Raw genomic sequence first — 72089 nt, 5'->3', positions numbered from 1 at the left:
GGCTGGAGCCTGGTGGAGCCCAGGTGGAGTTCTAGCAGCAGTACAGCCTAGCAGTCCCACTTCCCCAGGTGCTTCTCACAAAGACGCCGAGGGAGAGTCAGGATCTGAAGGAGGGGATGAGGAAGCTTCCGTGGGTCCGCAAGCCCAGACCAAGGCTGACTCGTCAAGAGTGTTAGAGGTCAGGACTGTGGTTACCCTGGGGGTGGGCTTACACAGAGCCATTCATATTCTGAAAAAGTATCCATTCTGCTCTTGTTTGTATGGTTACCCCCCTCCCCCAAATCTTTTAAAAACAGATTCTCTTGGTTGCTGGCAACACACACGGGGAAGTTGTGTGTGAGGGGGTATGATCCAGGGGACAGGGAGGATAAGCCCCCCACTCGTAGGGCAAGGAGTGGCTCAGCTTTGTGAGCTGAGGATGGCCCACGAGGTTCCAGAGAGAAGGGTCCCTGCTCCGTCCCTGCTCTGTGCACCCCATTCCCAGCCTGAGAAGCCCAGAGCCACCCACAGCCCCGCAACACACACACACCAGGGAGGAGAGCCAGTCACCCTGGCTCCCAGGCTCCAGCTCCAAGGCTCCCGGCACTAGGAGCTATTTTCAGCTTTCATGCCCTAGGACACGGCCAGAGCTATTGTCTCAGGAAACTCTCTGTCTGTCTCTCGCCCGGCCTCCCTCCCTTCCTCCCTCCCTCCTCCGCTTCTTCCCCTCCAGCTCCATCTGTCCTCCCCTCCACCCTGCATTTCTACACAGGATGGCTCACAGACAGCTCCTCCCCGTGCCCACCTGCCACCATTCCATGGATGTCAAAGCAAGCCCTGGGGACTTCCCTGGAGGTCCAGTGATTAAGACTCCGAGCTTCCACTGCAGGGGACGCGGGTTCGATCCCTGGTCAGGGAAATAAGATCCCACATGCCACACAGCACGGCCAAAAAAAAATGAATAAATAAAGTTATAGTGATGAAACAGCCCTAGTGGTGCAAGGATGGGACGTATAGCTCTATGGTATAGAAAAAAGGTCCAGAAACAGATATATGAGAACTTGATATGATAGAAAGTGGGGAAATTAAGGAGTTTTCAATAAATGGCATTAGGACAATTGCATATCCATGTGGGAAAAAGTAAATTAGAAAAAAAAAAAGCAAGCCCTGGTCAGGTGTGACCTTGGGCCCAGGGCCATTGGCACACGTTGTCATGTGGGACGTTCTTCCTTAGACTCCTCCCTCCCTCCTGTGTCACTGTCACTTCCTCCAGAACCTTCCTGGACTCCCCTCCACAAGCCCGGGGTGTGCCCTCACCCGCCCTGGATCACCAGAATTCCAATCCCGGCCCACCCTTCCCTGCCAGGTAGAGAACTGTGCATGGTCAGTAAGACCGTAGAGGTCATTGGCCATTGCTATTGCAGCTGGAATTGTTACTGTGTTTAGATAGGGTGACCAACACCCGCCCCCAGTTTGCCCAGGACCGCTCAGGTTTGAGCGCTGGAACTCTGGGGAAACCCTCAGTCCCGGGGGACCCCAGAAGGCTGGTCAGCCTATTTAGGACAGATCTTTCACTTGATCTCCCAACCCCCGAGAGCCAGAAAGGGAATCTCCCCCCTCCTTCCATTGTAACCTTCATTCATTCATCCACTCATCCCTTTATTCAACTCCTTTATTCAGCAAGTATTTATGAAGCATCTACTACACAGCAGACACTCTTCTAGGTGCTGGGGACGTAACAGCATCCCTGTCCTCAAAGAGCTCACGTTCTAGCGAGGGCAGCAAACAGTAAACTGAGAAGGTGTGATTTATTACATGGGGATGATGTCTCGGAGACCACTGCAGGGCAGGGGAGGTGGGAGAGGAAAGGGGCAGTTCTAAATGCAGGTGCTGATGGGATTGGGGCAGACCTTGCCCTGGGCCAGGCTGGTTGCTTCAACACAGCTGTCCTCGCCCAGAGCCATCCTGCCCCCGCCTCACCCATTTCTTCCGTGATGTGTTCGGAAAATCTGTGGTTGTCACAACTGGGAGGGAGGGCCCCTGGAATCAAATGGGTGAGGCCAGGGATGCTGCTAAACCCCACACACTGCCCAGGAGGGGCCCTCAGCAGAGGATGACCCGCCCCGAATAACCCCAGTGCCACGGGGGAGACCCGGCACTAATATTATTCAGACCCGCTGGTGCCCCCAGATTCCTGCACAGGCAGGGACTCTAACCGGGTCACCTCTGTATCCCGAGGTGACCTAGAGTGGGGCAGCCAGGAGGGCTGAGATGAGTATCAGGGGTGAAATGACAAACCTCTGCACCCACTCTCCCCTCCGCACCCCAGGGGCGATGGTCTCTATCTCCTCCCTGTGCAGGTAGCTTTCCCCTGAGCCATTTCTTCTTGTCAAGGTCCCTGTCGCAGGTTGGGTTCCCCGAAGATGATGTTGAGAGCAAGGATTGGAGTGCAGGTGGTTGATGTGAGGCGTGCAGGAACAGATACAGCTGCCATAGGGTCCCACAATTCCACTCCTGGGCATAGATCCGGAGAAAACTCTAATTCAAAACTATACATACACTCCTGGCATTTCCCTGGTGGTCCAGTGGTTAAGAATCCATGCTTCCAGTGCAGGGGGCGTGGGTTCCATCTCTGGTCAGGGAACTAAGATCTCACATGCCGTGTGACAATAAAAGAAGAAAGAAAGAAAAAAGAAAGAAAGAAAGAGAGAGAGAGAGAAAGAGAGAGAGAGAGAGAGAAAAAGAAAGAGAGAGCGAGAAAGAAAGAAAGAAAGGAAGAAAGAAAGAAGAAAGAAAAGATACATGCACCCCAATGTTCATTGCAGCACTATTTACAGTAGCCAAGACATGGAAGCTACCTAAATGTCCACTGATGGATGAATGGATAAAGAAGATGTGGTACATATATACAATGGAATATTATTCAGCCATAAAAAGAATGAAATAATGCTATTTGCAGCAACGTGGATGGACCTAGAGATGATCATACTAAGTGAAGTAAGTCAGAAGAGAAAGACAAATATCATATGATCTCACTTATATGTGAAATCTAAAATACGACACAAATGAACTCGTCCACGAAACAAAAACAGACTCACAGACATAGAGAACAGACTTGTGGTTGCTAAGGGGGAGAAACAGTGAGGGAGGGTTGGATTGGGAGTTTGGGGTTAGCAGATGCAAACTATTAAATATAGGATGGATAAACTACAACGTCCTACTGTCTAGCACAGGGAACTATATTCAGTATCCTGTGATAAGCCATAACGGAAAAGAAAAAAGTTTTATTTATAGGTTCCATCCCTAACTGAGCTGGCCCATCCCCTCCCATGGTTCTAAGTGCAGCCCGAGGCTGCAGACTTCCCACCGTGGTCTTCAGCTCCAGAGCAAGCCACCTGCAAACCACCCACATCTTCCCAGGGGCTGGCAACTCTCCTTTGCTACTGATGCCAAGACACATCCAGATAGCAAAAATGTGACCATGAAAAGAAACTCAGGCATGTTCAAATCAGGGAAATAACATTCTTAGCTCTGTTGAGTACTCGCTTAATTTTAGAGCTTAGAGTTACAAAAAAGTTGCAAAGATCTGTACAGAGTGTACAGAGTGCCGTGGACCCTGACCCAGTACCCCTATTTCCAACTGGTTAGTACCTTAGTACGACATGTTTATCCAACTAAGGAACCAAGATGGATACATTGTTATTAACTAAAGTCCAAACTTTATTAGCATTTCCCTAGTGTTCCCCTAACATCCTTTTTCTGTCCCAGTCTCCTCTGGGCTGTGACGTTTCTCAGACGTCGCTGGGTTTTGATACCTTGAAAGTTTTGAGGAGGACTGGTCAGGTATTTTGTCCCTCAATTTGTTTGTCTGTTTGTTTTCGGATGTTTTCTTATGGTTGGTCTGGAGTTATGGGGTTTGGGGCGGAAGACCCAGACAGAGATAAAAATGCCATTCTCCTCAGGTCACATCAAGGATACACACCATCAACGGGACTTATGACAAACGATTTTACCCTTGATCACCTGGCCAGTATCGTCTTTTTTTTCTTGCTGCGTTGGGTCGTCGTTGCGTATGGGCTTCTGTAGTTGTGGCACGGGGGCTCAGTAGTTCTGGCTCCCAGGATCTAGAGTGCAGGCTCAGTAGTTGTGGCCCACGGGCTTAGTTGATCTGCGGCACCTGGGAATCTTCCCGGACCAGGGCTTGAACCTGTGTCCCCTGCATTGGCAGGCGGATTCTTTTCTTTTTTTTCTTTTGCAACCAAAACTTTAATCCCAAGGATTCTCACAAAACATATTACAAATGACAGCATGAAAAAAAAATTGCACAGTAACTCAAAGTTCAGCTCTACAATATACTCTTAATCTGGCAGGACATTGGTATCTTGATGATCTCAAATTTCCAAAAAATATTACAAAGAGCTATGTATTCATGTACAGCAATCACAGAGGGGACGTATGACCTAACTCAAAGGTAAACTAACTTCCTTGAAACTTCTTAGATTTTAAACTCCCTGGACAACCTCTTGTCCGGTGTGAAGACTAGTGGAATTTTTAAACCTCTAATCTAGGGTAAGGGTGCGGCTTTCATTTTTACCTGCTGGCTTGGGTTCACAGCACCTTTTAAAGACTGCTTGCTTAACTACAGCTGCATACCATATCCCAGCTACAGAAAGTCTTTTCAATGTTTGCCAGTGTTGTTTCCATAATAGTAAACATCACACTTTAGGTGGGCAGGAGTTAGAGTTTTATTATCAGTCTAGGCAAGACCAAAAATTCAAAGCAAATTCAATTTTGCTTAAGGGAACATTGTAAGGTAACAATTCTTCATATTACATGCCTCACAGGACCCATTTCAAACCATAGAGAATGACACCTTTATGTGTCACTGTCCCAAGAGACAAACAAATGTGAACAACTAAAACATTTAAAAAGTGCACCAAGCTTCGGAAGTCTCAAACAAAACTTGAATATTCTGTACATACTCCTGCCAAATGAAGTTATTGCCTGTACACCACTCCTCTTGCAAAGTGGTCTTCTATTTCCTTTCATCTGACCTAGATCGGCTAGGAGACCTAGAGAAAGATCGGGACGGCTTGTGATTTCTCTCTTGGGACAGGGATCTCTCTCCTCTCCTATATCTAGAAAGGGACCTGCTCTGGCTGACGGAGAAGGCTCTCCATCTTGGAGATGTGTGGGAGGTGGAGGACTCCTCCTCCGATAATCATCTCGAGGGCGACGACCCCAAGAAGGAGGCGGTCACGATTTCGACTTCTCTTTTCCCCATTCGACAGGTCCACTCTTACTCGGCAGCCACATAGTGTTCTCCCATCTAGTTCTCGGACAGCATCAGCTGCATCTCGGGGATCTTCACATTCAACGAGAGCGAAGCCGGGAGGGTTTTTAGCAACCCACACACTTCAGAGTGGTCCATAATAGCCTAAAGCTCGTTCCAATTCAGCCTTGTTACCACTGTTTCCAAGATTCCCTACATAAACTTTACAGTCCAACGGACAGGAATCACGTTGCAAGACCCTCGTGGCTCCTGGGTTTCACGGGCCACAGGGTGGTCCTGGGCCTCTAGAATCTGGTAGCTGAATCTGCTCGCACAAGCTGTCCTGTGGGCATGCGTTTCCCCCTATGTGTCCAGCCCGGGGCCCTGCTGTCTTGGCCCGGCCTCCCGGGTGAGAGGGTGAACCCCAGCTCCCTGGAGCAGACACTCAGAGCCCTGGTGACCGGACTCACGGCTGACGGGGCTGCAGCGGCGGCTGGACACGTGTGGCCAGCCTGGTGGTGTTTGGCCCCGTCTGCAGTTCCAGTTCCAGCTGAGAAAGAGCCTCCCTGTGTTACTTTCTCCTGGTTGTGTAAGGATCCCCGGTGTCATTTGACAGAAATGTAGACGGTGTGTTCTTTCTCTCTTTTCTCCCTGCTTCCTCTCCTCCCTCTCTGCCTCCCTCTCTCCCTGTACCTCTTTCCCTGTTCCGCTCTCCCTCTACCTCTTTCCCACTCCCTCTCTCTCTCTCCCTCTCTCTGTCTCTTCCTCTCTCCCTCTCCCTCCCTCTCCCTCTCTCTTTCCTCTCCCTCTCTCCCTCTTCCCTCTCTCCCTCTTCCCTCTCTCCCTCTTCCCTCTCTCCCTCTTCCTCTTTCCTCTGCCTCTTTCCCTCTCCTTCTCTCCCTCCCCCTCTCTCCCTCTCCCTCTCTCCCCCCTCTCTCTCCCTCTCCCTCTCTCCCTCTCCCCTGTCTCTGCCTCTCCCTCCGTCTCTCCCTCTGGGAGGGAGTGAGGGAGATGGAGAGATGAATGGAGCGGGAGAGTTGGAGGGAGAGGGAGAGGGAGAAAAGGGAGGAGAGGGAGGGAGGAGACATCTCTCCCTCCCTCCCTCCCTCTCTCTCCCTCCCTCTCCTCCCTTTCCCTCTCCCTCCGTCTCTCCGTCTCCCTCACTCCCTCTCAGAGAGGGAGAGACGGAGGGAGAGGCAAAGACAAGGGAGAGGGGGAGAGGGAGAGAGGGAGGGGGAGAGAGAGGGGGCAGAGAGGGAGAGCTCTCTTCCTCCCTCCCTCTCCCTCTCTCCTCCTTCTCTCCCTCACCCTCTCTCCCTCTCCCTCCCTCCATCACTTTCCCTCCTTCTCCCTCTCCCTCTCTCCCTCCCAGAGAGGGAGAGACAGAGGGAGAGGGAGAGGGGGGAGACAGGGACACGGAGAGGGAGGGAGGGAGGGAGGGGGACAGAGAGGGAAGCAGGCACCCTCTCGCCTTCTCCCTCTCCCTACCTCCTTCTCCGACTCCCCCTCTCCTCTCCCTCTGTCTCTCCCTCTCCCTCCCTCCCTCTAGGAGAGGGAGAGGGAGAGGAAGGGAGGGAGAGGGAGAGAGGGAGGGGGAGGGAGAGGGAGAGGGAGAGGGAGAGACGTCTCACCCTCCTTCCCTCTCCCTCCCTCGCCCTTTCCCTTCCTCTCTCCCTCTCCCTCCCTCTGTCTCACCCTCTCCCTCCCTCTGTCTCTCCCTCTCCCTCACTCCCTCCCAGAGAGGGAGAGATGGAGGGAGAGGGAGAGACGAGGGAGAGGGGGAGAGGGAGAGAGGGAGGGGGGAGAGAGGGAGAGGGAAGAGGGAGAGTGGGAGAGAGGGAGAGAAGGAGGAGAGAGGGAAAGGGAGGAAGAGACCTCTCTCTCTCTCCCTCTCTCCGTCTCTCCCTCTCTCCCCCCTCTCTCTCCCTCTCCCTTGTCTCTGCCTCTTCCTCCGTCTCTCTGTCTCTGGGAGGGAGTGAGGGAGATGGAGAGATGGAAGGAGAGGGAGAGTTGGAGGGAGAGGGAGGAGAGGGAGCGAGGGAGAGGGAGAGAGGGAGAGAGGGAGGGAGAGAGGGATAGAGGGAGGGAGGAAGAGACGTCTTTGTTTTTCCCTCCCTCCCTCTATTCCTCTCTCCCTCTCCCCCCTCCCTCTCCTGCTCTCTGTCCCTCTCCCTCCACCTCCTTCTCTCTCTGGAGAGGGAAGGAGGTGGAGGGAGAGGGAGGGGGAGCACGAGAGGGAGAGAGGGAGAGGGAAAGAGGTATAGGAAGAGTGGAACAGGGAAACAGGGACAGGGAAAGGGGGACAGGGAGGGAGGGAGAGGGAAAGAGGGAGAGGGAGAGCAGAGCAGGGAAACAGGGACAGGGAAAGAGGGAGGCAGAGAGGGAGAGGGAAACGGGGAGAGGGAGGGGGGACGGATAGAGGGAGAGGGAGAGAGGGACAGGGAAAGAGAGACAGGGATGGAGGGAGGGAGAGAGGGACAGGACAGGGCAAGAGGGACAGGGAGAGAGGGAGGGAGAGAGGCAGAGGGAAAGATGGAGGGAGAGTGAGAGGCAGGGAGGTAGAGGGAGGGAGGGAGGGAAGGAGACAGAGAGGGAGACAGGGAGAAGGGCTGATGGGGGCTCCCTCCCCCTCCCATCCTCTGCCCACTGCTTTCTCTTTTTTCTGCTTCAACAAACACCAGGCGCCTTTTAGATCAGCCCTGAAGTCAACGTTGATGCTTGGGACGGCCTGACCTCCCCACTGCCTTCCAGCCCGGGACCACAGCTGGGATATGAAGTCTGCGGGGCCCTGGGGGGGGGGGCGGCGGCGGCGGCGGCGGCGGAGGCAGGCACCTCCTCTGACGCCCAATCTCTCCTCGTTTACGAGGCAGCCGCCAGCTCCCCTCCCTGACTCCCCAAGATTCCCATATTCCTTTTAAATATGTGTCGATAATGCCATGAGCTACTATTTAACTTTTCCACGAGGACCCACCTCCCGAAATGCAGTGGTTTTCAGCCTTGGCTGCACTAGAGAACCCCCAGGGAAGGGAGAGACGTCTGTACCTCCCTCTCTCTCCCTCTCCCTCCGTATCTCCTTCTGGCTCTCTCCCTCTCCTTCTGGGGTGATGCCCGATGAGCTCAGATTCGCAGATGTTCCCCCCATCCCCTCTCTGTGCCTTGCGTGGGGCCTGGGCCTTCTCACTGTGGCCCGGGAACAGCCTTGACATTCAGACATCGGTTCCTGCAAGGACACTTGTGTTTGGTCCATACCGCATGTGGCTGCAGTCTGTGCTTCTCTCGTTTAGCATCTTCAGTAGATGGGGGCTGTGCATGAGCCCTTCATCTTCCCCGCAGACACCACTGGTGCTTGCTCGGCCTCGCGGGTGATGTCCACGGGGGACAGACCTGTGTCCCCACCTTCTTGGGCTGCAGACAGGCCACGTTGGTCCTGTGGTGACTGGGGGCTCCCCGGAAAACCCCACCGCAGACCCGGAGAGGTGGCCCCAGAGAAGGTGGCGTACGCCTGGGGCCGGGCCTCACCAGCCAACCACGGGCCACCTGCAGCAACAGGTCTCTCGCCGTCCAGGGGCTGGGTGTTCGGGCGCCGTGGGGATGAGCTGCTGTCTGCACGGCAGCCAAATTTGTATTGTTGAGCCCGGGGAGGCCCCTGGGTGGCTCCTGGAGAGCCTGGTCACATTTCTTCCTGCCCTTGGCCTTAGAGCTCGTCATGGTTCACGCCGTTTCTGGTTCCAAAAGGACCTGTGTTCATAAAGACCACATGTTAGGACAGCACCAAAGTGTCTAGAAATCCAGGCCAGGAGGAGGAGGGGGGGGATTGGCTGTGCCCGCCAGTGGCCTGAGAGCCCTGCCCACCCACAGAGACCTGGCCTGGGGCCTGTGGGGAGGGCGTGGCCCACGGTCCCCAGCGCTGGCTGTCTCTGGGTTCCAGGAGAACTGCGCGATCCTCGGGGAGCTGGTAAGGCTGCAGGCTCATAAGTCCCGCCTGCTGGGATTCAGCACGCGTGCCGACTCCGTGCTGGAGATGAACATGGCCAAGACCAGCCAGGTGGTGGCCACTTTCCTAGGTAACCCCGCCTCCCCGAGTCCCAGTGGGGACGGGGATCAGGTGGACCTTGACTGGACGTGGTGCTGCCTGAGACCCCACTGTGTCAGCCCTTGGGGGTCGCCTTCCCCAACCCTTCATTCTGCCTCGAGGGGCGTGGGGTGGGGGGCGGCTGGGGGGCTGCCACAGGGACATAGCCGAGCCTCTCCCCTCCGCCCGCAGATGAGCTGGCCCAGAAGCTGAAGCCCCTCGGGGAGCAGGAGCGGCCGTGATCCTGGAGCTAAAGAAGGCTGAGTGCCAGAGGCGGGGCCTGCACTTTGACGGGCCCATCAACGTCTAGGACCTGCGCTACTACATGAACCAGGGGGAGGAGACGCGCTACCACGTGGGCCAGTACCTGCTCAATGAGTCCTTCCCCATGCAGGTGGTCACGCGTGGGCGGCTGGGCATCTCCCAGGAGCTGCTGGGACTGACCTTCGACCTGGAGGAAGGCGCCAACATGTGTCACGAAGATGAAGATGTGAGGCTCTACAGGGTCCGGGACGTGGCCTCGGGCAAGGTCATCCATCAGCAAGTTCTACCTGGACCTCTACCCTCGGTGCATGCGTGGGGGAACCTGTCGGCCGTGGGCCGGGGCTCCTCTGTGGTAGCGGGGCCTCACCCGCGTCCCTCCCCAGGGAAGGGAAGTCCGGGCACATGGCCTGCTTTGGCCTGCAGCCGGGCTGCCTGCAGCAGGACGGGAGGCGCCAGATTGCCATTGCGGCCATGGTGGCCAACTTCACCAAGCCTACGCCCAACCCGCCCTCCCTGTTGCAGTATGATGAGCTGGAGACCTACTTCCATGAGTTCTGGCAAGCGATGCACCAGCTCCGCTCCCAGGAGGGTGCGGGCAAGGGGCTGAAGGCAGGGGGCGGGGAGGGCCCGGGCTCTCCCGTGGTCCTCAGGCAGGCCCTCGCCACGGGATTCCTCCGCTGATGTCACCCCGCACGAGGCGACGCCCTCGGTGTCAGTTTCCATCATCAAACCCCACGCACTGGGCGCGTAAACAACGGAAGTGGATGTCCTCGAGACTCTGGAGGCTGGAAGTCCCAGATCAAGGAGTCAGGACTGGTTCCCTCCATGTTAAATACATGTATTCAAGAGTTGCCTTTAAAAAAGACAAAATAGAAGAAAGGAACGTTGCATGCAAGGCTGGTGACAGGCGGTGATGAGAACCAGAGGGTAGGCTCTGAGGCTGGGAGCGCCACGCCCTGTGAGGCCCTGGGGCTGCTGCCAGTCTCGGTGGAGGCTCAGCAAGTCCCAGTGACTTCCCAATGGGGGGGGGTCCCCAGCTGAGCGTCTGGGCCCAGGACCCAGTGCTAGTTCAGTCTTCCTGCGGTCAGCCATTCGTCCTGAGAGCGATGCTCTCACAGACTGCAACCGGAGCGCGTGGGGACACTTTACTGAGCTGTGCAGCCGTCACTACTGCCCTGTTCTGGAACATTTCCCTCACCCCAAAAAGGTCCCTCACGCCCTTAGTTATCATTCCCTCCCCTCCCCTGCCCCTGACAACCAGGAACCCACTCTGACTCTGTGGATCTACCTGTTCTGGACGTTTCCCCTCAGTGGGGTCACACCCTGTGTGTCCTTCTGTGTCTGACTTCTCTCGCTGAGCATCGTGTTCTCACGGTGCATCCACGTGGCAGCAAGTGGCAGGGCTTCACACCTTTGCATGGTCGAGGGCCGGAAAAAAGACAAATGAAAAGAAAGGCACGTTGCCTGCGGCTCTGGTAACAGCCGGTGATGAGAACCAGAGGGTAGGCTCTGGGGCCGGGAACGCCGCGCCCTGTGAAGCCCTGGCGCTGCTGCCAGTCTCGGCGGGGCACGGGCAGCGCCGTCCCCCAGGAGCTGCTGGACAAGCTCATCAAGTCCCGGCTGGCCAACCCCCGTGCGGCTGGGCCGAGGGAAAGGAAAGGGGCTCCCGGACCGCCCGGCTGGAAAGCGCGGCCTGGACACAGTGCCAGCACCCCCGTCTCCTTCCTCCCGCCCTCCAGGCCTCTTCAACCTGCGCCAGATCGTCCTGGCCAAGGTGGACCAGGCCCTGCACACGCAGACGCCCTCGGACCCGGCCTAGGACAATGCCCGCCTCTGCCAGGAGATCCTCGGGGTCCCAGCCACGCCAGGTAGCCAAGCGCACACCGGGCCCACCTTAGCGGTCGGTTGGCGGCTACTGCCCAGGTCAAGAGGATCCTCTGGTGGTGTGTGAAGGAGGACCGACTGACGGGCTCTGGTTGAGGCCCGCTGACCTCTGGCCTCTTCCTGCCTGGGTTCCTGGGCTGGTCCCTCCAGCTGTGGCCCGCGGAGTCCGAGGGTGGGCTGGGCGTATCTGCACGTGCTTTCTCGAGAGCCTGGAAGAGGCAGGAGAGGGCTTCATACCCCGGACGGAACGCGTCGACGAGGTTTGCCCGTGCGTGTCGGTGCGGAGACGCAGTTCACTCCCTCGTGAGCGCTTTAACCCGCGCTCTCCCCGTGCTGGAGGGCGAGCCCTGACTCATCCCTTGGAGCCTCGGGCAGCTGTCCTTGTAAGAGGCTTAGGGGTGAACCCTCATGAGCTTCAGCAGAAAGTCGGCAAAGATTGATTTGTGTCCCTCCACTGAGTTGCCCGCAAGGTCCCCGTTTTCTAGAAGTGTTGGGCCAATACTCCCTCTAGTGGCAGGGGACTCAGACAGGGCTGCTTTGAGGCCCCAAGCTCTGGGCTCTGGGGAAGGGGCACAGAGCGGCCAGGGGGCCGGGCAGGAGCCTCTCCGCGTGTGTCCCAGGGACCCACCTGCCTGCGACCTTCGGCCACCTGGCAGGAAGTTACGACGCCCAGTCCTATGGCTACCTGTGCAGCGAGGTGTACTCCGCGGACACGGTCCACACACTCGTTTCAAGCAGGAGGGCGTCCTGAGTGGCAAGGTGAGAGGCCAGCCTGCCGTGCAGACCAACACGGAGGTCCTTGGCCTGGGCCTAGATGCTTGTGCCGCCCGCCTGGGCCTGCCAGGCTCTGAGGGCCCTGCCCAGAACCCCCTGCTCCCCTGCCCTTTGTTGAGTCACAGCAGAGGTGGCCACACCCACGCCCTCCTTGAAGGGGGTGCTCCACCCTCCTGCAGCCCCGCCCCCTCTCCTCAGGTTGCCATGGACTACAGAAGCTGCATTCTGAGGCCAGGGGGCTCCGAGGATGCCAAGGGCATGGTGAAGCTCTTCCTGGGTTGTGACCCCACGCAGGACGCCTTCCTCCTGAGCAAAGGGCTGCAGGTTGAGGGTTGCAAGCCGCCGGCCTGCTGACGGCACGGGGTTTTGCCCCCCGAGGCGGGCCGGGTGCCTTAGCGCCCCGTCGGGGCAGGGGAGGGGCCGCGTGTCCTCCCAGCCCCCGAGTCCCCGGTGGCCGGCCTAGGCCAAAAGTCTCCATCTGGAAGTGTCTGGAAAGCCTGGCATCAAGGCTCCCCCTTGTTGCACTAATGCAATCCCTTCCTGGGGAGCTTTCCTGGTAACAAAACGGTTCTTTGAAAACGCAGCCATTAATAAAAAAGACTCTACTCCTGGTCTCTGCCTGCCGTCCCTTCCACCACAGGAGTGGCATGGGGGCCGTCACACTGGGGGGAGTTCTGACCTTGGTCGGGGATCAGCCCTGGGGCCGTGGTGACGCGTCTGGGTCACTGGGAGACGGCTGAGCTGTGGGGTGAGTTCAGACGGGGATGGTGCCCCGCACCCCGACCGGGCAGGCTCTCCAGTGAGGGGGTGTCAGTTTCCTGCCAGCCTCTCGCCCGTCACTGTTTGGCATCTCGGGGGCTGTGACTGGCTGGAGCTGGTTCTGGCGGTGGGCACAGCTGCGGGAAGCCCGGCTGTGGCTGTCCCTGTCCCCGTGTCCTGTCCTCCTGCTCACGGCCGGCCGGCTGGCTCCCTCTGGTCATCGGCAGCTGCTGAAGTCTGGACCACAGCAAGGGGCCACCTTCCTGGGTCCTAGCGATTCTTCCCAAAGGCCTTAGGGATGTGTTTTGGTGGCAGTAGGAATTCAGAGAGGGTGCTGCACTACTGGAGCGGTAGGGTGGCTCTGGACCGTCCCGTGTGTCCTTCCCTGGCCTTTGAGCTCCTCGGGAGCCCTGCCTCCGGCCCTTCGCCCCCACAAAGGACGCCAGGCAGCGGAGCGCTCTGTCCTCCCCTCAGCCTGCCCGCTCGTTCTGTTGTTATTTTACCGAAGAGGACACAGACATTCAGAGAGGCTAGGGTCCATGCCTGAGGTCTCACATCCAGTAAGTGTCAGAGCCGGGGTTTGAACCTAGACAGCCTGTCCCGGAGACCGCGCCCTTACCTCTACACAAACCACCTCCTGGTTCCCTTTATTAGCACAAGACTCATTTCCCTGACAAGCCCAGGCCCCATAAAGGCAACCCTGCCTCCCCCACGTGACCAGCCCTTGCCAACTACTCACCCCAGTGGCAGAGGGACGAGCCACACAGGGGACCCGCCCATCTTGGCCATGGGGACACAGACACCCACTCACACCCAGAAGGACCTCCTCTTTACCTTAGGCCACACGCCCATGCCGAAGGAGCTGCTGTCTGCCAGCTGGTGCAGGTACAGTTCTGTCCTGGAAACAGAGAAGGGACCAGAAGTAAGGGAGGACCCACCCACACCAGTGGCCTGGCAGGGCAGGTGGGCATCATGGCACGGGGCTCCACAGAGTGCCCCAGGTGGCCCCGGGGTCTGCCTCAGGCCCTGGCCCTGCCTCCCGAATATTCCTCACTTGCTGCCCTCAATGGGCCCTTCTTAAGTGAAGGCCTTCCAGAAGCTTCCTTACTCCTCAGTTACCCTGCTCTGAAAACTGGGAGTTTCCTCTCTAATCTGCCCTCTCTCCAAAGGGTAAGGTGCCCCTCTGGCCTTAGCCAGGAGGCTCAGGACAGGTTGGGCCTGCCCTTCAGATGGGGGTGGAAGGCAGGAGACAAATGATGGGGGACGCAGAGGCAAATTGAAAATTATCACCCCTCGCCTGGGGTGAGCACTCCCTGGAGCTTCACTAGATAGAACCTTACTCATTCGTTCAACAGATGAGGAAACCAAGGCTCAGAGACAGGGAGCCACATGTCCAAGAATTCCCAGGAGTCAGCGAGGGGCAGAGATGACTCCCTGGGCCACCTCCCCCAGAAGGCCCTCCCAGATGAGTCTTGTGGCTTCTCTGCTGTTCCACCTGGTGCCTCCTCGCCCTGAGCTACCCTCAGGTGCACCCAAGGCTCTCACAGAGTTTAGGAGCTTCTGGAAGATTTGGGGTCTGCTGTTCCTTGCCCACCTCCCACGCTGCTGTCAGAACCTGTACCAAAATGTCACCGTCACAGCAGACATCCACCACCACCCCCCAGCGTGTATAAAGAGCCATATGTGACTTATCTCACTTAATCCTGTAAGGTCAGCAGTCAAGGTACTATTTCCACTTTACAGAGGAAGAAACGGAGGTTCAGAGCAGGTGACACCTGGCCAGGTTCACCCAGCCCAGGAGCAGTACCAGGCAGCAAGAATCAGAGGCCAGATTCCTAACCACTGGGCTCCACTGACTCTCAGCTCTGGGCAGAGGCAGGGCTGGGGCCCTGGAGAGCGGAGGCCCTTTGTCTCACTGCCCTCGGCCGTCCCTGCTCAGCCCAGTCACTCACCTGAGAGCCAGGTCCAATCCGGATAGCATCTGGGAGAAAACCTCGAAATTGCCTTCCCCTTCCAGCTGCCGGGCCACGTGGCTCTTCTCCAACAGCATCGTCTGCCAGGGGAGAGGACAGGCGCCGGTCAGCACGAGGCCCCGCTAGGCTGCCCGCACACCCCCACCAACCCCCAGGCCCACTCTTCGAGGCAGCACCTCAGGCCCCAACTTGGCTGGACGCCTCCAAATCAAAACGTGCCAGGCCTTTGTCTCACTGATTCAGAGTCCACGCAGGCAATCAACGAATGCAACGGGCTCATTCCGATGAAGGAATCCAAGGGTACTAACAATTAACCCAGAGCCGCCCTCCAACACACTCTTATGCAACCGAAGCCCTTAATAACTTGACCCACATGGTGATGCACGGTAGACTTTCAGGGCCGGGACAGAAAGGGATTTATCGTGCACCAGCGAGTCTGGGTATTCTCCTAGCTCCACATACAAACAACCCTTCTAATAACCTAATCCTGTTTTCTGTTCAAACAGAATGTTTGCGGGGGCGGGGGGGGGGGGGAAGGGGAGGAGCCAGGTGATTTCAGAGAGAGGAACAAACAGGCCATGTGCCTGTCACACACGGGCTGCCGCAGAAGGCCAGCGAGCGCCTGTTTAATTTCAGCTTACGCTTTTAAGACCCAGCTAATGAGCGGCTGAATTATGTATCTACTCATGAATATTTCATCCCTGTGATACTCCGAGGCACAGACGAGCCGGCCTGCTCCGGGAGGAGATGTCTGGGCACTGAGTGAGGTGGGGAGGAGCTGGCCTTGGCCTGGGGAGCGATGACCATTTAGACACATTCCAGGGTCCCAGCTGGAGGCGTGGGCCCTGCTGAGTGGGGCTGAGGCTACTGCAGCCCCAAAGAGCCCCCTCTCCCTCCCACCCAGAGGCCTCACCTGGAGCTGGGTGGCCGTGACTCGGCCTGTGGCGTTCAAGTCCAGTGACATCACCATGGAGCACTGGGTGGCACGGCGGCTGTGGCCGGTGAACACGGAGCCAAAGGCCCGGAGGACAGTGAAGGTGGCTCGAATCTTCTCCACTGGTGGGGCACAGACAGGGCATCACCCGTGGCCCGGGTGCTGCCACCCCCACCTCTCACAGGACCCCATTCTGGCCCCAGGCCCCAGCAGGGGCCCCTCCACTCCCCCAACTCAGCTCTAAGCCACACCTCTTCCGCTGCTGGGCTGGCCCTGTGCTGCAAGCAGGGGCGTGGGGTGAGCAAGAGTGAGCCCAGAAGGGGACATACACACACCTAGGATTGGTACGATCTGAGTGACAAGGGCTGCCCTATGGCCTCCTGGGCCTGGTGGAGTCTAGGAGGAGGGCAGAGCATTAACATTCTTGGACCTGCTCTCGGGGAACGCCCATCACAGCCAGCTCAAAAAGCCCAGCAGTCCCAAGCTTTTTAACATAACTATTTAACAAGCACCCACTATGTGCTAGGCACCTGGATACAGCCTAGCCTGACTCCCACTCCCCCAACACACACTTTCAGCAGAACTACATTCTGGGAGGGCCTCTCCTTGCTGTATCCCCAGCTCCTCCTAACAGGGCTCTAACCTGGGCCAGGTGCAGAACAGGTGATCAATAAAGCATTGGAATAACCCCAGTGGAGAAGCAGGATAGTACAATGGTTAAACAAGCTTGAATATGGCCTCTCCCCGTTGTTAGTCACCTGATTTGGAGCGAATAAATTAACCTCCCTGTGCCTCAGATACCCCATCTATAAGATGGGGGTAATAATAGTACTTACTTACCTCATGTGGTTGCCACAAAGACTAAAAGATTTAATAATGTAAAGTGCTCAGAACATGCTCCAAATGTGGTGGTGTTAGTATTGTTTGTTATTATTAGAAAAGCAATACTGCCTGGGCCATATATTCTCAGCAGGGGGAATACTGCCCCCAAGAGGGCAGAAACTGATTCTTGAGGATGGGGGCAGTTTTCCTTTCTTATGTATAGAATAGAGCACAGATACACACACACACACACACACACACACACACACACACGTCTGTGTGTGTCTGTATATATATACACACATACACACACACTGCATAAGCAAATATATGGTGAATCTATGGCATTAACTTTTCATGGTGGGAGACGATTAGGAGAAAGAACAACTAAAAAGGCTCCTCAGAGGGGCAACAATACATTGAGAACACTGGCCCAGGGGTAACAGCTCTGGAGCCAAACTGTCTGTGTTTGAATCTCGGTGCTAGGATGTATGAGCTGTGTGGCCTTGGGCAAGCTGGTTAACCTCCCTGCGTTTTAATGGCCTCATCTATAAAATTCAAATAATAATAACGTCTACCTTATAGGGATGTTTTAAATAATAAATAAGTTAACCTGCTTGGAATAGAGCCTGGCGCGTAAGTCCTCAGCAAGCATTTACCACGATCACCATCAATATTGTAATTATTATCACCAACTGACACTATTTTTTATTGAAGTATAGTTGATTTACAATGTTGAAACTCTTTCTTTAATGCCCAGCTCAAACATCATTTCCTCAAGGAAGCCCCCCGGCCCCTTCTCTGTGCTCCCTCCGCCTCTCCCCTCCCCAGCTCGGCCAGCAAGCGGTGCAGAGCATCGGAGTCTGGCACAGATGTGCAGCTGAGTCTCCCTTCCGGCTGTCAGTGCCTCCTTGTCTCTGTTTTTACTTATCGGGTCCTCTGCACAGTCCAGTGGGCTGTGCGCTGCACAAGGACACCACACCTAAGGGCACAGCATTTATATCAGATAGCCATAGGCCTGTATACTTATTAGGATGATGGCCCAGAACGTGGTGGTCAAGTGTTTGGTTCTAACAATGTCAATGCGTGACGACTGTTCCACATGTGGCAGTGAGTGTCTTAGGCAAGGAGTACCTGTTTCTAATTCACACAAAAGTACCCAACAGACTAGGGGTGGCCCTGCCCAGAAGCCAGCACAGGGTCTGCACACAGGTGCTCAGTGAACGCTAGCTGAGCAGATATAAGAAAGAGCCGCCCAGCACCCCCTCTGACTCTCCCTTCCCTTCCCCCATGCCACCGCCCCCACCACGTCCCAGCTGCACGTCACCTGGAGACCACTGTACCCGAGACCCTGCCATCCACACTGCCTGCCATCCCCACCAGGTGCTCCAGGACCTGCTCGCAGCAGGTGGTCTTGCCAGCACCGCTCTGGCCCAGGGCCACGATGCTCTGGTCCCTCTGCTGGCTCAGCAGAGCCCAGTACACCCGCTGGGCCAGGGAGCCAACGTGGGTGGGTAGGCCATCCCGGCAGCTCCTGGGCACCTGCAGGAAGAGCACCGGCATCAGCCTTCCCACCCAGCCGGGGCCCAGGGAGCACTCCACAATGCTCCAACCCGGCCTCAAGCCCAGATCCACGTCCATGCCTCCCATCCTACTCCAGCCTTGTCAGAGACGTCGTGCATTTTTCTGGGGAGAACCCAGCCTGGAGATCTAGTCCTGCCACTGGCTCGCTGTGAGTCCTTGGGCAGCCTTGGACCCTGCTCTGAGCCTGGCCTCTTCTTCAGCCAATGAGAGGCTTGAACTAAAGCGGCATTAGCTCATGGGGCTCATCTCACTTGCTACACAAAGGACTGGATCGTACCTGTCTGAAATGAAGCAGGTGGATAAAATGGCTCAATTGATGAGTGACGTCTGCCATGGAAACAGAATGGGGCATGGGGGAATTGGCGGTACGTGTGCTATGTATTTGCTATAACAGATTTAGATACCGGAAGCCCCTTTGACTTCATTCATTCATCCATCCATACATTCATTCACTCAGTAAAAAAAAAAATTCATTGAGTGTCTACTACATAGCAGGCACTAACCCAGGCACTGGGGGCACAACACTACTCAAGGCGAATAAAGGAAATCTCTGCCAACCGTGAGGAGATATCATTATACACCTATTAAGATGGCTAAAAAACCTGTTTTTAATTTTTTTTGACGCACTACCAAGTTCTGGTTAAGATGCAGAGCAAGTGGAATTCTCCCACAATGCTACACAATACAGCCACTCTGCAGAACAGCTTGGCAGCCTCTTTAACAGTGATACGTACACCCGTCATACAACTGAGCAACCCCACTCCTAGGTATTTACCCAAGAGAAATGGACATTTGTGTTCACCAAAAAACCCTCTGTCACTGGTTATATGGAGTAGGTATTCAAACTCATCAACAAACTAGAAACAACCCAAATGTCCCTCAACTAAAGAACTAAGATAACCAACCACCCTGGTTTTAGCACTGAAAGTCCCATGTCCCAGAAAAACCATTCCCTCCCACGGAAACCAGGACAACTGGTCCCCCTCCGAACAGATAAACAAAGCTGTGCAATAAAATACAATAGAATAAAAGAACTAACGGCTCACAGCTGCAACAATATGGGTGAATCTCAAATGCGCTGTGCATTGTGATAAGTGGAAGAAGCCGATTCCAAAGGTTACATGCAGTACAATTCCATTTATATGACTTTTCAGAAAAGGCACAACTAGGGAAAAGGGACAAAAGAACAGATTAGTGGCTGCCCAGGGCGGGACATGGGGGAGGGGATGACCACAAGGGTATGGAGAACTTTTGGGGGTGATGGGAACTGTCCTGTAATTGATGGCAGAGACAGTTTCACAACTATACGTGTTTGTCAAAAACTTACAGAAGTGAACACTAAAAAGGGTGACATTAACTGTATGTAAATTATACCTTAATAAACCTGACTTAAGACAAAAAAAGCCCTGCCTGTAGAGCTTGCTTTCCTTTGGGAGAAGACAGATGATAAAAAACCAACTAATTAAATTATACTGAACGGGAGTCATTTGAAAGCCATGAGCTTGGATGAGATCACCAAGGAAGCGGGCGTTTAAAGAGGGAGACAGAAGAGGTGTAGGGATGGGGCACCCAGACTTGGAGAGATCAGGGACCAGCAAAGGAGGCTGAGAGGGAGGGCCAGCGGGACAGAAGGAAAACCAGGAGAGCGGAATTCCTGAGCTGCGGAAGGGAGTGATGGCAGGAGGAGGGAAGGACCAGCCCCTGAAGTGCTGCTGAGGGTCAAGTCAGAGGAGGCCGGAGAATTGTCCACTGGGCTTGGCAGCATGGAGGTCACTGTGACCTTGACAAATGTCTGCTTAGCGTGGTTTTCAGGGAGAACGGAAGAGGGCGGTGGAGGTAGTGAGGGCAGTAGAAAGGCACCAAAGGGAGCAGGGAAACGGGCCTGGCTGGAGGAGGACCTTGGAAGCCCAGGATGCTAAGCGGGTGACAAGTGGGCTAGCATCCACCCTCCCAGTGGCTTGGCAGGACCAGGGGCACAAACTCCAGTGTGGCGGCCCTCCCCCCTCCCCGAACCCCCAGCCTGGAGCTAAGGAGCACCCCCAGTGCACTGTTGGCCTTTCCTACCCCAAGGCCCCCAGGAACAGCAATGAGTCCCCATCCTGACACAAATCAAAAGGCTCACAGACCTACTAGAGAATGGACCTGAGGATATGGGGAGGGGGAAGGGTAAGATGTGACAAAGTGAGAGAGTGGCATGGACATATATACACTATCAAACGTGAAATAGATAGCTAGTGGGAAGCAGCCGCAGAGCACAGGGAGATCAGCTTGGTGCTTTGTGACCACCTAGAGGGGTGGGATAGGGAGGGTGGGAGGGAGGGAGATGCAAGAGGGAAGAGAATATGGGAACATACGTATATGTATAACTGATTCACTTTGTTACACAGCAGAAACTAACACACCATTGTAAAGCAATTATACTCCAATAAAGATGTTAAAATCAATCAATAAATAAAAAAGGCTCAGCAGGACCCCAAACCTGGCAAAGTAGGACAGGCCGCCACACTGGCTGGACACAGCCTAAGGGAACGCAGCGGGCAGGGGGTCCTGAGGTCCGAGCCTCGGAGCCACCTCCCGCTTTGGAAACATAAAGTTCAAGGGCCAGGCTATCCCAATCGTCAGCCTTCTTAGGCTGCAGGGGAACAGGGAGGATTCTGCAGACCCAGGCCCCGCAGTCACACACAGGTACCCCTGCATGCTTGCACACGGGCACGCTCAAGGGCACACGCACCCAACAGCTGCAGAGGCCTCTGCACACAGGTGTGCCCATCTACACCCCACGCAGTCACAGCACACTCACCCCAAAAGAGGCCTGCACCCCCAGGCACGCACCCAGCTCCCAGCCACCCGGCAAGCCCAGACCCCCAGTGAGAGAGGCCCCCAGCCCTGCCTGGACCCCTTCTAGCCCATCTTCAAGGAGGCCTCAGTCCCAGCCTCACCGCAGGTCTCTGCTCCCACCTGGTGGCCATTTGAGGAACCAGAGGGGACTCAGCCAAAGACAGAAGGCAGCTGTGGGTGTGGGAGGCAGCGTGACTTGAGGGGAACCCACGCCCACCGCAGGGTTACAGGGGCTTAGGGGGATCACGGGACTCAAGTTCCTCCTACCAGGTTGGGTCCCAATCCCCGCACTTTTAGGCTCTTTGACCCAGGCCGTGTAGCAGACGCCGCAAACGAGGACAGTCACGGTCGAGAGAACGGGGCTTGCAGAGAGACCGGTGACAAACACCCCTCCCAGGGGCCCCTAAGGAACCAGAGCAGGCTCTCGGGGCCTTGGGCTGCAGTAACAGAAGCACAGCCTGCCTGGCAAGGGAGGGGAGAGTGCAGCGTCGCCCTTCCAGGCTAATGAGAACCTACTGTTATAGCAAAGGGAACTCTACTCAGTGCTCTGTGGTGACCTAAATGGGAAGGAAATCCAAAAAAGAGGGGATATATGTATATGTATAGCTGATTCACTTTGCTGTACAGCAGAACTACGCTCGCATAAAAATTAATTTTTTTAAAAAGGTGCCTTTTGTTATGTTAATGAGGTGACTTTTGGAAAGCCAAATATATATGAGATGACCAAATATATATATATATATATATATATGTATATATATATATTTTTTTTCCTTTCTAGATTACCAGTTTATTATAAAAGGATCTAACTCAGGAACAGCCATATGGAAGAGACGCACAGGGCAAGGTATGGGGAAAGGGGTGCAAAGCTTCCATGCTGTCCCACCTGGCACCTCCCTGTGTACACCAATCCAGAAGCTCTCCAAACTCCATTCTTTTAATTTCACTGAAGCTTCGTTATGTAGACAGGATTAACTGATTCAACCTCAAGCCCCTCTACCCTTCAAGGGGGTGGGGGGGAGGGTGAAAGAGACTGAAAGTTCCAATCCTCTAATTCTGGTTGGTTCCCCTGGCAACCAGCCCCTTCCTTAGGGGCTTTCCAAAAGTCACCTCATTAACACAAACTCAGGTGTGGTTGAAAGGGTTTTGTTATGAATATCAAAAGACACTCCTATCTGGAAATTCCACGGGGTTTAGAAGTTTTGTGCCAGGAATGAGGAACAAAGACCAAATATATATTTTATTATACCTACTCCCTAATACTAAATCTTACTGCTAATAAGGTAAGTACAATTAAAACTATAGTGAAATACCATTTTCACCTATCAAATTGGCCACATGGAAAAGTTTGATATTACTCTGTGTTGGTGAGGATACTGGGGAACAGGCAATCTCATACACTGCTAGTGCAAGTATGAAGGGCAGCATCTGCTGAAATTTTCAATGCATATTTCCTTTAATCCAGCAAGTCCACTTTTGTGGGCAATTCAGAACGCTCTCTAGAATATGGGTCAGCAAATTTTTTTTTTCCAAAAAGGGCGAAAATGTAAATATTTTAAGCTTTGGGCCACGTGGGAGATGGCCAAATATATATTTTTGGTCTGAATGACCAAATATGTATTTTTCTTCATAAATCACAATATTGCACCCAGCTCAATAAAAATCTTCAAATGCTTTGCACATCAGCTGGCTTTGACAAGTCTTCACCTCTCCCCCCACCCCCTTCCTCTCTCCCTAAATCATGCTCTGAGTGTTTCTTGAAGAAATAGAAAAATCTTGGCTCCTCCAGCACATTGCCTCTCCACTCTCCATATTTGTGGTTGCCTCACTGACCCAGGTTGGCCACACGTCCCTTGCCAGCCACCTTACAGCCTGGTGAGATCCTGGACCTCCCAGATGGGCCTCCTGGCCTAGGGATGACCAGTAATATTTCTCTCAAATGCTAGCATCTACTGATCTGTAGTTGGGGACTGCCTGGAGTGTTGTATTGAGAAGGATCCTGAGCTATGGCTGAACTAGCAAGAAAGTGTGTGGTGATTGACTAGCAATGTCTGCCATGGGCGCAGGAATGGTTAGGAGTGGTGCCTGTGCCAAGTGTTTGCCATTTCCAGCCTGGGGCTTCCCCTGCCACAGTGAGGCAAGAGGCTGGTCAGTCTTTTGCTGGGAGGCTCCCTTGACTGCTCCATCACAGGGCTGTCTTTCTACCCCTGCTCCCTTGCTACCTGGAGTTTTGCTGTCTCATACGGCAGCCACTAGCCACATGGGGCTATTTCAATTTAAATTAATTGAAATTAAATTAAAACCTCAGGGGCTTCCCTGGTGGCACAGTGGTTAAGAATCCGCCTGTCAATGCAGGGGACACGGGTTTAAGCCCTGGTCCGGGAAGATCCCACATGCCTCGGAGCAACTAAGCCCGTGCACTACAACTACTGAGCCTGCGCTCTAGAGCCGGTGAGCCACAACTACTGAAGCCCACGCACCACAACTACTGAAGCCCACGTGCCTACAGCCCGTGCTCTGCAACAAGAGAAGCTACCACAGTGAGAAGCCCTCACACCACAACGAAGAGCAGCCCCGGCTCCCCACAACTAGAGAAAACCCGTGCACAGCAACGAAGACTCAACGCAGCCAAAAATAAATAAATAAATAAATAATTTAAAAAACACACACGTAAGATGATTTTTTTAAAAAAAGATCTGTATGTAGAACACTGAGCACCTAAGGGCTCGATTATGGGCTGTTATCATTCAAACGGGACTGATACAGAACTTTTCAAAGCTTCTGCTTCTGAGGTTTACACGTGCTGCTATGTGTAAGCCGGAAACTGATCATCACCATCTTTACATCACTTTGTGAAGTCATAACAATGGTGTTATGCATCTAGGGTTTTACAGGTAGTCCCAATTTCACATATTTAACACATTCTCCTGCCAAGAACCAAATACTTTATTTCAAAAATAAAATTACACTTCAGAACATAATATGGTAACCAGAGCCGGACCTAAGCTCCCACAATAACAACCAGAAAACTGGACAAAATATATAAAGTAACTGTTTTCAGACACAGAAGGGGCTAGAGTCCCTGAAAGAAGGGAAGCAAACTAGGAGGACCCCAGGCTGCGTCAGCTCTTGGCCTGGAGGCACTTTCTGAAATGTGGTGCTGGGAGGGGGACCCAAGCAGACCATGGTGGTCCTGCCGAGGCAAAGGCACCAGGAGTTCACGGAAGACGAGGTGCCTGGAAACACCAGAAAAATAAATGAAATGAAGAGCTATATAGCTATTATAAGCCAGTGGTGATGACAACTTACTAGGATATACTCAATCCAAAAGAAGACTGGAGAAGAAAAAAGCAACAAGGAAACAAATAATACATGCGAGATTTAAATCCAACTAAATTGGTAATTATTCAAGTGTAAATGGTCTAAATAGTCTAATTACAAGGCAGAGATCAGAGAATAGACATACCATGCAAACACTAATATCAAGAAAGCTCGAGTGATTATAACAATATTAGACAAAATAGACGTCAGAACAAATATATTATTACCAGGACAGACTTCTCACCATGATAAAAGTGGTAGATTCATCAAGATGACATAACAATCATAATGTGTGTGTACTGGGAATTCCCTGGCGGTAAGTGGTTAGGGGTCCATGCTTCCACTGCAGGGGGCACAGGTTCAATCTCTGGTCGGGGGACTAAGATCCCGCAAGCTGCATGGTACGACCAAAAAACAAAAAAATACTGTGTGTACCTATCACAGGAGATGCAACAATGCCTCTCCTAGGCACTTACCAAAGAGAAGTGACAGCATTTGTTCACAAGACTTGATGAAAAATATCCATAGCAGCTTTACTCATAATTTCCCTGAACTGGAAACAACCCGATGTCCATGAAAAGTGAAGTGTGTTAGTAAGTCCATACATTGGAATACTATTCAGCAATAAAAGAAACAAAAATCCCAACACAGCAACATGATAATGAACCTCAAGGAAGAACATGGTGCTGAGGCAAAGGGGCCAGACCCAAAAGAGTGCATAGGATTTGATTCTATTGATAGGATGTTCTAGAAAAGGCAAATATAATCTATTGTGACTGGAAGCAGAAGCAGATCAGTGTTTGCCTGGGGCTGGGTGGGATGAGCTATTTAGAAACGGGCCAAGAGTGTACTTTTTAAGGTGATGGAAATGGTCCATATATGGATCGTGGTAACAGGTACGCGGGTGCACACTTTTGTCAAAACTCAAACTCTATACTTAAATTGGATGTATTTTATTGTGAGTGTTTTATACCTCAATAAAATTGCTTTTTAAAAGAACAAAAGCATACAGCATATTTATCAGTAAACAAAGAAAAATTAAGTAACAACTGGATCCTTAGATATGTGGTATCTCACGAGAAGGAAATCAGGCATATTCTGAAAGAGATAAGCTAAAAAGTAACAATAGAAGAAAAGGGCCCAAATCAATGTTCCCAATAAGCTATCCTATTTCAAGTTCTCTTCCATCACCAATTCTGAACCCACTTCTTGGTTTAAAAGTAGAAGCCACAAAATAAACCTAATTTCAATCTTCTGAAATAGTCATAGATTATATGGTAAGCAAATGAATTCTGAAAGAGCAAACTTTGAAGACAATGAATTAAAAAATAAAATCAAAGCAGTGAAATATTTCCAGTAAGGAAAAAAAAAAAGATTTCTTTGGAGAGTAAGTGCATCTTACAAGGGAAGAAAGAATATGTGCTTCTTGAAGAAGCTGTCCTAGTTGCTCTCACTGTGTTCTACTGTTATAAACAGTCTCTTTGAGGGACTAAAGCAATTCTCTCTGCCCCCACCTCCATCCACACTTTGCTGGGATTTCTCTTGGAAACCACCAAATCACAAGAATCTTCTCTGTTCATCAGCGAGCAGAGTTGGGACAAAGCTCTGAACTCTAAGGCTGACCTAAAAGCATCATGCAGAACACAGAGCGGGTGTGACAATACTCTTCAGCAGACGGCCCACTGTGCAAAGCAAGCAAGTCACCTTAATTCCGAGATGCATGAACACAGTCATCGCCCTACACCCTCAGGCTCTTGCCTGAGCCTTTCTTTCACCTTCTGACCCCAACTGAACCCAAGCACATGGTACCCTGCAAGCCCCTGTGCCTCCCACCCGCTTTTGTACCACAGCACAATTCACTGCAAATCTATCCTCCCATCTTCAGATGACTTCTCACCACCTCCACTGCTGGCCGCTGGTCCCAAAGCCGGGATCATCTCTTGCTGAGCGCTGCAGCATCTCCTGCTTCTTGCTTCCACAGCACCGAGACGATGCTGCATGAGCACTTGAGTCAGGGTGCGCCGCCCCAGTGCTCAAACTTTCCTGTGCCCCACCCCAGGACCAGTGAAAGTGGAGATCCTCGTGATTGCCTAAAAAGCCTCGCCAACCACCCCCCACCTGTCTCGCGGTCCCTCGCACTCAGCCCCTTGGCTGCAGCCTCCTTGCTCTTCCTCCACCACGTGGTTCCAGTCTTAGGGTCTCTGCCCTGCTGAGCCCTCTGCCTGGACCCACTTCCCCCCAGTACACAGGGGCTCAGCCCTCACACCTCCCCAGGACGCTGTTCAACCATCCCTTTATAAGTGGTGCCTTCTCCAAACACCCTATTTGAAACTGCCGCACATACCGGCAAGCCCTGCCCCCCTCTGGCCTCTACAATTCTCCACAACATTTACTACTGTGCGGACAGTGTGTATTCGTTGGTCTGTCTCCCGCCCCCGCCAATCCCCCGGTAGAATGTTAGCTCCAGGAACTTCCCTGGTGGTCCAGTGGCTAAGTGCAGGGGGGCCCGGGTTCGATCCCTGGTCAGGGCACTAGATCCCACATGCCACAACTAAGAGTTCGCATGCTGCAACTAAAAGATCCCGCGTGCCACAACTAAGACCCAGCGCAGCCAAATAAATAATTAAATAAATATATTAAACAAAGAATGTTAGCTCCATAGGGGCACCCATAGCAGTACTATTCACGGATGCATGGTACACAGTGAAATTTACTGAATGAATGACGGAACTTTTCGTAGATTTCAAACAAAGCCCGAGAACCACCTCATAGCATATCTCTACATTTCCTGGTCTTGACTTTGACTAGAAGTAGGAATACTAAAATAAATCAAAAATAATGTATAAAACCCTCAGAAAAGGTACCTCCCAAAGAGCTAAAACCAGGGGATATTAATGACAGTGCACTGCCACCTGGAATTTCAGGCGTTTGGGGCTCCTAAAGTCCTAAAACCGCCCAATCATCCCTCTACTGTCAGTTCAAAAAGCTGACGGTCAACTTTTCCAGTAGAGGTGATGTTTCCTGGGTCCTTAGAACTCTCCAGGAATATATATTAAGACCCCAGCTTTGCTAATATTGCTAGAGCATGTAGTATTTTCCCTTAATTATGTGGACCCAGGCAACGAGACAGCTACAAAGTTGAGTCAGTTGCAGATGTTGGCTGATTGGCTAGACTTTCCTTTTGGCTAAGAGTGGTTTCCCCACACTTGCCGTGGGATCTAAACTCATGGCTCTGAAACATCACCTGTAGCCCCTTCCAAGAATTTCAGAGACTTCTGGGCAGTAGTAAACACTCCTTACAGCTGTCTGATCCTGGCATGCCAGAGGTCTGTGGGTTTCACATCCATCCTTTTGCAGAGTGAGCTGGTGGCAGGTGGAAAGTCCTCTGTGGCCTGACGCTGTTCTAGTCTCCCCTATGTGCCATTTTGTTTAATAAGACATTTCCAGTGGAGCACTTAAAATATATTAGATTCTCAATGTCTCATTCAACAAAGCACATAAAGCAGAGACCTGTGCACTGCCCCCAAATTCTGGATTTTAGTATCATGATATATTAACTAGGAATTGTATAGTTTATATGCTTTTTTTAAAAACAAACTCCAGCACTAGTTACAATAGCCAAGACATGGAAGCAGCCTAAATGTCCGTCCACAGATGAATGGATAAAGATGATGTGGTATATATCAATATATACACAATGGTATATTATGCAGCCATAAAAAAGAATGAAATAATGCCATTTGCAGCAACATGGACGGACCTAGAGATGATCATACTAAGTGAAGTGAGTCAGACAGAGAAAGACAAATATTACATGATATCACTTATACATGGAATCTAAAAAAATGATACAAATGAACTGATTTACAGAACAGAAATAGACTCACAGACATAGAAAACAAACTTATGGCTACCGAAGGAGAAACGTGGGGAGGGATAAATTAGGAGTTTGGGATTAACAGATACACACCATTATATATAAAATAGATAAAACACAAGGACCTACTGTATGGCACAGGGAACTACATGTAATAACCTATAATGGAAAAGAATCTGAAAAAGAATATATATATATGTATAACTGAATCACTTTGCTGTACACCTGAAACTAACACAACATTCTATCAACTATACTTCAATTAAATAAAACCCAGGGCTTCCCTGGTGGCGCAGTGGTTGAGAATCTGCCTGCCAATGCAGGGGACACGGGTTCGAGCCCTGGTCTGGGAAGATCCCACATGCCGCGAAGCAACTAGGCCCGTGAGCCACAACTACTGAGCCTGCGCGTCTGGAGCCTGTGCTCCGCAACAAGAGAGGCCACGAGAGTGAGAGGCCCGCGCACCGCGATGAAGAGTGGCCCCCGCTTGCTGCAACTAGAGAAAAGCCCTCGCGTAGAAACAAAGACCCAACACAGCCAAAAATAAATATAAATAAATAAATTTAAAGAAAAAAATTTAAAAAAAAACCCCGAGGCGTGCTCATTTCCCCACTAACTTTTCCTGGTGACAGACAGAAAATAGCAGTTGTGAAGTGCCTACCTCCTATTCAGGCTCTGCTTTTTGGGGGATGGGCAAGCTTGGTCACATTATTTTAACTAGCATAGAAAACACTAGTGCTGTGTTTAGTACACAGGTGGCCATCACTGTCTTAAACCAATAGTAATTCCCATCAACCACGGGCTCAGAAGAGCTCAGGGAAAATTAAATAGCAACCACCTACAAGATCAAAGAGAGAGTTGCCAGCCTGCAGATCAGGGGTCTGGTGGTCACATGCCAGGGTTCCTATAGTTCTAGTGATTAGCAGATGTTAAAGGATTGTGCCATTCCAGCAGAAGTGTAGCTCTTCTGAATTTTTCTGGGAAGAGATAATCATGGCTGATCTTAGAACCTGAATGATGTCTTGTAAGAGGAAAACCGGCCCAAATAAACTGGTTTAAAATAAACGCACAAAAAAGACAACGAAATTTCTCATAGGACTGGTTTAAGCCTTTTTACTCTCTTTGAAAGCTGCCACAATTTTCTCAGATGTCCCCAGTTTTCAGAGACGCAGAGGCTGCGTGGCAGGGCAGGTGGCGTCTCCAACCCGGGGCGCCAATACCCAGGCTTGTGGGAGCCAACACAGATAAGGAGTCAGCCCAAAGGACTGCCTACCAGTGGGGTTTGGACTAACAGCCTTTCCCTCTTCTTCAGTGTCTTTCCTCTCTAGGCGGCATTTCTGTCTAGAGATGCAAGTTGAAAGTGCAGAATCTGTGTCCATCATTTCTGTGGGTTCCTCACCACCCGTTGCCTGTGGCTGCCTGGCCTCTTCAATTGAAAATCCAATCAGCTGTGCTTAGTCAAGTGTTTACCTCTGCTGTTTGAAAGTTTAAATGGATCTTTAACTCTTTCCCTCACTAGAAGTCTCCACAAAGCCGTGGATAATTGATGCAGGGTTGAATGGGCCCTCAGGTTTTCTTCTCTTTTGGGGCTGGTGGCTCTCAGCTGGAGGAAGTTTTACACGTCAGACAGGGTGGGACGGGGGCCATCTGTGACTGTCAATCAGGGAGGCTGTTTGTCTGGGGAAGGCCCTGCACAGGGACACAAACAAACTCTTCCAAACAAAGGTGGAAACAAAAGAGAAAACAAAGCCTGAAGGGGGGTTCCCAGGTTAAGATTTCCCTCTCTACGACCACAAGCAAAAGGGCTCGATGTTCTATCATTTAACTCTGCTCTTCAAGTCAGAAGTTGCACAGAGGTTAAGTATTTGCAGATTTTAGCCACCTACCATGTTTTGAAGCACAGAGCACTTCGAGCAATAATTTTATAATCATAAAATAGGCTGGTAACTTTGTTCCTTGAAACTGACAAAAAAGTAATCCTAAAATGTTTTCCTCTGTGTCGCTTATTTTTTTTTCAGTAATTCTGTGGTCCTGTATTTTGCATATAATTACCAAATTAAAAAAAGAGGTCTCTATGTCATGTCTGTGTCCATCTTTCTTTCTACAGGCCTGCTTAGAAAATCCTTTTAAAAAGAACTTTGGGGCTTCCTTGGTGGCGCAGTGGTTGAGACTCTGCCTGCTAATGCAGGGGACACGGGTTCGAGCCCTGGTCTGGGAAGATCCCGCATGCCGCAGAGCAACTAGGCCCGTGAGCCACAACTACTGAGCCTGCGCGTCTGGAGCCTGTGCTCCGCAACGAAAGGCCACGATAGTGAGGCCCGCGCACCGCGATGAAGAGTGGCCCCCACTTGCCGCAGCTAGAGGAAGCCCTTGCACAGAAACGAAGACCCAACACAGCCAAAAATAAATAAATAAATAATAATTTAAAAAAAAAAGAACTTTGTAAGGTAGCAATTTCTGTCTTTCCAATGTATCCTTTTTATAATGAAACATACTTTTTTTTTCAAAGTCCATGGCAAGTATATTTCTTATGCCTTAGCCCCAAACGCCAAATATAATTTATGCATTCTTTCAACCCGAATGTTCTTTGAAAGCATGCTAAATATGTTTGAGACCAACGTTAATAAATATTTAAGAAATTAAAGTGAAAAGTAAAAATCGAAAAGAAAAGGCACCAGACTGGAAAGAAAGGAGTACATTTGTTTTTATTCAGAGACAGGATCTTACATGTAGAAAATCCTAAAGAACTCACACACATACACACATACACAAATCTACTAGAACTAATAAATTAGTTCAGCAAGATTGTAGGATACAAGATCACCATACAAAAACCAATTCTATTTCCATGTACTAGCAATGAACAACCAAAAATGAAATTAAAGAAACAATTTCACCCATAATAGCATCAAAAACATTAAAATATTTGTGAATAAATTTAAGAAGACACATAAGACTGAAAACTACAAAGCACTGCTGAGAGAAATTAGGGACGACGTAAACAACTGTAGAGACATTTCATTCATGGATTGGAAGACTTAATGTTGTTAAAATGACAGTTGTCTCCAAATCTATACGTTCAACAAAATCCCTACCAAAATCTGAGTAGGCTTTTTTTTTGAGGGGGGGCAGAAATTGAAAAACTGATGCTAAAATTCATATGGAAATGCAAAGGATCCAGAAGAGCCAAAAACAAGTTTGAAAAAAAAAAGAAAGAAAAGAATAAAGTGAGAAGATTTTTATTTCCTGATTTCAAAACTTACTATAAAGCTACAGTAATCAAGACACTGTGGGACCAGCATAAGGACAGACATATACATCAACAGAACAAAACTAAGAGTCCAGAAATAAGTCCTTAAGTTTATGGTCAATTAATTTTCAACAAAGGTGCCAAGACAATCCAATGGGGGAAGAAAACGTTTTTATCTTCAAACAAAAAAACAAACTTTTTTCAGACAACTAGATAGCCACATGCAAAAAAAGATGAATTTAGACCCTTACCTCACATTATACATGACAACTCAAAAATCAAACAAAGATCTAAGAGCTAAAATGCTAAAACACTTCTAGAAGAAAAAGAGAAAAAAATCTTTGGGGAATTCAGTTAGGCAAAAAGTTCTTAGATAAGACACTAAAATTCATTCTAAAAATTTGTAAACTGGACTTCAAAATTAAAACCTTCTGTACTTCAAAAGTCACTATGAAGAAAATGAAAAAGAAGCCACTGACTGGGAGGAAGTATTTGTGAATTATACACATGATAAATAACATAAATAAAGACAATCAATTTTTTAAATGGGCATAAGATTTAAATAGATATTTCACCAAAGAAGATATAAGAATGGCTAATCACCACAAACATGTCCAATATCACTAACTGTTAGGGAAATGCAAATCAAGACCCCAATGAAGCACCACTTCACACCCACTAGGAAGGCTAGAATCAAAGACAACAGCAAGTGTTGATGAGGCTATGGCAAACCTGGAACTCTCATAAAATGATGGTGAGAATGTAAATGTAGTATAATTTAGAAAGCAATTAGTGATTCCTTAGAAAGTTAAACATGAATTCACCATACAGCCCAGCAATTCCACTCCTAGTTACATACCCAGGAGAAATGAAAACATACATCCACACTTGTACGTGAATGTGAACACAGCAGCATCATCTGTAATAGACCAAAAGTGGGAATAATTCAAATGTCCATCAACTGGCGAAGGGATAAACAAAATGTGGTCTATCCACGTAATGGAATATTATTCAGCAACAAAAGGGAATGAGAGACCGGAACACACAACGTGGATCAACCTCCAAAACCTGGTGTTAAATGAAAGAAGCCATGTGCAAAAGACTAACAGTCTACAGCCTGTAAGATTCCACTCATATGAAATGTTCAGAAAAGGAAAATTACTATAGAGACAGAAAGCAGATTACTGGTCGCCTGGGGATGGGAGCAGGAAGTGACTACAAGTGGGCACAGGGTGCCTCTTTGAGACATGGAAATGTTTTAAAATTAGACTGTGGTGCTGGCTGCACAACTCAGAGTTTACTAAAACTCATCAAATTTACACTCATAGTGAGTGAATTTTATAACATGTAATATCATGCCTCGATAAAGCTGTTTTTAAAAGAGTAAAAGTTGCAAAATTTTGTTTTGACCAAAACCATGTTTCAAAGACACCAATTCTCACACGAATTCAAAAAGATTAATATTCAGACTCTGGATTAAGCTCTGAAGTCAGTGTGAGAAAATGAAATGTCTTCCGTGGCAATAATGATGTGACGTCATAGTACTTTAACCATGATGTTCTTTATATATGAGAGTAACATTTGCATACTTTATGAATTAAGCATCTATTTTGGAGTCTCCTTATAATCGGAAACATCCTTCTCTAACAGGAGAGGGTATGCAGTCAGAGAAGTGAGTAGATTGTCAACAGACAGATGGAATTTATCAAATGTTATGTGCCCCACTTGCATATGATGAAATTATTTCAGTATATCACAGAAGAAAATGGTAGCAAAACATCTTAACCATACAAATTGATTTTAACCGACAAATTGATTTTACTGTCTATTTGTTAACCAGTATCCCTTTAAAACCATTCTTTCAATGAGCCAAACCCAGGACATTTGTCAATCTCTAAATGAGTAAGTTTTACTGACAGCAAATTAGGAATCCACTTCATTGATGTCCGTTAAGACGTATGATTTCTATGTAAGGATGAGGAAGATAAAGGCAGCTGTCATTTACTTAACCTTTTTTATTCTGGAAACTGGCAATTAAAAACAAAGAAGTTAAGCATTGATCCTGCTCTATTAGTCTTCTATTGCTGTGTAACAAATATCCACAAACTCAGTGACTTAAAAACACCACTAATAAATACCTCCCAGTTCTGGAGGTCAGAAGTCCTGGCTGGCTCTGCTGGGTTTTCTGCCTAGGGGCTCACAAAGCCAGAATCAAGGTGGTGGCAACCTGGGTTCTTATCTAGAGGCTCCAGGGAGGAATCTGCTCCCAAACTCATTCATGCTGTTGGCAGAATGCAGTTCCGAGGGCTGTAGGACTGAGGTCCCTGTTCCCTTGCTGCCTGCCAAGGAGGAGGGGTCACCCTCAGCTCCTCGACACACTCACAATCCTTCTCATGGGGCCCCCTCCACCTGCAAAGTCGGCAAGGGTGCGTCCCACCTTTCTCCTGCTTCAATCTCTCTGACTTCTGCTGCCGGCCTGAGGACATTCTCTGCTTTTAAAGGGCTGGTGTGAGCAAATTCAACCCACCCAGAACACAACCTTAATTATATCTGCAAAATCTCTTTCAGCGGGTTACCCCTGGGAGTAACCCCTGGAGGCTTTTAAAAGTCACGGGAGACGTCGTAGAAATCTGCCAACTGCACCTGACTGTCTTTACAGGCAAATATATAGCTCAAGTGGATGAGTAAAAAGCAGTCAACGTGGAAGGAATGGCATGATTAGCAAACTCACCGCTTCCTAACTTCCTAATAAAATAATCGATTTATGCAGAGATCGTCAGTGAAAATGAAACGAATGGCAGATGACAGCTGAATGAGGAGCCGGAGAGCTGAGCGCACCTGAGCCCACTTTAGAGAAGTGACGGACGGCAGAGCGGCCCCTACGTGTCACGTGCCTCTTGCTACAAAGTCCGAACCTAACACGCTAATCCAGCTGTTGGAGCTGGCTTTCAGCTCACAGGAAATTTAGGAAGCAGAAGTGCAATTTAAATGACACCACGAAAAAGCAAACAGAGAAATCCAGAATGTGGAACACTCTACAGCCGGCCCAGTTTCTTCAATACGTCAATTACCTGGGGGTGGGGGTGGGGTGGGGGGCTGTTCTGGATTAATGGGATGTTATTACCAATTACAATACAAGAACAATATTTGGATCCTGATTCAAAAAACACAAGAGTAAAAGGACATTTTAAAGTTAATCAGAAAATCCTGAATATGGACTCAGTATTAAAGTAAGAATCATCATTTTCATTGGTCGGCATAAAGGTCTTAAGGTTGTATGAGAAAACATTCAGATTTTTTAGAGACGCACATAGGGCTGAAATGCTACGAGGGGTTTGCTAATTGCTTTAAAATATTCCGGCAACCACAAAAAGAGGGGATGGACAAAGCAGGTACACAAAATGTTGAAACATATCGAATCTGGGTGATGTATATGCATGGGGGCTCATTGTTCTGGTCCATTTTTACCCCGGACTAAAAATTTTTATAATAAACAATTTCATTTAAGAGATTTCATTCATTGAGCATCTGCTGAGAATCAATCACTGTGTTCAGGGCTTCGCATCCACTTCCTGCTGGATCCTCACTACGGCCTTATGAAGCAGGTACCATTTGTATCCCCACTTTTATAGCTAAGAATATGAAACAACGACCAGTGTGGGGTGTAGCTGGCAGGCCTGCCAATTGCCCGCCACCCCAGCGTAGCCTCAGAGGCCAAGTAAATGAAAGATTTCTACATTTTTTTGTTTCACAAAGCAGTTTGACAAGTCGGCTGCAGCCCGCGTTGGAGGGTGATCCCCCAAACCATGCGCCAACCGCAGCACAGGGGATGCTGGAAGGTTCGGAAGGAGACAAAAGGCGGAGACAGGTAGAGGGTGAAAGAGAAACAGAGGGACCACAGAAAAGCAACAAGGTGGAAACACAGGGAGACAGTCACGGAAAGGGGCGGAGGGAAGAGATGGGGAGACAGTGGGGAAGAGGGATGTGCTTGAAGGGGGATGTCACAGACCTAGAGAGTCAGACAAAGCTACTGCAACCTTGGTCCACCTTCCACTCTGCCCCACCCCTCACACCAACCAGAAAACGGGAATGCCTCGGAGCAAAGGAGGGACCAGACACCGTTCAGTATAGAGCTCTGTCCACGTGTAGTTACAGATCCGTGTCAGGCACGGTTACCTTGTCCTCTCTCCACATCCCCCAGCCCCCATCCCGTGACCTTCTCCCCAGACAGCTCACCAGCTCCAAGCTCAGAGTCAGGAGGAAGGGAAGGAGGAGTTATTTATTTATCTAAACCATGTTTCAGTTTTTTAATGGCCTAACTGAGATAAAAGTCACAGACTCTCAGTGCCCAGCAAAGCTGTTCTCAGCGGGGAAAGTCTGTGAGGCTGAAGTTAATAGCACGAGGGCCACGTTAATGCCACTAGGGGGTTCAGATCAGAGGCTCCTGGAGGCGGCTTCAGGTGACGGTTTAATCACAACGGAAAAAACAGTTCTGGGGCTTGCAACGTGTGACTGGGGGGGTGGGGGGAGTGGGGATGGCAGAAAGGGGTTACAGGAGGGAGAGTGGGGAGCAGAAAACACAAAGGAAGACAGAATCCTCAAACAGAATCCTCAATGCCTTTCAGAGACTGGAGCTAGACCTGCAGGGGAGGGCAGGCCTGTCACACCGCCCCCCCCCCGCCCCGGGCATGTTAATAACACGGAACCACTTGCTCAAATTACACGTTAAAAAACACCTTCTTGGCCTTCCCTGGTGGCGCAGTGGTTACGAATCCGCGTGCCAACGCAGGGGACACGGGTTCGAGCCCTGGTCCAGGAAGATCCCACATGCCGCGGAGCAACTAAGCTCGTGCGCCACAACTACTGAGACTGTGCTCTAGAGCCCGCGAGCCACAACTACTGAGCCCGCGTGCCACAACTACTGAAGCCCGCGCACCCTAGAGCCCGTGCTCCACAATAAGAGAAGCCACCACAATGAGAGGCCTGCGCACTGTAACAAAGAGTAGCCCCCGCTCACCGCAACTAGAGAAAGCCAGTGCGCAGCAATGAAGACCCAACACAGCCAAAAATAAAATAAAATAAAAAATAAAATAAAATAAATTAAAAAAAAACTGTAAATGACGCCTGCCCTCAAAAAATGCCCTGGGGTAGGGAATAGGGAAGAAAATTCAACACATGACAAATTTTTCAAGAACTCAATAGGAACAGGGAAGTTGTAGTCACTCTTTAAAAAAAAAAGGAAAAGAAAAATAAGGACATGCCTAAAGTTCACTATAAGGAATTATTAGCCACGTGCAAATCCAACATCCAAAAAGGTTCCAGCTCACACCAGTCAAATGACCATCAGCAAAAAATCTATAAAGTATAAATGCTGAAGGGGTCTTACAGAACTGTGTACCTTCTAGCTGCTGGTGGGATGTAAAGTGGTAACAGCACTAACACAAACTGAATGGAGCTGCTTTAAAAGGTAAAAATTGAGCTACCATATGATGCGGCAGGGCACCTTTTGGGCCTATAAGCTAAGACCACCAGAATCGGAAAGACAGAAGCAGGCAAATGTGCACTGCAGCAATATTGAAATAGCCAAGACATGGAAGCAAAAAAAAGGTCCATAAACACATGAATGGACAAAGAAGAAGTGGTTAATGGACAGAATGGAATATCAGTCACGAAAAAAAATAAAAGAGTGGCATATGCAGCACCACAGAGGAGCCTAGTGATAATCACACAACGTGAAGTAAGTCAGAATGCGAAAGACAAATGCCCTATGATGTCCCTTATGTTATCTGAAAATTCATAAAAATGAACATATTTCCACAGAGAAAGGGAATCTCAGATTGAAAAGACAAACTTATGGTTAAGCCAAAGAAAAGGTGTGAGGAATGGATAAATTAGGATATTGGGGTTAACACACATATACTAATACATATAAAATATACAATCCCCAAAGACCTATGGAATACCAAGAGTGGTCTACTCAACACTCTGTAACAACCTACATGGAAAAGGACCGAAAGATCAATAGATATATGTATATGTGTAAATGAACAAGATTCTGTACACCTAGAAAAAAAGACATTTTTCAATCAAATTTGCTCTGATAAAAACTACAACTTAAAGACACAAACAAGAATTAAGGAGGCTAAAATTTATGGGAGTTTGCCCTGGCACATTCCACTCTAATCTGCAACCTAAAAGCGCAACTTGCAGCAAGGTGCTGTTTCCCTAGCAAGCAAAGTTGGCAGCGTAGAAGTGTTGCCACCCTAAGGCCGTTTCCTCAAACAGCAGCTTCAAATCTACTGTTAATGGTCACAAATATTCACAAGGACTGCAGGGATGTAAATGACTCATGCCCTCAAAAAATGTCCTGGTGTAGGGAATGGCCATAAAAATCCAAACGCGGCAAATTTTTCAAGAAGGCAATTAGAAGTTGTAAGTTTAGCTCAATCTTAAAGAAAAATGAAAAGGACATTGATAAACGCAAAACATCAGGAATTATTAGACACATGCAAACCCAATCTACACAAAGGTATCACCTCACACCAGTCAGAATGACCATCAGCAAAAAGTCAACAAACAATAGATGTTGAAGAAGTTGTGGAGAACAGCATAACCTCTCGGTCTAAGTGGGATGTAAACTGGTAACGGCCAATAATAGGAACAGAATGGCAGTGCGTTTAAAGGTAAAAAGTGAGTCACCATATGATCTGGAAGGCCCACTATTGGGCCTGTCACCGGTGAAAGCCAGAATCCAAAAGACACGGGATGGAAAATCGTGTACTGCAGCAGTATTTACAATAGGCAAGACATGGAAGCAAACAAAATGCCCATCAACAGATAAACGGACAAAGAAGAAGTGGTATACGTACCGAATGGAATAGTAGCCTCGGGAAAAAAATGAACAATGCCGTTTACAGGACTACAGATGAGCCTAGAAATAATCATATTAGGTTAAGTCAGTCAAAAGGGAATGACAAATATCCTATGATATCATTTATACATGTTATCCTAAGATTGCTACCAATGAACATATTTCCACAGAAAAAGACACTCACAGACTTATAAAACAAACTAATGGTTAACCAAAATGAAAGGTGGGAGGATGGATAATTTAGGACTAAGGGGCTAACATACATAGATTAATGTATGTTAAATGTATATAAACATATAACATATAAACTATATGAATTATATAATAACTAATACATAGAAAATATATAATGACAAAACACCTACCAAATACCAAGGGAGGTCTACTCAACATTCTGTAGTAACATACATGGTAACAGGATCTGAAGATGAACAGACGTATGTATGAATCATTGAGCAGATTCTGTACAGCCAGACAATCACAACACTCTAATCAAATTTACTCCAATAAGAAATAGAAATTAAATTTAAAAAACAAACATAAGTAAGGAGACATAAACTTCTGGGGGCTTGTCCCAGCACATTCCACTCTAATTTACAACCTTGGAACACTACCTCCAGGAAGACTCTGTTGCCCTAGTAACAAGAGTTGAGAACGAAATAATGCTGCCACCTTGTGGCTGTTTCCCATAACAGCAGCTTTAAACCCAGTGCTAATGGTTGCTTAATAGTCACAAGGACTGCTGGGTTGTAAATGACGCCTGACCTCAAAAAATGCCCTGGAGTAGGGAATAGGCAAGAAAATTCAACACATGACAAATTTTTCAAGAAGTCAATATGAAGAGGGAAGTTGTAGTCACTCTTTAAAAAAAAGGAAAAGAAAAAAAAGGACATGCCTAAAGCTCAGTATAAGGAATTATTAGCCACATGCAAATCCAACGTCAAAAAGGTTTCAGCTCACACCAGTCAAATGACCATCAGCAAACACTGCAGGATTCCACTCCTCCTGTGCTTTGTGGCTGCTTCCCACTAGCTATCTAGTTTACATTTGGTAGTGTATATATGTCCATGCCACTCTCTCACTTCATCCCAGATTACCCTTCCCCCTCCCTGTGTCCTCAAGTCCATTCTCTATGGCTGAGTCTTTATTCCTCTCCTGCCCCTAGGTTCTTCATAACCATTTTTTTCTTTTTTTTTTAGATTCCATATATATGTGTTAGCATACGGTATTTGTTTTTCTCTTTCTGACTTACTTCACTCTGTATGACAGTCTCTAGGTCAATACCCCTCACTACAAATAACTCAATTTCATTTCTTTTTATGGCTGAGTAATATTCCATTGTATATATGTGCCACAGCTTTATCCATTCATCTGTCGATCCTGCCAACACTTTTACTTTACTCAATTGAGACCAATGTCAGACTTCTAAGGTAATAAATTTACGATGTTTTGAGTCACTCAATTTGTGGTAATTCGTATGAAAGCAATAAAAAACAAATACAGAGGTCCTACAAGAGCCAGGCTATATATTTACATTTAAGTATTTCTAAAATGAATTTAACCCTGTGATTGACAGCAGCAGCAGCTTCCAAGGGATCCCACCACACACCTGAGGCGAAAGCAGCCTAATAAAGAAGCAGTGACAGCAGCAGGTCACTGCCCCACACTTGGGGTAGAGGGGGATTTGATCTACTGTAGCAGCAGCATAGCCTGAATGGGAATGCATCCTCCTGTGGCACTAGTCCCATCAGCATTAGTCTAATCTGCTAGCATCTGCTGTGCCAACAGACCCAACGTATACAAACCCTCCAACTCAGTAGCATTAAGTGAGCCAGGCTCAGTGTTTCCTGAAACTCATATCCAATGGCACTGGAAAGCCCAGATATCACCTACTGTTATGCAAACATAAAAAAAAATAACAGAAGACTGGCAACTTCAGAAAGAAAAGGGGAACAATGGAATGGGTGAAAACAAGTGGGATAAATATAAGAGACTATCATTAGCCTCATGAGTTTCTTAAATTCCGTATGATGGTCAAAGCAAAAATTATGACACCATCTGATGTGATTCTCAATGTATATAAAGGAAATACTACAGAAAATCATACTTTAAAACTGGGGACTATTAAGAGACCTAAATGGAAGTAAAATTTTGAAACTTCACTTGAAGTAATCAAAGACAGATTCCAGTAGGCTATGATAAGTTACATATGTATAGTGTAATGCCAAAAGCAACCACTAAGAAAACTATACAAACAGTATACACAAATGATTATAAATAAATTAGATTAAAATGGACTTATCAAAAAATGTTTAAGTAACCCACAAGAAGGCAAAATAAGAGAAACACAGGATTGAGAAACTAAGGTAAAAGACAAAACAAAAAATAAAATGCTAGACCTAATGTTTAACATAGCAATAATTACATAAACTGTAAATGATCTAAATAACCAAGTCAAAGACAGACATTGGAAGAGTAGATGAAAAGATCACAAGCATGATCCAACTATATACTGTCTATAAGAAACTTACTTTAAACATCATGATATAGGTAGTTCAAAGTAAAAGGATGAAAAAGGTATATCATATGAACATTCATCAGAAAAAGCAGGAATGGCTATATTAATGTCAGATAAAGTAGATTTCAGAGCAAAGGAAATTATTAGGGGCAAAGAGGGTCATTACATAAAGATAACAGGAATAATCCACCTAGATGACCTAGTGATACTAAATGTGTGTGCACCAAACAACAGAACTTCAAAACACATGAAGCAAACACTGAAAAAGGTAAAAGGAGAAAATTTCAAATCCACAATTATTATTTGAGACTTCAACACAGCAATTTATAGAACTCCCGGAGAGAAAAATCAGCAAGGGTATGGAAGAACTGAAAACATCATCAATCAACAGGATATAACTGACATTTAAAGAACACACTCAATAAAAGCAGAATACATATTCAAGTGTCCATGGAACATTCACTCATATACCATACACTGGGTGATAAAAAAACATTAGCAGATTTAAAAGAATTAAAATCAGAGAGAGTATGTTCTCTAGCCATAATGGAACCAGACTAGAAATCAATAACAGAAAGACAACAGGAAAATCTTCAATCACATGAAAACTAAACATCACAATTCCAAATAACTCATGGGTAAAAAGTCAAGGAAAAATTTTTAAATGCATAGAATAAAAGAAAATGGAGATATAACAGATCAACGTTTGTGGAATGAAGTGAAAGCAATGCTGAAAGGGAAGTTTATAGCACTAAATTGGGAAAGAAAATATTTCAAAGAAATAGTCTAATTTTCTATATTAAAATAGTAAAAACGGAAGAGGAAAAAACACTAAACAAGCAGAAAGAAGGAAATAATAAAGATGAAACAAAAATCCATGAAACTGAAAACAGGAAAATGGGGGGGGGGAGGAAATCAATGAAACAAAAGGCTGGTTCTTCGAAATAAACAATCTAATCAAGAAAGATGTAGCAAGACTGATAAAGATAAAAAGAGAGATGGCACAAATCACAGATATCAGAAATGCAACCAGGGATACCATGACATATCCTGCAGGTTAATAAGGGACACGTTATTATGAACAAGTCTACACTATAAATTCAAAAATGTGGATGAAATGGACCAATGCTTCTACACCCAAAACTACCAAAACTCAGCCAAGATGAAAGAGACAATCTCAATTTTCCTGTAACTATGAGAAACACTGATTTTTCATTTAAAAACTCCCAAAAGAAATATTCAGGCTTACATGTTTCACTTTTACCCAAGACTTAAAGCATTAACACCAATTTTACATGACTTGATAAGAAACAGAAGTAGAGGGAACAGTTCCTAATTAATTTTATGAAGCCAGTATTACCTTGATACCAAAACCAGACTGGGATAGTATAGAAAGAAGAAAACTACAGACCAGTATTTTTTATGAAATTGGCTGTAAAAATCCTCAGCCAAATATTAGCAAATTAAATCCAGAAATATATAAAAAGAATAATATACCGTGACCAAGTGGTATTTATTCCAGTTATGCAAAGTTGGTTAAATATTTGAAAATCAAACAATGTAATCTACCATATCCAATAGATTAAGGGGGAAAAGTCATGTGATCCTATCCATTAATGCAGAGAAAGCATTTGACAAAATCCAATCCCATTCATGATTTTAAAAAAAGAAGAAAAAAAACTCCAAGCAAACTAGGAATAGAAAAGGAACATACTGAAACTCATAAAGATGATCTACAAACAACCTATACTGACATTATATTTAACTGTGAAAGACTGAACGCTTTCTCTGTAAGATCAGAAACAAGGCACCGATATCTGCTCTCACCAATTTTATTAAATATATTACTGGAGGTTCTAGTAAGAAAATAAAGCAAAAATAAATAAATAGATAAATTTAACAGTTAAATTTTTTAAAAGTTTATTTAAAAGATGAAAGAACTATTCCTACTATGTTGAATAGGAAGGAATAAATCCTACTGAATGTTGAATAGTAATATATCTTATTATATTGAATAAGGAAAACTAAAACTGTCTATATCTGAAGATGAGATGATAATCTAAATGGAGAAAATACCAAGGAATCCACAAAAAGCTTGAGAAATAATATTAGTTTGTAAATGTTTTAGAGTACAAGATCCACACAATTTTATCAAATTATATATTAATAACAAATGTGTAGAAGCTTAAATAAAAATATGTGATGCCATTTACAACTGACCTAAATAAATACTTAAATAGAAGCCCAATAAGACATTTATAGGACCTCTATACTGAAAATTACAAAATGCTGATGAAGAAAATTTTAAAAGTCCCAAACAAATAGGGAGACATACCTTGTTCATGGATTAGAAAACACAACATAATAAAGATGTCAATTCTCCCCAAGTTAACAGGCTTAACACAATTACTCTTAAAATGCCCTCAAGGTTTTTGTGGATATAGACAAGCTTATTCTAAGATTTATATGGTAGGAAGAGGCTGAAGAATAGCTAAAACAATTTGTAAAGGAAGATTAAAATGGGAGGAATTAATCTACCCAATTTCAAGATTTCGCCGTAATGATGGAGGGTAGATACATAGATCAATGGAATGGAACAGAGAACCCAGAAATAGACCGACACAAATACATTTAACTTGGTTTTGACAGCAGTGCAAAAGCTATCAAGGAAGAATAGACTTTTCAAAAAATGGTACTGAAACAGTTGGACATCCCTCGACAAAAACAAACAAACAAACAATGAACCTTAACCTAAACCTTACACATCTTACACAAAAATTAAATCAAAGTGGATCATAATCTTAAATGTAAAAGCAGGACAGTTTTAGAAAAAAAAATAGGAGAAAATCTTTGGCATCTAGAACTAGGTGAATAATTCTTAGACTTGACACCGAAAGTATGATCAATAAAAGCAAAAACTGATAAATTGGATCTCATCAAAATGAGTTTAAAATGCTTCATAGAAGATCCTTTTAAGTGGATGAAAACTCAAATTACACAGTGGGAAAACATATTTGAAAATCCCATAGGAGACAAATGACTTGTATCTATAATATACAAAGAACTCTCCAAACAACTTAAAAAAATCCAACTAGAAAATAGGCAGAAGACAGGAACAGACATTTCACGGAAAAGAATATACACATGGCAAAGAAGCACATGAAAAGATGTTCAACATCGTTAGCCATCAGGGAAATGCAAATTAAGACCATAATGAGATATCAGAGAATAACTAAAATTAAAGTATAGTGACAACATCAAATGCTAGCGAGTACGTAGAAAAATTATATCACATCACTGGTGGGAAAATAAAATGGTTTAGCCACTCTGAGAAACAGCTTGACAGTCTCTTTTAATCCTAAAAGTAGATTCACCCTACAATGCAGTAATTGTACTCTTGAGCATTTATCCAAAAGAAACAAAAACTTAATGAAGTTCCCACAGAAACTTACACATAAATGTTCATAGCAGTTTTATTTCTAATAGCCGAAAACTGGCAACTACCCAAATGTCTTTCAATGGGTGAATGTTGAAACAAATTGTGATAAAATCTTATGATAGAATACTACTGAGCAACAACAAGGAACAAATTATTAATATATGCAAAAATTGAAATGAACTTCAAGGGAATGATGCCGAGGGAAAATTTTTTAAAAGCCAATCTCCGAAGATTAAGTAATTCATGATTATGTTTACATATTATTCTTAAAATAACAAAACTGTGGAGATGGAGAACAGATTAGAAGTTGCCAAGGGTTAGAGATGGGGGTAGAAGGTACAGCGGGGGAACTCTGTGAGGTTTTTGTGGTCCCAGTACAAATAATACAGCAATCTTGGTTTTAATCCCTAAAGATTTTTAAAAGCAATTCCTAATAAGAGGTGTCCAGATATTTAGCAATGGCAGCAGATTAGAGGTATAGCTCCCCAACATGACAACTTCGAAAGAGATCTATACTATCAATACTAATTTAATGCATATGTTAATTTTTAAAAGGCCAGTCACAATACTTAAATGGTACATATCTTAACGATATTACTCTGGGTATCCAGCTATACCAGATGGACTAGCAGGAGTTTCTGTACATTCAATCTTATTTAAGACAGTAAATCTTATAATAAGACAGTTAAAAAAAGAAAAAGAAAAAAAACAAACCTCAACTACAGTTGGATATTCTCACAGCAAGATGAGGTGAAAATACGTAGCAGCGGTTCAAAAGCTTAAGCAGTGGCACCTAAATTTGGCTGCACATTAGAATCCTCTGAAGCACTTTTTAAAAACCCTCACACCGACGGTTGGTCATGCTAGACCAATACAATCATTTTAACTCTCCTCAGACGATGCCAATGTCTAGCCAGAACTGAGAACCAGCGGACTAAGCAGAAGGGGATGTTTCTACAAAGATCTCTTAACAATAAGTCCTCTCACCCAATCAAGATTTACCTCCCCGCAAAGGGGTAAAGAAGGCTAGATGTTGTCCATACTTGCTTAGCTTTAATTAGCACTTGTGACTTGCCCAAAACCTAGATCATGTTTCCCCTAAGTTTCATGTTATTCCCTAAGTTTTTCAAACCCAAGGCTAAGGGGTTTGCCAGGATGAGATTTTAAGTGCTCACACAGGGGAAGTCCCTGGCAAACCAGGACAGCGGTCACTCTACATTGCAATGTAAAGCATCCGAAATAACCCTGCCACTGCTCCCAGATACTAGTCTGTGCCAACCAGTGGAGAAAAGGCATTCTCCATTACTACCATGGCAAATGCTACTGTACTTACCTTGGCTAGTCCCTATCTTTTCCAGGCGCCACTCCCCTTCACCTGCTGGTGGACGCTTTGGCCAGCTGACAATGCAGATATTTTCAAACTTTAAGGTGAATAAAAATCATCTGGAGGGCCTGTTGTAACAGAGATCACTGAGCCCCACCAGAGTTGCTGATTCCATAGGGCTGGGACCGGGCCCTAAAACTTGAATATCTAACACATTATCAGGGGATGCTGGGAAAGCTGGTCAGGTAATGGTAAAGCTGGCCAGGAAAAAGAAACCTGACGTGTCAGATCATAAAGTACGGAAGGGCAAGCCCGCCAGCAGTTCAGGCCGGGGGGGGGGACCGGGGTCCCCAGCCCTACAGGGCCAACGGCAGACCGGCTCGGGCGACCCTCGGAAGCGCGGGGTCCCTGCGGCTGAGTCTGTGCCCCTGGCCGGCCCCGGCTCCCCTCTGCCCACCCTGCGCACGGGGGCTGGAAACGGCCGCGGAGAAGCGGGCAGGGCGGGAAGGGGGGCTCCAAAGAGGGTCTGGCGACTCGAGTCGCTCCGTTTCTCGGTGGGCTCAGCGCGCGCCCTGGGGGAAGAGAGGTGGAGGTCCGGGAAGAGGGGACGGGCGGCACTCACGTAGACCAGCAGCAGCCATGGGTAGACGGCGGGCTCGGCCACCACGGGCGACTCCAGCCTCAGCTTCTCCCCCACGTTTTCGCGCGCGGCCCCCGCACCAGGCTAGTCTGGCGGTTGGGGGAGGGGCGGGGCGCCGCCGGCGGGGGCGGGACAGGCGGGCGGGTGGGAGGCTGAGGGGAGGGAGCCTGGCCTGGGCCTCAGCCGGCGCCGCCGCCGCCGCCGGCCCGCTCCAGTCCGGCCCCCGGCTCCCTCTTTGTGGTCACAGGCCCGGGGCCTCCAGCGCTGCTGCCAACTGGGGCCGGCGTGAGGCAAGCACAATGAGCCGGGGCCCGGCTGAACCACTCACTCGCGGCGAGCGCCTCCCGCCCCGTGGACCCGCCCCCTCGCACGCACGTACGAACGCACGCACGTACGCACGCAAGCACGCACGCACGTCTTCAGCTGCCCCCGGCCACACCCACCGGCCCAAAGTGGAGACCCGGGGAGACCCCTCGGGGCCTGGGGTGGCGGGTTCGACTCCCGCCCTTGACGTACCGTGACACCTCCCCCCCAATAATAAGACTATAATTCCTCATTAAATATGGCAGCCGGAATCCTGGCTTCTGTTCACAAAAATGCTGTGTATTTAGCCTATGCTAGGCACCAGACCTGGACGCTCAGTACTGGCAAAAAAGGAAATGCCCTGCCCTCATGGCGCTGCCATTTTAATTGGAATAGTAGTGACAATGGTCAAGGGAGAAAATAAAGTGTCATCATCGCCACGGGGATGGTTAATCTCATGTGCGCACTGCGTGGGGCCCCGGCAACCACAAACATTATTCCAGATGTGGCCAGGAAGGTATTTTTCAGAAGAGATGAACACTGAAATTGGACCACTTTGCATAAAGGAGATTGTCAATGCCGTGGCGTGGGTGGGCCTCGTCCATCAGTTGAAGGACTGGAGAGAAAAATGAGGTTCCGTAGAAAGAGGGAACTGTTCCTCCAATGGCCTTGGCACATCAGCTCTTCCCTGTGTCTCCAGCCCAGAGTCCTGCCCTGACTTGCCTGCCTCACGGTCACATGAGTCAACTCCTTAAAACAAAACTATATATGTAAAAATACTGAATATATACAAGCCTATTAATTTGTATACGTGTGTATACATATTATATATATGTATACACATATGTTTATATGTGCGTGCGTTTGTAGTATATGTGTAAGTACTATATACAGTATACATACAAGCCTATATATTTGTGTGTATATATTGTATACATGTATGTATGTGTATATATATATAGTATACATATTATAAATGTGAACATGCTGTATATATACACACACCCATATATTGATTTATGGGTGTGTGTATATATACAGTGTATGTACACTGTATGTATGTATGTATACAGTGTATATTTATATATAGGTGTGTATATCTGTTGTATACCTGCATGTGTATATGTTTCTAGGTATTATATGTATATATGAATATACTATTATATACACACTTGCGTATGAATTTATATGTGTATGTCCATGCGCATATTTACATATAGGGGTGTGTGTGTGTATACATTGTATATATGTATGTGTATATATCTTATATATATGATATATGTATGTATATATACGATGAATTTCTATATACAGTACATATATATTTTTATGCTATATGCTTTTATATGTAGGTGTATATGTGTGTCTATATGTATGTACGTGTATGTATTGCATATATTATATGTGTATGTATGTATACTGTCTATATGCACACCTAAATATCTTTGTATGTGCGTATATATGTATGATATATATGTACCTAGGTGTGTATATTGCATATGTTATACGTATGTGTACATACTGTATATATACAAACTATGCATTTTATATGTGTGTATGTATAGTGTATATGTATGTGTGTATTGTCTATATTGTGTGTATATGTGTGTATACATACTGTATATATACAAACTGCATTTTATGTGTGTATATATGTATGTGTTTATTGTATATACTATATGTGTATATGTGTGTACGCATACTGCATATGTACACAGCTGTATATTTTTGTATGCTTGTACATATGTACGTGTGTGTGTATATACACACACACCCTGTATGGATTCTGTTTGTCTGGAGAACCCTCACTGATACGGACACTTATGACAATTGAGTACCTGCTCTTTGCAGCCAGGGAGCCAAAGGCTTGTCTTTCGGGGTCTCCCTTAAGTGTCACAAGTCCCAGGAGGGAAGGTGATGCTGCTCCTACCAGTTGAGGTGCCTCAGGGTCAGTTAGGTGGACAGGGCAGGGGGCTGGAGCCTGGTGGAGCCCAGGTGGAGTTCTAGCAGCAGTACAGCCTAGCAGTCCCACTTCCCCGGGTGCTTCTCACAAAGACGCCGAGGGAGAGTCGGGATCTGAAGGAGGGGATGAGGAAGCTTCCGTGGGTCCGCAAGCCCAGACCAAGGCTGACTCGTCAAGAGTGTTAGAGGTCAGGACTGTGGTTACCCTGGGGGTGGGCTTACACAGAGCCATTCATATTCTGAAAAAGTATCCATTCTGCTCTTGTTTGTATGGTTACCCCCCTCCCCCAAATCTTTTAAAAACAGATTCTCTTGGTTGCTGGGAACACACACGGGGAAGTTGTGTGTGAGGGGGTATGATCCAGGGGACAGGGAGGATAAGCCCCCCACTCGTAGGGCCAGGAGTGGCTCAGCTTTGTGAGCTGAGGATGGCCCACGAGGTCCCAGAGCGAAGGGTCCCTGCTCCGTCCCTGCTCTGTGCACCCCATTCCCAGCCTGAGAAGCCCAGAGCCACCCGCCCCCGCCGCAACACACACACACCAGGGAGGAGAGCCAGTCACCCTGGCTCCCAGGCTCCAGCTCCAAGGCTCCCGGCACTAGGAGCTATTTTCAGCTTTCATGCCCTAGGACACGGCCAGAGCTATTGTCTCAGGAAACTCTCTGTCTGTCTCTCGCCCGGCCTCCCTCCCTTCCTCCCTCCCTCCTCCGCTTCTCCCCCTCCAGCTCCATCTGTCCTCCCCTCCACCCTGCATTTCTACACAGGATGGCTCACAGACAGCTGCTCCCTGTGCCCACCTGCCACCATTCCATGGATGTCAAAGCAAGCCCTGGGGACTTCCCTGGAGGTCCAGTGATTAAGACTCCGAGCTTCCACTGCAGGGGACGCGGGTTCGATCCCTGGTCAGGGAAATAAGATCCCACATGCCACACGGCACGGCCAAAAAAAATGAATAAATAAAGTTATAGTGATGAAACAGCCCTAGTGGTGCAAGGATGGGACGTATAGCTCTATGGTATAGAATAAAGGTCCAGAAACAGATATATGAGAACTTGATATGATAGAAAGTGGGGAAATTAAGGAGTTTTCAATAAATGGCATTAGGACAATTGCATATCCATGTGGGAAAAAGTAAATTAGAAAATAAAAAAAAGCAAGCCCTGGTCAGGTGTGACCTTGGGCCCAGGGCCATTGGCACATGTTGTCATGTGGGACGTTCTTCCTTAGACTCCTCCCTCCCTCCTGTGTCACTGTCACTTCCTCCAGAACCTTCCTGGACTCCACTCCACAAGCCTGGGGTGTGCCCTCACCCGCCCTGGATCACCAGAATTCCAATCCCGGCCCACCCTTCCCCGCCAGGTAGAGAACTGTGCATGGTCAATAAGACCGTAGAGGTCATTGGCCATTGCTATTGCAGCTGGAATTGTTACTGTGTTTAGATAGGGTGACCAACACCCGCCCCCAGTTTGCCCAGGACCGCTCAGGTTTGAGCGCTGGAATTCTGGGGAAACCCTCAGTCCCAGGGGACCCCAGAAGGCTGGTCAGCCTATTTAGGACAGATCTTTCACTTGATCTCCCAACCCCCGAGAGCCAGAAAGGGAATCTCTCCCCTCCCCCAGGACCGCTCAGGTTTGAGCGCTGGAACTCTGGGGAAACCCTCAGTCCCGGGGGACCCCAGAAGGCTGGTCAGCCTATTTAGGACAGATCTTTCACTTGATCTCCCAACCCCCGAGAGCCAGAAAGGGAATCTCCCCCCTCCTTCCATTGTAACCTTCATTCATTCATCCACTCATCCCTGTATTCAACTCCTTTATTCAGCAAGTATTTATGAAGCATCTACTACAGAGCAGACACTATTCTAGGTGCTGGGGACATAACAGCATCCCTGTCCTCAAAGAGCTCACGTTCTAGCGAGGGCAGCAAACAGTAAACTGAGAAGGTGTGATTTATTACATGGGGATGATGTCTCGGAGACCACTGCAGGGCAGGGGAGGTGGGAGAGGAAAGGGGCAGTTCTAAATGCAGGCGCTGACGGGATTGGGGCAGACCTTGCCCTGGGCCAGGCTGGTTGCTTCAACACAGCTGTCCTCGCCCAGAGCCATCCTGCCCCCGCCTCACCCAGTTCTTCCGTGATGTGTGTGGAAAATCTGTGGTTGTCACAACTGGGGGGGAGGGGACCCTGGAATCAAATGGGTGAGGCCAGGGATGCTGCTAAACCCCACACAGTGACCAGGAGAGGCCCTCAGCAGAGGATGACCCGCCCCGAATAACCCCAGTGCCACGGGGGAGACCCTGCCCTAATATTATTCAGACCCGCTGGTGCCCCCAGATTCCTGCACAGGCAGGGACTCTAACCGGGTCACCTCTGTATCCTGAGGTGACCTAGAGTGGGGCAGCCAGGAGGGCTGAGATGAGTATCGGGGGTGGGTGAAACGACAAATCTCTGTGCCCACTCTCCCCGCCGCACCCCAGGGGCGATGGTCTCTATCTCCTCTCTGTGCAGGTAGCTTTTCCCTGAGCCATTTCTTCTTGTCAAGGTCCCTGTCGCAGGTTGGGTTCCCCGAAGATGACGTTGAGAGCAAGGATTGGAGTGCAGGTGGTTGATGTGAGGCGTGCAGGAACAGATACAGCTGCCATAGGGTCCCACAATTCCACTCCTGGGCATAGATCCGGAGAAAACTCTAATTCAAAACTATACATACACCCCTGGCATTTCCCTGGTTGTCCAGTGTTTAAGACTCCGCGCTTCCAGTGCAGGGGGCATGGGTTCCATTTCTGGTCAGGGAACTAAGATCTCACATGCCGTGTGACAATAAAAGAAGAAAGAAAAAAGAAAGAAAGAGAGAAAGAGAGAGAGAAAAAAAGGAAGAAAGAGAGAAAGAGAGAGAGAGAAAGAAAGGAAGAAAGGCAGAAAGAAGGAAGAAAGAAAGAAAAGATACACGCACCCCAATGTTCATTGCAGCACTATTTACAGTAGCCAAGACATGGAAGCTACCTAAATGTCCACTGATGGATGAATGGATAAAGAAGATGTGGTACATATATACAATGGAATATTATTCAGCCATAAAAAGAATGAAATAATGCTATTTGCAGCAACGTGGATGGACCTAGAGATGATCATACTAAGTGAAGTAAGTCAGAAGAGAAAGACAAATATCATATGATCTCACTTATATGTGAAATCTAAAATACGACACAAATGAACTCGTCTACGAAACAAAAACAGACTCACAGACATAGAGAACAGACTTGTGGTTGCCAAGGGGGAGAAACAGTGAAGGAGGGTTGGATTGGGAGTTTGGGGTTAGCAGATGCAAACTATTAAATATAGGATGGATAAACTACAACGTCCTACTGTCTAGCACAGGGAACTATATTCAGTATCCTGTGATAAGCCATAACGGAAAAGAAAAAAGTTTTATTTATAGGTTCCATCCCTAACTGAGCTGGCCCATCCCCTCCCATGGTTCTAAGTGCAGCCCGAAGCTGCAGACTTCCCACCGTGGTCTTCAGCTCCAGAGCAAGCCACCTGCAAACCACCCACATCTTCCCAGGGGCTGGCAACTCTCCTTTGCTACTGATTCGAAGGCACATCCAAATAACAAAAATGTGACCCTGAAAAGAAACTCAGGCATGTTCAAATCAGGGAAATAACATTCTTAGCTCTGTTCAGTACTCGCTTCATTTTAGAAGAGCTTAGAGTTACAAAAAAGTTGCAAAGATCTGTACAGAGTGTACAGAGTGCCGTGGACCCTGACCCAGTACCCCTATTTCCAACTGGTTAGTACCTTAGTACGACATGTTTATCCAACTAAGGAACCAAGATGGATACATTGTTATTAACTAAAGTCCAAACTTTATTAGCATTTCCCTAGTGTTCCCCTAACATCCTTTTTCTGTCCCAGTCTCCTCTGGGCTGTGACATTTCTCAGACGTCGCTGGGTTTTGATACCTTGAAAGTTTTGAGGAGGACTGGTCAGGTATTTTGTCCCTCAATTTGTTTGTCTGTTTGTTTTCGGATGTTTTCTTATGGTTGGTCTGGAGTTATGGGGTTTGGGGCGGAAGACCCAGACAGAGATAAAAATGCCATTCTCCTCAGGTCACATCAAGGATACACACTATCAACGGGACTTATGACAAACGATTTTACCCTTGATCACCTGGCCAGTATCGTCCTTTTATTCTTGCTGCGTTGGGTCTTCGTTGCGTGTGGGCTTCTGTAGTTGTGGCACGGGGGCTCAGTAGTTCTGGCTCCCAGGATCTAGAGTGCAGGCTCAGTAGTTGTGGCCCACGGGCTTAGTTGATCTGCGGCACCTGGGATCTTCCCAGACCAGGGCTTGAACCTGTGTCCCCTGCATTGGCAGGCGGATTCTTTTCTTTTCTTTTTTTCTTTTGCAACCAAAACTTTAATCCCAAGGATTCTCACAAAACATATTACAAATGACAGCATGAAAAAAAAATTGCACAGTAACTCAAAGTTCAGCTCTACAATATACTCTTAATCTGGCAGGACATTGGTATCTTGATAATCTCAAATTTCCAAAGAATATTACAAAGAGCTATGTATTCATGTACAGCAATCACAGAGGGGACGTATGACCTAACTCAAAGGTAAACTAACTTCCTTGAAACTTCTTAGATTTTAAACTCCCTGGACAACCTCTTGTCCAGTGTGAAGACTAGTGGAATTTTTAAACCTCTAATCTAGGGTAAGGGTGCGGCTTTCATTTTTACCTGCTGGCTTGGGTTCACAGCACCTTTTAAAGACTGCTTGCTTAACTACAGCTGCATACCATATCCCAGCTACAGAAAGTCTTTTCAATGTTTGCCAGTGTTGTTTCCATAATAGTAAACATCACACTTTAGGTGGGCAGGAGTTAGAGTTTCATTATCAGTCTAGGCAAGACCAAAAATTCAAAGCAAATTCAATTTTGCTTAAGGGAACATTGTAAGGTAACAATTCTTCATATTACATGCCTCATAGGACCCATTTCAAACCATAGAGAATGACACCTTTATGTGTCACTGTCCCAAGAGACAAACAAGTGTGAACAACTAAAACATTTAAAAAGTGCACCAAGCTTCGGAAGTCTCAAACAAAACTTGAATATTCTGTACATACTCCTGCCAAATGAAGTTATTGCCTGTACACCACTCCTCTTGCAAAGTGGTCTTCTATTTCCTTTCATCTGACCTAGATCGGCTAGGAGACCTAGAGAAAGATCGGGACGGCTTGTGATTTCTCTCTTGGGACAGGGATCTCTCTTTTCTCCTATATCTAGAAAGGGACCTGCTCTGGCTGACGGAGAAGGCTCTCCATCTTGGAGATGTGTGGGAGGTGGAGGACTCCTCCTCCGATAATCATCTCGAGGGCGACAACCCCAAGAAGGAGGCAGTCACGATTTCGACTTCTCTTTTCCCCATTCGACAGGTCCACTCTTACTCGGCAGCCACATAGTGTTCTCGCATCTAGTTCTCGGACAGCATCAGCTGCATCTCGGGGATCTTCACATTCAACAAGAGCGAAGCCAGGAGGGTTTTTAGCACCCCACACACTTCAGAGTGGTCCATAATAGCCTAAAGCTCGTTCCAATTCAGACTTGTTACCACTGTTTCCAAGATTCCCTACATAAACTTTACAGTCCAATGGACAGGAATCACGTTGCAAGACCCTCGTGGCTCCTGGGTTTCATGGGCCACAGGGTGGTCCCGGGCCTCTAGAATCTGGCAGCTGAATCTGCTTACACAAGCTGTCCTGTGGGGATGCTTTTCCACCTATGTGTCCAGCCCGGGGCCCTGCTGTCTTGGCCCAGCCTCCCGGGTGAGAGGGTGAACCCCAGCTCCCTGGAGCAGACACTCAGAGCCCTGGTGACCGGACTCACAGCTGACGGGGCTGGAGCGGCGGCTGGACATTTGTGGCCAGCCTGTTGGTGTTTGGCCCCGTCTGCAGTTCCAGTTCCAGCTGAGAAAGAGCCTCCCTGTGTTATTTTCTCCTGGTTGTGTAAGGATCCCCGGTGTCATTTGACAGAAGTGTAGATGGTGTGTTCTTTCTCTCTTTTCTCCCTGCTTCCTCTCCTCCCTCTATCCCTCCCTCTCTCCCTGTCCCTCTTTCCCTGTTCCACTCTCCCTCTCCCTCTTTCCCTCTCCCTCTCTCTCTCTCCCTCTCTTTCTCTCCATCTGTCTCTCCCTCTCTCCCTCCCTCTCTCCCTCTCCCTCTCTCTCTTTCCTCTCCCTCGCTCCCTCTCCCTCTCCCTCTTCCCTCTCCCTCTTCCCTCTCCTCTCTCCCTCTCTCCCTCCCTCTCCCTGTGCCTGTTTCCCTGTCCTTGTTTCCCTGTTCCGCTCTGCCTCTACCTCTTTCCCTCTCCCTCCCTCCCTCCTTCTCCCTCTCCCTCCACCTGCTTCCCTCTCTGGAGAGGGAAAGAGGTGGAGGGAGAGGGACAGAGAGCAGGAGAGGGAGGGGGAGAGGGAGAGAAAGGGGGGTAGAGAGAGAGAGTGATAGAGGGATGGAGGGAAAGACATCTCTCCCTCCCTCCCTCTATCCCTCTCTCCCTCCCTCTATCCCTCTCTCCCTCCCTCTCTCCCTCTCCCTCCCTCCATCACTTTCCCTCCTTCTCACTCTCCCTCCCTCTTCCTCTCCCTCTCTCCCTCCCAGAGAAGGAGAGACAGAGGGAGGGGGGGGGGGAGAGGGACACGGAGAGGGAGGGAGGGAGGGAGACAGAGAGGGAAGCAGGCACTCTCTCTCCTTCTCCCTCTCCCTACCTCCTTCTCCGACTCCCTCTCTCCTTTGCTCCCTCCCTCTCCTCTTCCTCTGTCTCTCCCTCTCCCTCCCTCCCTCTAGGAAAGGAAGAGGAAGGGAGGGAGAGGGAGAGAGGCAGGTGGAAGGAGAGGGAGAGGGAGAGATGTCTTGCCCTCCTTCCCTCTCCCTCCCTCGCATTTTCCCTTCCTCTCTCCCTCCCTCTCCCTCTCCCTCCCTCTGTCTTTCCCTCTCCCTCACTCGCTCCCAGAGAGGGAGAGATGGAGGGATAGGCAGAGACCAGAGAGACGGGGAGAGGGAGGGGGGAGAGAGGGAGAGGGAGAGGGAAGAGGGAGAGAGGGAGAGAAGGAGGAGAGAGGGAAAGAGAGGAAGGAAGAGACCTCTCTCTCTCTCCCTCTCTAACTCTCTCCCCTCTCTCTCTCCCTCTCTCCCTCTCCCTTGTCTCTGACTGTCCCTACATCTCTCCATCTCTGGGAGGGAGTAAGGGAGATGGAGAGACGGAGGGAGAGGGAGAGCTGGAGGGACAGGGAGAGAGAGGAGAGGGAGCGAGGGAGAGGGATAGAGGGAGGGAGAGACGGATAGAGGGAGTGAGGGAGAGATATCTTTGTCTTTCCCTCCTTCCCTCTATCCCACTCCCCCCCTCTCTCCCTCACCCCCTCCTTCTCCTGCTCTCTGTCCTTCTCCTTGAAACTCCTTCCCTTCTCCCTCCTGGCCCTTTTAGGCCACTCAAGCAAGCAGGAAATGCAAATCAGCACTACAAAGAAGTCTCACTTCCCAGCGGTCAGAAGGGCCATCCTAAAAAAGTGTAAAACCCAGAAATGCAGGACAGGCCAAGGCGAAATGGGAGCCTTGTTACGCTGATGGGCGGGATGTAAACTGCCAACGGCCACTCTGGAGAAGTGTATGGTGTTTCCCAAAACATCTGAAAAACACAGCTAGAGAGCATAGGGCACTTCCACTCATGGGCGTATAAATAGGGAAAACTAAAAATCAACAAGACACAGTCACCACAATGTTTACGGCTGCTCTGTTTACAAGAACCTCCACTTCGGTACACTTTAAATATCCCAGGAAAGAGAAAAATGGATAAAGAAGTTGTGGTACTTATGTACAATGGAATGTCACTCAGCCATGAAATCAATGTCATAAGGCTAACAGCAGCATGATCAGTGGATTTAGGTACGATGAGTCTAAGTGAAATAAGTCACACAGAAAAAGACAATTATCATAAGATATCACTTATAGAGGGAATGTAAAAATCGCTACTCATGGACTGAATCACAAAACAGAACAGAATCACACATTTAGAAAACATACTATGGCTGCTTAACGGGAAAGGTAGGTGGGGTGATGCATAAAACAAGGGTTTGAAATTAGCTCAGATACCGTTCCATAAACCCAATACGTAATAGACAAGACCTACTCCTTGCTCAGTGAACTGGACTCAACACCCCCTATTCAGCACACAAGTATATATCTGACTAGTAAGCATCTGAAACCTTATGTATTGATATCTCTCTGTAAGTGAATCAAGTGGCTGTAAAGTGCCATAAACACAGCAGTGAAAATCAGCTAATCCCCATTATAAAAATAAATTACAAAAAAAAATACAAAGACAGTGAAAGTCAGAGAAATTCTTACAAAATTCTTTCAGGGACTGTGATGCAACCTGGATTGACCATATCTAGACCCTCAGCTGAATGAGACATAAGGCTGGACACTCTTGGGGCTGCGAGGTTTGGTGAGGTTGGGTGATCAAATGCAGACCCTTTAAAGTAATACTGCGTGGGACCAGTTCCATGGAGCCCAAATCTCCAGGTTCAAGGGAATCTTCCTACAGCGAAAACATGCATGGGAAACCCAGAGGATGGGACACCGTGTGATCGGGAAAGGTTTCTAAAACGCACCTCATTTCTCATCTCCTGGTGCTCGGGTTCGCCATTCCAGCCGCTTTCCTAACAATCTTCCCACTTGGAGAATCAGCGCCTTTAACCTCCTGTTTCGTACAGGTTGCAATTTGTCCTGAGGATGAACGGGAAGAGGGGGAACCAATGAGAGACTAGCTCTAGCTGTAGGGACAGGCATAGGTCACTTTAATTTCCCATTAGGAAGAAGGATTAACCACAGGCTGAACCTGCCCCCCGGAACCAGAATAGGGCCTGAAGCAATCCTGCGGTTTTGCGGCCAGCTCCCAAAAAAGCGAGTTGAAAAATGGAGCTCAGTGACACTACAATGCACAAACCTGCAGAGTTACAAATGATAACTATCGTCCAAAAATATATTGACGGAAGGCAACGAAGAGGATTTGAAAGTAAGGCAGAATTGCAGGAAACAGATTTCAGGAGGTAGATTCGAATCGCCTTTAAAGCACGTGAAAAGCGGCAAAACGTTGAAAATGATGCCCCTGGCCAAAAAGGGCGTATGCGTGTTTTCCCGAATATATTCAGGAAAACACGCATACGCCCTTTTTGGCCAACCAAGCAAGCAGGAAATGCAAATCAGCACTACAAAGAAGTCTCACTTCCCAGCGGTCAAAAGGGCCATCCTAAAAAAGTGTAAAACCCAGAAGTGCAGGACAGGCCAGGGAGAAATGGGAGCCTTGTTACGCTGATGGGCGGGATGTTAATTGCCAACGGCCACTCTGGAGAAGTGTATGGCGTTTCCCAAAACATCTAAAAAACACAGCTAGAGAGCATAGGGCACTTCCACTCATGGGCGTATAAATAGGGAAAGCTAAATATCAACAAGACACAGGCACCCCAAAGTTTATGGCTGCTCTGTTGACAAGAACCTCCACTTCGGTACACCTTAAATATCCCAGGAAAGAGAAAAATGTAATAAAGAAGTTGTGCTAGTTATGTACAATGGAATATCACTCAGCCATGAAATCAATGTCATAAGGCTAGTAGCAGCATGATGAGTGGATTTAAGTACGATGATTCTAAGTGAAATAAGTCACACAGAAAAAGACACATCATAAGATATCTCTTATAGAGGGCATGTAAAAATCGCTACACATTAACTGTATTACAAAACAGAAGAGAGTCACACATTTAGCAAACACACTATGGCTGCTTAACGGGAAAGGTGAGGTGGGGTGATGCATAAAACAAGGGTTTGAAATTAGCACAGATACCGTTCCATAAACCAAATGTGTAATAGACAAGACCTACTCCTTGCTCAGTGAACTGGACTCAACTCCCCCTATTCATCGCACAAGAATATATCTGACTAGTAAGAATCTTAAAACCTATGTATTGACTTCTCTCTGTAAATGAATCAAGTGGGTGTAAAGCGGCATAAACACAGCAGTGAAAATCAGCTAAACTCCATTATAAAAATAAATATATTCAGAAAAAAACGCATACGCCCTTTTTGGCCAATCAAACAAGCGGGCAAAGCAAATCCATACTACAAAGAAGTATCACTTCGCATTCATCAAAAGGCCATCCTGGAAAAGTGTAGACAGCAAAAATGCTGGACAGGCCATGGAGAAGAGGGAGCTTTGTTTCGCTGATGACGGGGATGTAAATAGCCAACGGCCACTCTGGAGAAGTCTATGGTGTTCCCTAAAACGTCTAAAATACAGAGCTACAGAGCATACATCTCTTCCACTCTTCGCCGCATATCTTGGGAAAACCAAAAATCGACAGGACACAGGCACCCCATACGTTTAGTGCTGCTCTGTTTAGAAATGCCTCGATTTGGGTACAACTTACACGTCCTTGGAAGCAATAAATGGATAACGAAGATGTGGTACTTCTGTACAATGGAACATTACTCTGCAATTAAATCAATGAAATAAGGCCAATTGCAGCAACTCGTGGAGACTGAGGTGCGATCATTCTAAGTGACCTAAGTCAGACATAAAAAGAGACTTACCATAAGGTATCACTTATAGATAGTATCTAAAAATGGCTACACATGAACTCAATTACAAAACAGAAACAGTCACACATTTAGAAAACACACTTATGGCTGCTAAAGAAGAAAGGTGGGGTGGGGTGATGCATAAACCAGGAGGTTGAAATTAGCATAGATACAGTTCCATAAACAAAATAGGTATTCGACAGGACCTACTGTATAGCTCAACGAGCTGGACTCAGCACACTGTTGTCACCGGAAAAGGATATATAAGACTGGTAAGAATCTGTAAAACAATTTATTGATGTCTCTCTTTAAGTGAATCAAGTGGATAGATGCAGAGCAGGAAGAAACACAGTATTGAAAATCAGCTATACCCCATTATAAAATTAAATAACAAGAACAAAAAAAAAGACAGTGAGAGAGAGAGAAATTCTTACAAAATTTGTTCAAGGGCTGTGATGCAACCTGGACTGACCACATCTAGACACAGAGCTGGATGGGACCTAAGGCTCTACACTCGTTGGTCTGAGAGGCTTCGTGAGGATGGGACAGCAAATGCAACACTTTTAGAGTAATACTGCCTGGCCCCCATTCCATGTGTCCCATATCTCCAGGTGCAGGGGACCCTTCCTACAGCTAAAACATTCATGGGACATCCAGAGGATGGTACACCGTCTGATCGGGAAGAGTTTGCAAACGTCACCCCATCTCCACTTCTCCTGGTATTCGGGTTCCCCAGCTCCTTTCCTTAGAGTCTCCCCACTTTGGGAAGGCAGCACACTCAACAGCCAGTTTTTCACGGCTTGGAATTTTCCGGTGAAGAAGGGGAATGGGGGGATGGAATGAGACACGAGCCTTAGATGTTTGGACAGGCATATGCCACTCTAGTTTCCTAATCTGGAAGAAGAATTTCCCTAGCCTTCAGGTGCCCCAGTAACCGGAATGGGTCTGTAGAAATCCTGCCCCTTTGTGTCTGCTTCCCTAAACAACAAGTTGAAAACCGGTGCTCAGGGGCACTGCAATTCACAAACAAGCAGGGTTGTAACTGACACCTCTAATGGAGCCATTTCTTCAGCCAAGTATTCCTAAAGGCCTTGTAAGCAAGGCAGAATTGCAGGAAAGGAATTTCAAGAGGTAGTTTGCACTCGCCATTAAAGCACATGCAAAGCTGCTGAACATCGCCAATGATGCAGTTTGCCAAAAAGGCCGTATGCGTTATTCCTTAATATATTCAGGAAAAACTCTTACTCCATTTTTGACCAACAGAACAGGTGGGCAATGTAAATTAATACTACAAAGAGATATCACTTCGCACCAGTCAGAATGGCCAACCTCACAAAGTGTAAAACCTGAAATGCAGGACAGGATGTGCAGAAAAGGGAACCCTGACAAGCTGATGGTGGGAATGTAAATTGCTAACAGCCACTCTGGAGAAGTGGGTGGTGATTCCTTAAAAATCTAAAAACCAGAGCTTCAGAGCATATGGCGATACCACTCCTGGGCCTGTATCTTGGAAAAAACGTAAATTGACAGGACCCAGGCATTCCAAAATTTATGCAGCCCTGTTTACAAGAGCCTCTACTTGGAAGCTACCTAAAAGTCCTTGGAAGGAAGAATGGATAAAGAAATTATGGTAGATATGTACAATGGAATATTACTCAGCCATGAAATGAATGAAATAAGGCCATTTGCAGCCACTCGGAAGGACCTAGATACAGTCATACTAAGTGTCATAAATCAGACAATGAAAAATATCATATGATATTACTTATCAGGGGAATCTAAAAATTGATAGAAAGGTACTATCTTACAACACAGAAACAGAGTCCCAGACTTGGAACACAAACTTATGGTTACCAAACTGGAAAGGTGTGTTGGAGGCATAAATCATGAGGTTGGAGTTAGTATATACATATTTACAGAGAGAAAACTTGTAATCAACATGGACCCGCTGTAGAGCACTTGGAACTCTTCTCAACACCCTTTAGTAACCTCAATGGGAAAATAATTCTAAAAAGAATATATAGTCATCTCTGTATAAATGCATCATGTTGGTGTATGTCAAAAATGAACACAATATGGTAAATCAACTATACTCCATTATAAATTTAAAATTAAATTACAGAAAAGAAAAATGATCACTAAATTCGTTTAGTCGCGGTGAACGTGCTAGTGTCACATCCCTGGACACAGACCCAATTTGGTCCCAAGACTGGACTGTTGTGGGCCTGAGGACCTCGGGAGGATATGCCAGCTAATTCACCCCCCTTGAACATGTAGTACCTGGTCCCCTCTGCATGGGATCACAATCTCCAGATCTAAGTGTGCCCTCATACTACTAAATCAACCCTCTGACACCCAAAGGATGGTGGACTCTCTGGGCTGGATGACACTTGGAAAATCACCTGGTCTCAACATATCCTGGTGTTTGGGTTCCGACCTCCAGACTTCTTCATTAGGGTCATCCCACTCTGCAAGACAGCACCCTCAACAGGTGATTTTGCAGGGGTTTGTATTTGTTCGGGGGATGAAGGGTAAGGGGGAAGAAGGAATGGGACAGAAGCCCTTACATGTTTGCTCAGGCACATTCCACTCTAATTTAAAACCCAGGAACAGGACTTTCCCTACATCTAAGGTTGTGTCAGCAACCAGACAGGGGCAGTAGAAATCCTGCCGCCTTCTGTTTCCCATAACAACAACTCTAAAAACTGGACCTTATAGGCACTTCATATTCACAATGCCTGGGGAGCTGTAAATGACAACAGCCCTCAAAAAATGTCTTAGGGTAGGTAATCGAAATAGACTTCAAAACAAGGCAACCTTTCAATAACCCTTTTTCAAGGGGTAAATTTTACTCACACTGTTCAAAAAAAATAAAGCACATATGAAGATGCTCACCATTGCTTTATGTTAGACAAATGCAAATCAGATGAACAAAGAAGTATCACCTGGAACCACTCAGAACAGCCATCATCACAATGTCTACAAACACGAAATGCTTCAGATGGTGTGGGAAAAAGAGAAACCTACTACTTATTATTATTTTTTTTAATCTGCGTTGGGTCTTCATTGCTGCATGTGGCTTTTCTCTAGCTGCAGCAAGCGGGGGCTACTCATCGTTGTGGTACAAAGCCTTCTCTTTTCGGTGGCTTCTCTTGTTGTGGAGCACAGGCTATAGGCACACAGGCTTCAGTAGTTGTGGCTCGTGGGCTCTAGAGTGCAGACTCAGTAGTTGTGGTGCACGGGCTTACTTGTTCTGTGACATGTGGGGTCTTCCCGTGCCAGGGCTCGAACCTGTGACCCCTGAAATGGTAGGCAGATTCTTAACCACTGCGCCACCAATACTACGCTATCGGTGGCAATGCCAATTGGTAATAGCCACTATGGAGCACAGAATGGAGGTTACCAGAGTAAGGGGAGGCGGCAGGGATAAATTGGAAATTGGGATTGACATATACACACCACTATATATAAAAGAGAAAACAAATAAGGGCTTACTGTATAGCACAGGGAACTCTACTCAATACTCTGTAATGATCTGTATGGGAAAGGAATCCAAAAAGGATTGGATATATGTATAACTGCTTCACTGTGCTGTACAGCAGAAAGTAACACAACATTGTAAATCAACTCTTCTCCAAAAAAATTGAAATTGAAATGAAATGAAATAAAATAAAATAAAATAGAGCTACCAGATGATCCAGCAAGTTCACTCCTGTGTGCATATCTGGAGGAAAGCATAAATCGAAAAGACACATCTTCCCCAATGTTCACTGCAACACTCTTTACAATAGCGAAGACATGGAAGCAACCAAAATGTCCATCAACATATGAATATAGGTAAAGAATATGTGATACATATATATAATGGAATATGACTCAGCCATAAAATAGAAGAAAATAATGCCAATTGCAGTCACTTGGATGGACCTAGAGATGATTGTACTAAGTGAAGTAAGTCAGACAGAGTAAGACAAATATTGTATGATATCACTTCTAGGTGGAACCTAGAAATTGATACAAATGAACTAACTTGCAAAACAGAGGCAGACTCACAGACTTGGAAAACAAACTTATGGTTACCAAAGGGGAAAGGTGGGGGGTAGGGATAAATCAGGAACTTGGGGTAAACATATGAATACTACTATATATAACATAGATAAGCAACAAGGACCTACTGTATAGCACAGGGAACTCTACTCAATATTCTGAGAATACCTTTATCAGAAAAGAATTTGAAAAAGAATGAATATATGCATATGTGTAACTGAATCACTTGCTGTGCAGGTGAAATGAACACAACATTGTAAATCAACTATACTCCAATAAAATTTAAATTACAAGATAAAGAAAATCACCTATATTTCAAAAGAAAATAAGAATCCCCATCTATTTTTATGGCTTGATAGTTTACTTTTTTAGTGCTCAATATTATCCCATTCCCAGAATATATTAATACTATATCATTTCATTCACCTATTGGAGGACACCTTAGTTTCATTCACATTTTGGCAATATTGAATTAGGTGCTATAAATATCCATATGCAGGTTTTCGTCTGGAAGTATGTTTTAAACTACTTTCAGTAAATATCCATGAGAACACTTGCCGGATTGTACAGTAAGGGAATGTTCAATATTATAGCAAGTGTCAATCAGACTACCAAAGTAGCTGTATTATTTTTCATTTCCACCAATAACAAATGACATTTCCTATTGTTCCACATCTCCTACAGAATTTGTTCTTGTCATTGTTCACATTTTAGCCATTCTAAGTGTTACATGGTGGTATGTAATTGTATTTTTAATTTGCTTTTTCATGGCAGCATGTAATCTGGATTATTCTTCTGTATACTTATATGCATAGTGTCTATTTTCTTTGGTGAGGTGTCCATAAAGTATATTGGTCCACATTTTATTTAGGTTGCTTTCATTTTCTTCTACCCAATCTGTATTTGTTTTATTTATTTTTGTGCCTTATTGCATTAGCAAGGACTTGAAGTAAAATATGGAAAAGGAGCCATGAAAGAGGACATCCTTGCTTTTACCTGAACTTAGTGGAAAAGCTTCATGTTTTGGACCATTAATCATGATGTAAGATAAAAGTTTCCTGTAAATCTTTGTTATCAACTTGAGAAAGCTCCAGTCTATTTCTTTAACTGAGAGTTTTTATGAAGAATGGGTGTTAGATTTTTTCAAAGGGCTTCTGAATCTATTGATATGCTAATGATTGTCTTTAGGGTGTTGATATGATGGATATAATTATTTGATTTTAGAATGTTGAACCAGCCTTGCATACCTGGGATTATTCCCTCTCATTCATGATATAAAATTCTCTCAAAATATTGTTGGATTCGATTTGGTAATATTTTGTTGAGGATTTTTGCACTGATGTTCCTGAGAGATATTGGTCAGTTTTCTTTACTATTCGGATGTTCCTCTAAGTTTGGATGTTGTGGATTTAGTGTCAGACATTCGTTTGGGGAGATTCTCAGTCATTTTTAGAAAATATTTTCTGTTCTTTGTTATCTTTATTCTCCTCCTGCTATACCCATTATGTATAGGTCGCAGCATTTTTCATTGTTCCACAATTATTGATTACTCTGTTCTGTTGATTTCTTTCCTGCCCATTTTCTCTTTTCTTTTGAGATTTAAAGGTTTCTCTTGATATTTCTTCAAGCTCACAGATATTTCTCCTCAGCCAGCTCTTTGACTGCTAAAACAAAATATGAGAGACTTGGTATTTTATAAACAACAGAATATTTCTGTTTTCTCATAACTGCTGAGGCTGAAAAGTTCAAGAACAAATTACCAGGGGCTTCCCTGGTGGTGCAGTGGTTAAGAATCTGCCTACCAATAAAGGGGACAAGAGTTCGAGCCATGGTCCGGGGACATCCCACATGCCATGGAACAACTAAGCCCATGCACCACAAATACTGAGCCTGTGCTCTAGAGCCCACAGGCCACAACTACTGAGCCCGTGAGCCACAACTACTGAAACCCGTACGCCTAGAGCCCGTGCTCCGCAACAAGAGAAGCCACCCAATGAGAAGCCCGCACACTGCAACAAAGACCCAACACAGCCAAAAAATTAATTAATTAATTATCTAATTAATTTTTTAAAAAAAGAACAAGTTGCCAGCTGACTTAGTGTGTGGCGAGCGACCAATTTCTGGTTCATAATATGGGTCTTCTCGCTCGGCAATGAAATCATGGAATGGGCATAAGATCTTCTGTGTGCTACACTTATTAGGTCACTAAGCCCATGTTTGAGGTCTATGGCCTCATAACCTAATCACCTCCCCAAAACTCCTCCTCCTAATACCATCAACATGGGAGCTAGGTTTCAAAATTTTAAAATTAGAGGTACAAATTGTTTACACCATAACAGGGACCACAGAGTTAACTGACTTTTCCTTTCATGTTAAAGGTTTGCACATTTATATTTATTATATAATCCCCAAACCCTTGTTTTTTTTTTTTAAGATTCTTTTTCTGTATATGCCAGTACAGACCATTGAGACGAGTTCCCTGTGCTATAAAGCAGGTCTTTATCAATACTTATCTATTTTATATATAGTAGTGTGTATATGTCAGTCCCAATCTCCCAATTTATCCCTTCCCCACTTATCCCCTGGTAACCATAAGTTTGTTTTCTATATCCATGACTCTATTTCTGTTGTGTAAATAAGTTCATTTGTACCTTTTTTTTTTAGATTCCTCATATAAGCAATATCATATGATATCTGTCTTTGTGTGTCTGAGTTGCTTCACTCAGTATAACAATCTCTAGGTCCATCCATGTTGTTACAAAACCCTTAATTGTTAAGGATAACTCTCAATTTTTTCCAGTATCATCAGCAATTCTTTCTGGCAGACACGTGATAACACTTTAAACAGGGATATTGAGACCAAGGCTCCTGACCTGCAAACAAACAAAACATCATTCATATAGTGAAAACTTTGCACATAAAAGGATGAAAGCACTTGGTCTAAATCCCTTTGCACCCACTGCTGACAGAGGGCAGAGGAGTTTGATTCACTAATCTTCCTTACGTGCACTTCTTCCTAATGGGGTATTCCATGTAAAACTTATAAGAAGCGGGAATGCATCATGGAACACACCAATCTCTACTACAGATTCTGAAGCAGCAAAAAAACAAAACAAAACATGATGAATCCATCCAAAGGGTTCTGGCCACATTGTTACAATAGCTTCCCTCGCACTGTGAACCCTTTTCAAACCCTATCACTTGAACCTATTTTTATTTTTTTCAACAAAAATAATGTTAATCTGCAGTCAGACACTCCAGTAATATTACACTATCCCTTGTGCAAGTATGTAGGGATTTGAGGAGCTATGGGAGTCCATCATGAGAAGTTGCCTAGAGTAATTAGGACATTTCATTTAATGTTGGCTCTTCTCCCTAAGATGTCTGCTGTCCTCTTCTTTTTGTAGCTACTAGCATTGAGAAAGTGACCAAGATAAGGCCCTTCTCTTTTACTGCCCATGAACGCAGCTGTGATTAACCCCACAGAACTTGGTGCTTCCAGAATCCCCTGAACCTACTGACCCTCCATGAATGGCATGACATAGATAAGAATGGTGACGTGTATCCTTGTATAGAGTATGCTATAAAATTTTCGACTCTTCCCTTCCTCATAATTCCAAAGAATAGATTTCTTTGGATTTCTGCTTAATGCTGCTGGAGTTGGTACATAAGTTGAGGGAGGTATCAGGGCACACCAAAAGAGAGGGTAACTGCACAGAAAACACAAGCAGGTACATTTCTGTGTAGTTTCAAGCAGCTTATTTGCTATATCAACCATGGTGACATGTTGACCCTTCCTCTTTCTACTAGTAGTACAACAAACATAAAGGATATTTAGGCTGCTTGTTTTATCCCCACCTCTCACAATTGATCTGCATTAACATATAGGACAATGAAGGGCCCTTTCTACCATCTTAACCAATATTTGAGAACTAGAAAATGTCCAGATTTTTCTGGGGATTATTTTCATATTCCCCAATCAGGCCTATGAAGGAATCTTACCTATTGTGTTTAATGAAGTCATATCTCTGACAACATTCCATCATCAACAAAACTGGAAAGAAATTTGAAGGGTCTTCGATTTTACCATATTTGAAATAACAATATTTTAGCCTGACACGTTTTTGGATTTTAGAAAAAAATATTTTAAATGAGACAAAAAATCATTTTTATGGCACAAAAAGACAGCAATAGTTTTATATTTTTATCTGTTCCACTTGCACACAAGTGTCTCATGGGGTTATGTAAAGCACTCCTGTTGGGTGCTGTGCATGGTGCAAGTATGGATTAAAGCTTAGGAATCTTAAGCTTCAGTCACCTGAAACATTTAAATTAGGATGCAAGCAATCCTGTCCAACATTTGAACAGAGCAAGACACTCTCTTTATTTTATTTGTCAGGTAATTAATCTGTCTTTTCCCCAAGGAGAGAAACAACTGGCATCTTCCATCAATGTGTTGTACAAAAATCTTTGAACAGAGAGTGCAAGCAGAGGGTGATACAAGATGTGAAAAAAAAATGAGAGACCCTTGTGGCATTTTCTCCTAACTTATTGCAATCTCCCATTTAAAATGTGGGAATAATCAATCTTCTGAGGAAAAAGGCCCAAGGAAGGTTTTTGCTTCTGTGGAATAATGGGATTGCTAAAGATTTCAGGAGGCAAGACGAATTAGTGAGAATGACCATGAGAAATCAGAGAAAAGTCAGATCCATGGATGAAGTGATGTTTACCACTGTGAATCAATGAGAAGTAGGAGCAAATGAAAAGAAAACTGAATACAACATTTTCTGAATAAATGTAACATTTCAGCTGTCATAGAAAAATTAATACTCACTATGATACAACATATTTAGTTTAGAAAGTTAACTTAATTTTAAAGCTTAATAATTAGATTTATTAAAGAAACGAAAACATATTTGTGGTTTAGAATAAATAATGTGTTCTGCTACAGATAAGAAGACTACATAAATAAATAGAAATAAGACTAAATAAATAAATAAAGAAGAAAATAACAAATTAGATGTTATTAACATTAAAAACTGACACTCATCTAAAGAAAGAGAAGGAGAGACACAAAGAGAGAAGAACTCATATCAAGCATATATTAAAAACTCTTAAATAAAAAGTCTTCAGATGTTATAAAAAAGAAGTCTTCAATAAGAAGATAATGGAATAGCAAAATGGGGAAAATATACCAAAAGATATTTCAAAAAAGAGAGTACAGAATGTTAAGTAAACATATCAAAAGATGCTTGGCTTCTTAGTAGTCAATTAAATGCAAAAACGTGATACCTGGAATTATCACTCACCAACCAGAAAGTTCAAATGAAAATGACAAGTATTATCAAGTTTGACAAGAATGTGTATAATCCTTGAATCTCATTCATTGCTGCTGAAGATGAAAAATCATACAAATGTTTTGAAAATATTTAGAAATATCTAAAAAGATAAACACAAGAAAGCTATGACTCGAAAATTTTACTACTACATGTATACTGAACAATAATTTATACACACACCGCCAAAGCTCAAGTTCTAGAATTTATATACCAGTGCTGTTCTCAATAGACACAAACTGAAAATCACTCATATTGTAATACACATTGGAATAAATTAATTAATAGTTAAATATTTACACTATGGAATCCTATGCATCAGTGGCAATGCATGATCACAACAACAGGCAACCATATAGGCATATTCACAAACAACATAAAATAAAAAAGCCCAATCCAAAAGTGATTTTACTGTGCCATAACATTTATATAAAATACAAAATACAGGTAAAGTTATCTTTTTGTTAGATACCAGAACAATATTAAACCTTAAGGGGAGTCACTAGAATGGGACCAGGGGACCTCTGAGTATCTGGCAATTTTCTGTGTATTTATCTAGAAGCTATGTAGAGAGTGTATTCAGATGCTGAATTTTCTGAAATTTGTCATTTCCTTACAAACCATGCATGTTTTTAGTTGTTTTTTATACATAACAAAAAGTAAAAAAGATAGACTAGGGAAGGTAATTATATTAGCACTTTAATATCCATGCTTTTCAAGGTGGAAGTGAAAGGTATTAAATACTTGACATTGTGATTACTCCTTAAATGTAAGGTGAAACTTTGAGGTTAATAAATAAGACATACTTCTTCATATATAATCCTCAAAGAGGAGGGGTAGAAAGGAGTATTATTTTTTTTCTTTAATAAAGAATCGTTAAGATAGAAAATAATGAAAACAGACTAGGTTTAAAAAAGAGCACACTGTACTTCCCTGGTGGCACAGTGGGTAAGAATTTGCCTGCCAATGCAGGGAACAGTGGTTCAATCCCTGGTCTGGGAAGATCCCACATGCCACAGAGCAACTAAGCCTGTGTGCCGCAACTACTGAGCCTGTGCTCTAGAGCCTGCAAGCAACAACTATTGAGCCTGCATGACACAACTACTGGAGCCCATGCACCTAGAGCCCATACTCCACAACAAGAGAAACCACCACAAGGAGAAACCCACGCACCACAACGATGAGTAACCCCTGCTTGACACAACTAGAGAAACCCTGTGCAGCAACGAAGACCCAACGCAACCAAAAATAAATAAAATTAAATCTTTTGACTTCTGAGATGACTCACTCACGTGGCTGTAGGTAAGAGGCCTCAGTTCCTTTCCACATGGATCTCTCCTTAGGGCTGCTTGAGTGTCCTCATGACATGGCAGCTGGCTTACCCCAGGATGAGTGATCTAGCAGAAACCAAAGCAGAAGCTGCAATGTCTTTTATAACTTTGGAAGCTGCACTTTGTCATTTCTGCAATTTCTTATTAGTTAAACAGTCAACCCTTTTCAAGTGCGAGGAGCCACACAGGTACATGAAGACTGGGAGATAATTAGGGGATAATTAGGGCCATCTTGGAGGTTGGCTACCAAAGTGGCTGACAAGCCGAAGTCTGAATTTTGTTTTCTTCACTTCTGGAGAGAAAATGGTCAGTGATTCTCATTGGTGGTCTTTGAGATGTACCAAAGTTACCTCTTGCTCTCACCCCCAGCCATGTGGCTGACAGGGTCTTGGTACTCCAGCCGGGTGTCAAGCCTGTGCCTCTGAGGCGGGAGAGCCGAATTCAGGATATTGGTCTACCAGAGACCTCCGGCACCTTGTAATATCAAACGGCAAAAGCTCTCCCAGAGGTACCCTTCTCAATGCTAAGACCCAGCTCCACTCAGAGACCAACAAGATCCAGTGCTGGACGTCCCATGCCAAACAACTAGCAAGACAGGAATGCAGGCCCACCCATTAGCAGAGAGGCTGCCTAAAATCATAATAAGGTCACAGACACCCCAAAACACACCACCGGATGCTGACCTGTCCACCAGAAAGACAAGATCCAGACACACCCACCAGAACACAGGCACCAGTCCCCTCCATCAGAAAGCCTAAACAACCCACTGAACCAATCTTAGCCACTGGGGGCAGACACCAAAAACAACGGGAACTATGAATCTGCAGCCTCTGAAAAGGAGACCCCAAACACAGTCCCCAAAGCCAAATGAGAAAACACAGAAACACACAGCAGATGATGGAGCAAGGTAAAAACCCATCAGATCAAACAAATGTGGAGGAAATAGGCAGTCTACCTGAAAAAGAATTCAGAGTAATGATAATAAAGATGATCCCAAATCTTGGAACTGGAATGGAGAATAGACAAGAAACGTTTAACAAGGACCTAGAAGAACTAAAGAGCAAACAAACAATGATGAACAACACAATAAATGGAATTAAAAATTCTCTAGAAGGAAACAATAGTAGAATAACTGAGGCAGAAGAATGAATAAATGACCTGGAAGATAAAATAGTGGAAATAACTACTGCTGAGCAGAAAAAAGAAAAAAGAATGAAAAGAATTGAGGACAATCTGAGACACCTCTGGGACAACATTAAACGCACCAACATTCGAATATAGGGGTCCAAGAAGTAGAAGAGAAAAAGAAAGACACTGAGAAAATATTTAAAGAGATCATAGTTGAAAACTTCCCTAATATGGGAAAGGAAATCATTAATCAAGTCCAGGAAGTGCAGAGAGTCCCATACAAGATAAACCCAAGGAGAAACATTCCAAAACATATATTAATCAAACTATCAAAAATTAAATACAAAGAAAAATTATTAAAAGCAGCAAGGGAAAAACAACAAATAACATACAAGGGAATCCCCATAAGGTTAACAGCTGATCTTTCAGCAGAAACTCTGCAAGCCAGAAGGGACTGGCAGGACACATTTAAAGTGATAAAAGGGGAAGAGCTACAACCAAGATTACTTGACCCACCAAGGATCTCGTTCAGATTCGACAGAGAAATTAAAACCTTTACAGACAAGCAAAAGCTAAGAGAATTCAGCACCACCAAACCTGCTTTACAACAAATGCTAAAGGAACTTCTCTAGGCAGGAAACACAAGAGAAGGAAAAGACCTACAATAAGAAACCCAAAACAATTAAGAAAATGGTAATAAAAACATACATATCAATAATTACCTTAAATGTAAATGAATTAAATGCTCCAACCAAAAGACATACACTGGCTGAATGGCTCCGAGAACACGACTGGTATATATGTGGTCTACAAGAGACCCACTTCAGACCTAGGGACACATACAGACGGAAAGTGAGGGGATGGAATAAGATATTCCATGCAAATGGAAATCAAAAGAAAGCTAGAGTAGCAATTCTCATATCAGACAAAAAAGACTTTAAAATAAAGACTATTACAGGAGA

The 72089-nt window shown here is 46.3% G+C and overlaps 1 long non-coding RNA gene and 4 pseudogenes across 5 annotated transcripts; 2 read left to right on the top strand and 3 right to left on the bottom strand.

The window, feature by feature from the left end:
* Nucleotides 1-4706: 4706 nt before the first annotated feature.
* Nucleotides 4707-5528, bottom strand: LOC309650527 (serine/arginine-rich splicing factor 3 pseudogene; annotated as a pseudogene). The gene has a single exon. The product of its transcript is annotated as a serine/arginine-rich splicing factor 3 pseudogene (transcript).
* Nucleotides 5529-8547: 3019 nt separating this feature from the next.
* LOC309650523 lies at nucleotides 8548-10404 on the top strand (annotated as a pseudogene). The gene is made up of 3 exons: nucleotides 8548-8873; nucleotides 9044-9315; nucleotides 9516-10404. The product of its transcript is annotated as an uncharacterized misc_RNA (transcript).
* A 1475-nt stretch (nucleotides 10405-11879) lies between these two features.
* Nucleotides 11880-12574, top strand: LOC309650521 (annotated as a pseudogene). The gene is made up of 2 exons: nucleotides 11880-11916; nucleotides 12014-12574. The product of its transcript is annotated as an uncharacterized misc_RNA (transcript).
* A 31550-nt stretch (nucleotides 12575-44124) lies between these two features.
* On the bottom strand, nucleotides 44125-46788 carry LOC309650513. Its single transcript, XR_014257605.1, has 2 exons — nucleotides 46378-46788; nucleotides 44125-45883 (listed from the first exon to the last, which is right to left on the bottom strand). It is a non-coding gene; the product is annotated as an uncharacterized lncRNA (long non-coding RNA).
* Nucleotides 46789-53522: 6734 nt separating this feature from the next.
* Nucleotides 53523-54574, bottom strand: LOC309650518 (serine/arginine-rich splicing factor 3 pseudogene; annotated as a pseudogene). The gene is made up of 2 exons: nucleotides 54535-54574; nucleotides 53523-54343 (listed from the first exon to the last, which is right to left on the bottom strand). The product of its transcript is annotated as a serine/arginine-rich splicing factor 3 pseudogene (transcript).
* Nucleotides 54575-72089: the final 17515 nt, after the last annotated feature.

The sequence above is a fragment of the Balaenoptera physalus genome (assembly GCF_965194825.1).
Source record: "Balaenoptera physalus genome assembly, contig: SUPER_1_unloc_3, whole genome shotgun sequence".
In the NCBI taxonomy this organism is placed as follows: Eukaryota; Metazoa; Chordata; class Mammalia; order Artiodactyla; family Balaenopteridae; genus Balaenoptera; species Balaenoptera physalus.
Note: the sequence above shows the minus strand (reverse complement) of the source record. Positions and strands in the feature narration are given on the sequence as shown.